The following is a 72,089-nucleotide window of genomic DNA, read 5'->3' as shown; positions in this document are numbered from 1 at the left end:
ACACGTAGCTCACGAGACATTCTATTCAGAAACACTTTCAGGAGGACACATAAGCCCCTTGGTGGCCCAATTAAATGAAGCTACCTATCTCAAGTGGGCTGAATTGCAATCAAAACACTATCCTTGCCTTTTTACCACTGTGAGAGACAGGCATTAAAAAAATACTTCTAATTATTTTGCAGAATTGCTGTTGAATGCTTTGTGTAGTGAATTGAATAGTGGCTCCCCCAAATGCCATGTCTGAATCCAAACCCTGATACCTGTGAATGTGACCTTACTTGGAAATACTGTCTTGGCAGATGTAATTAAGATATTGAGACAAGATCATCCTGGATTTAGGGTGGGCCGTTAATCCAATGACTGATGTCCTTATGAGAGAATGGAGAGGTAGTTTCAAGACACAGAGGGGAAGACCATGCAAAGTCACAGGGATGAGAGACACACAGGGAGAGTGCCACGTGAAGACAGAAGCAGAGATTTGAGTGATGCATCTACAAGTCAAGGAACTCCAAGGCTTGCCTGCAGCCAGCAGACATCAGGAGAGAGGCACGGATTCTCCCTCAAACCCTCCAGGAGGAACCAATCCTGCTTCCACCTTGATTTTGGACCTCTAGCCTCCTGAACTGTAAGAAAATTAATTTCTGTTGTTTTAAGCCACAAATTTGCAGGAATTTGTTACAGCAGTCCTAGAAACTAATACACTTGGTATCTTATATCGAACTTAATATCAGGGATTAGACAACAAATTTCCTTCCAGAATTCCGTACAAGGAAGCCGAGTCTCTCCAGATAAATGTGTATGTTCCCCCTTACCCGGCAAAAAGTAAGAGGGTTGTTGATTCCTGACACATTTTGCACTTTTCTTGTCAGAAAGCTCAGGTGGAGGCTAGGGCTCAAGTTCTGTGATTATCCATCCTGGATTCTTGCTATCAACTTCTCCTTGCTTTGCCATGTTTCTGTTCTCTCCTTCATTTTGAATTTTATTTTTAATTTGCTTACTCTCTCTATATGTAGTTTTATTATAAATCACCTAAAATACCTTTTGAAGAGAAATGACTATAAAATTGTAAGTAATAGCAGAGTGGCTAAGAGAGTGGGCCCAGGAACCAAACTTCCTAGGTTCAAATCCCAGCTGTATAATTTAGGAGGTTTGTGACTGTGGGGGCACCTTATGCCTCAGTGTCCTCAGCTGTGAAATGGGAATAATATTAATATGTGCCCTGTAGGTTTTAAGGATTTAGTGACTTAATCACATGCAAAGTACTTAGGACAATGCCTGACATATAAAAAGTATTCATTCAATAAGTACAGCTATTACTATTACTTGTCCACATTACTGCCTTAGTTAAAGCTCTGCTGGTGCTTCACTACCTGCAGGATGAAGTTCAAGCTCCCTATCACAGCACACAAGGCTTTCCATGAATGGCTTCTTCCTGGGGCCGCAAGTGTGTCCTGCCTGACCCTCCAGTTAACGCGGACCACATCCGCACGCTTGGCTGTCCGCTATGCTAGGGATGCCCCAGCTGACTCCTACTCGCCCTTCCAGACTCGGCTCCGCGTTACTTTCTCCAGGAGCCCAGCCCATGCCTCCCCATCGGTGGTGGATGGTCCTCACCCAGACTCCATCTCCAGCTCACCACTTTCACAACCTGTTAGAGTGACTTGTGCTACATCTCCTTCATCCAGGAGTCTCCGGATTTTAGTTGTCTCTGTGGGCAGAGAATGAAAGCACTGAGGCCCTTTGGAAGATTGAGCTGTCAGGTGGTGGTGAGGTTAGAGACCTGTCTGAGATCTGTGTCCTGATTGACCAGGCTGCCCCTGGAAGGGATGGAGAGCACCGGACAATTTAAAGCTCCAAAGGTTTCACAAACCACATCCAGTCTGCTAATGCTTGGGATAAAAGTTAGCTTTTCCATCAAAGCCTTTGACCCTCAGGGCTGTTATTACTCAGTTGGCTAAATGTCATTCTGCATTTAGCACCACTAACCCCTGCTTTTGAGGGAGTTAAAGAATAACAGCCTCTGGGAGAAAGAGAGTTTCCAGATGGCTTTGTTTAATCAAGTTTGGAAGTGTGACATCAAATCCTCTGAGAGGTTTGCCCTCCTGCCCTTTTTCTTCCAGCTTATTGAGGTATAACTGACAAATAAAATTGTAAGATATCTAAAGTGTACATTGTGGTGATTTAATGTACATATACATTGTGAAACGATTCCCACCATCCAGTTAAGTAACACATTCATCACCATTCATCATATATTTATTTTTTTGGTTAGAACATTTAAGTTCTACTGTCTTAACAAATTTTGATTATACAACACAGTGTAATCAACTATCATCATGTTTTACTTTAGATCCTCAGATCTCATTCATCTTATGTTGTTGAACCCAAGTTCATGTTTCTGATGCACAGTGAGGCCAAACAAGCAAACCAACAGAATTTGGAGCACAGAAAGCTTTATTGCAAGGGTCAGGCAAGGAGAATGGGTGGCTCGTGCTCAAAAGACCTGAACTTGACAGGGGTATTCGGGGAAGAGTTTTATAGGCAAAATTTGGGGTGAGGGCTGCAGGGTCCGTGACTTTCTTCCGATTGGTTTGTGGTGAGGAAATAAGGGTGATGTTTCTGGAATCTCAACCTTCTGATTCCAACCAGTCTGGGGTCTGTATGCTTGTGGCCAGCATGTAGTCACCATCTTCCACCTGGTGGGGGTCTTAGTTTCTACAGAACAGCTCAAGGACATGCATGAGATTGTTATCTATCCCCCTTCAGGAGGCACTAGCAGTCCTGTGACTCTCTTGTCCTATTAACTGCTTGAGCCTGCTCTTTGGAACTCAGGGAAGGCCACGGAGACTAAAGCCTTTTTTTTCTACAAACAAGAAACAGGGGATACAGAGGGGCTTCTGTACCTGGGAGGGTCCTGTTTGGTTTCACTTCTAGTTGAAAGTTTGTACCCTTTTACCAACCTCTGCCTAATTCCTCCAGCCCCTGGCAACCACTTTTCTACTCTCTGTTTCTATGACTTTGACTTCATTTTCTTTCTTCATTATTTTTCTTAGAGCTTACGTATAAGTGATACCATGCAGGATTTGTCCTTCTCTGTCTGACTTAACTCATTTAGCGTAGGGCCCTCAGGGTCCACCTATGTTGTCACCCCTTCTTTTTTATGGCTGAATAATATTCCTGAGGACCTCAGATCTGAAGCCTGGTGTGGGGTGGGTGGGTGTGAGACAGAGAGAGAGAGAGAGACAATTGGTCAAACATTGCCTTGTGGTATCATGGAAACGTCCCCATTTGAGAATCAAAGGATATCAAACTCAAGGGGAAAACCTGAGTCCTAGTTTAGCTGGCCCTGTATCCCACCCCTACTCATGGCCCAGCTCTCCAGCTTCTCCCCACAAAGTTCAAGGTGTCCTCTCCCAGGAACCCCTCCACCAGGAGCAGGATACATGAGCGTGAAGGTCCCAGACCTGGTCCATAAGGGCTTGCATACCTCCTGGGACGGGGGCCTGAGCCTGCACAGGGGAAGAGGTGAAGCCACCAGGCTGCAGGTTCCCAGACAACAAGGGACCTCCTGCACTCCCCAGGGCCCTCCTGAGGCTGCACCTCTGACACTCTCCCATTCAAGGAAGCCCTTAGTGGTCTTTATGCCTGGGATTCAGATGCAGAAAAATCAGGAGTGATTCAGATGCAGTCATTCAGAGGTGTTTGTGGGTGAGTGGAAAGAGAGCACAGGACGGTTTCTTTCAGGACAGGCCTGCAGCCATCAGCCAGTGTGGAAATAAAATGCACCCTGGAGTCAGGCAGACCTGAGTTAGGGCCTGGGGTAGGAAGAAGAAGGAAAATGAGAACCTGCTACACCCAGGCTGGGTTTTGAAGGTCTGTGGATGGGTAGCTGGTGCCAGGCTCTCCTCCCTGCAACCAACCATGAAGGCTGGCTCAGGGCATGTTCTCTTGCTCTCAGAAATCCTGGCACATCAGCCTCTACCCTATCCCCACCTCCCAACTCCTCCACCTGCCAATCCCAACCTGCCAGGAGTGAAGGGGTGGGAAGCCTGGTACTCCTTCAAGATCAGCTGGCCCAGAGTCCTCATTCAGCAGGTGGGAAAATGGGACTCAGTGGTGCTCGTGCCAAGATTAGGTCTGTCTTAAGCCTGAGTTACGGAGAGGCCACAGACAAAAGTCAAGTGCAATCCAGGAGACAAGGCATGAAGTCAAAGTCAGTTCAAGTACAGGACAAAAGGCATCAAGTGGAGCAACCATCTGCTTCCATGTGGTCTCAAGCTAAGGTTGGACATCACCAGCAGCAAACAGGTGACAGTCAGTCAATGGATATTTACTGAGCACCTGGTCAGTGTCATGCTGCCGTGTAGGTGCTGAGGACAGAGCAAGAGCCTACATTCCCTACTGAGAAGAAGATGCTAGGAGGCCAACCCCAGTCAAAAGGGGCACCATGGTGTGGTGGGCAGCTTGGGTTCTGTCTGGATTTGACTCTGCCTCTTACCTCTCTGACCTTAGGAAAGCCATATAACTCTCCGTGCCTCAGTCTCCTCATCTGTAAAGTGGGGCTAATAAGAGCAACAGCCTCAGAGGGCTGCTGTGAAGATCAAATCAATTGAGTAAAGCACTAAGCATGCTGAGAATGTATTTATTATCATCCTGAACACTGCTCTTATAAAAATGCTGGGATCATGCAATGCTTGCACTGTAGAGCATTTTAAAGAGGCCACCCAGGGGTCTGAGAGCTTGTGTTCCACTGCTGGTAACAAATTGCTGCCTGGCCTCAGACAGGTCAGGTCACTAATTGTTCTCAGCCTCCGTTCCATTCCCATATCTGGGGATGGCAGAAGAGGGGTAATGGCATTTTGCTCAAGAGTTACTGGGAGGCGATATGAGGCCACCTTCACCAGAGTCAGGGCAAGTGGTCCTGGGTTTGTCCTGGGAAGAAAAGGCGAGGCGGCCTGGTCACAGAGGGGTTTCATCTGGTTGGGAGCTCGGGGCTTCTAAGGTTGTACGCACTTTGGAGTTGCTTGAAGGGTAGCGTCTGGCATTGTCTTGGCATGATTTATTGAAAGCTGTACTCAAGTTAAATCAAAAGTGAAAAGGTTAATTACTGAGTACATAGTTTTAAAAATATATAATTGGCTTATTTCGATGAAGTTGGGATAGGAACAAGCAAGGAGAGGATTCAGCGTCCTGCAAATAAAACTCAGGAAGACTCTCACTATGTGCTCTGATTTGCCATCTCCAGGACATAGTCTGAAATAATATGAGTGTCCAGCCACCAAAAACAATGCCTTTTGCTGTGTTGAGAATACCTGTACTGTCCAGTACGGTAGCCACAAGCCATATGCGGCTATGGAGCACTTGAAATGTGGCTAGTCCAAGTTAGATGTGCTGTATGAGTACCCCCTGGACTTCCAAGACTTAGTATGAAAAAATAGTGTAAATATCTCTTTAATAATTTTGTATTAATTACATATTGAAATGCTAATACTTTGGATATATTGAGCTAAATAAAATATATTATCAAAATTAATTCCACCTGTTTCTTTTTACTTTTTTTAATGTGGCTACTAGAAAATCTACCATTACATATGTGGTTGGGATGGTATTTCTATTGGACAGTGAAGTTTAAATACAGAATGGTTGTCAGGGGGTCTGTTTTTCCCAGCAGTGCTGGTTGAGCCATAAATGATTCTTCTTCCTCAAATAGCAAGAAGACTTTGAGATGGAGAGAACACGGGACCAAGAGATCGCAGATCCAGATTATTATTTCACACTGGTCATCAAGTTGCTGCATGGCCTTGATGACAATAAATAGTAGCAAATACTTCTATAATATATTTAATAGTTCAGGCACCACTCTAAGCATTTGACACTTGTCGGTGTCTCGCAACAGTCTTGTGAGATGGGAGCTATTATGAGTTCCATTTTCCACATGAAGATGCTGAGGCGTGAAGAGGTTAAGAAACAAGCCCAGAGCTCGTGGATGGAAAGTGGTGGAACTACAGTTCAAACCCAGGCAGGCAGGTTCCAGGGTCTGTGCTGTGGACCATGTTATTGCCTCTCAAGTTATCCAAACTAGCTTAAATTCAGTTTCTTTACCTATAAAATAGAGTTAATAGCTACTCTGTCTACCTTACAGGATTGTAACGAGGGCCAGAAGATGACATGGGTGACCGTAGACGGTAGACGTGTAAGGTGGCAGAAGCTTAAGAAAGGAAATTACACAGAAGGAGCTTCCCGTCTGTAAGACCATTAAAATTCAGACCCAGTTCTTTCATACAGTGTTTCCCCAAATGGAATTTTTTCCTCTTCCTGTGCTCCATGGCACCCTGTGATACACCACAGTCCCTCACACACCTTGTCTTTCATTGCATGCATATGTCCCTTCCTTCATTACACTTCAAGTTTCTTAAAGGCAAGTTGTCTTGAAGATTAGTGCTTCTCAACAGGAGGTGATTTTGGCCCCCCAGAGGACATCTGGAAATGACTAGAGGCATTTTTGATTGTCATAACTTGGTGGGGGCGGGGGGAAGGGTGCTACTGGCACCCAGTGGGTAAAGGTCAAGGTTGCTGCTAAACATCCTACAATGCACAGAACAGCCCGCCACAACAAAGTATTATCTGCTCAAAATATCAATGGTGTTGAGATCATTATATGACCCATTGTGGTTCAGACATGCATGAAATAGTAAGTACCCAATAAATGATGAAAGAACCATTGAATGAATGAATAATAAATATTATAATCACCTATCTGCCTTGGATATAACTTCTTTTCGGTTACACTCAACTAACACATATTAAATACCCGCTACATACCAGGCACTTGCTAAGGCTGGAGGACAGGGGGATGCAAAGTTCTGAAAGACAGAATCTCAAAGATCTGGTTGTCTTCTAGGGGAGTCAGAGTCACAACAAAGAGACTGTCAAATAATGTGGTAAGTGATGAATGCCACGGCCCTCACCAGCTCTGGGCAGCTGCACCACTCAGGAACTTGTGAAAAGACAGAAGGTCCAGCCAATCTGGATGGAACAATAATTTTTCCTCAAGTTTTTATTTTGAAAAATTTCAAACACCAAGAAGGTAGAATAACTGCACAATAAACATTTATATAAGTATCAATATTTAGATAGGTATTTAATTATGATAGATAAAAGATAGATAAATATATAGTAGATAGATAGATAGATAGATAGATAGATAGATAGATAGATAGATATACACACACATACATACTTTTTTCTGAACCACTGGGAAATAAGATGCAGACATTACGACCTTAGTTAAAAGGATCAGCATGCATTGAACGGACCTACTAATTTAATAGGTCTGGAATGGGGCTATCAGTAGTTTCCAAAAAAATCTCCATTTGGACACACCGCCGAAGTTGAGAACCCTTGAGATGGAGGGATTATGGGACAAGACCACTCCTGGGAAAGAGGGAACCTTTCTGAAGGAGGTAAAGCCAAATGGAGTTTTGAAAATAGTCATCCAGGTAAATAAGACGTAAGGGGGAGTTCCAAGCAAAGGCAATGATGTGAACACAAGTTCAGAGGCTAGAAATGGCGTGTTTAGTATTCCTGGAGCACAAAAGTGCTCGAAGTGAGGCTGCAAAAGAGGGAGAGACCATCACTAAGTCCTCATATGCCACTTGGAGGTGGGCATGAGGAGCCATTGAGTGTTTTAGGCAGAGGAGGGACATGGTCAGACCTGGATGCCAAGTAGAGAACAGGTTGAGGGATGAAATGATGGGGAAGGTGTCACCAGTTATTGCATTAGTCCTAAGAGGGACATGAGAGTCTGAACAAGGGCAGTGGTGAGTCTGCAGAGGGAGGAGAGAAGGATTTGAAGGGAATTCGTTTAAGAAGTCATCAGAACCACCTGGTTCCTGGTTCCCTGCTCCCCACTCTGGACTGGAGTGTTCCCATCTGCAAGTTTACTTCTACAAGTCTCCAGAGCTAATCATGAGCCCAGACAGAGTGATGCAAGGAGCTACTGCTCAAATCAAATCACTCTTGCTAGGGTCCCAATTCTGACACCTGCGCTTCTGCCCTGTCCCCATGGCCTGCCTTAGTCTTGGAATCTGGGGTCTTGCCTTGTTCCTGCCCTTGAGCCTAAGTCTGCATCTCAACAGCCTGCCCAGGGACACACAAGCCTTCTAAGGTTGGAGCCCCCGTTAATCATCCTCCCTTTATCAGAGGTTCCTAAAGTCTTTTGCCTGAATCTCCAAGCTCCACCTGCACCCCAGGTGGAGCTCCACCACTCCACTTTCTATGCACCCCTAGGTGCCTCGAGCACACTGGCTGTGCTATTGGGGAATGACCATCTGTTGCAGTGCCTTCTGTAGGCCTTGCTCTACCTGCCGTAACGGATGTTCCACTGCCCGACCCACTCACCACACCATCGAATGCCTGGGTCTGCTTCCAGGGCCCTTTCCCTTTCAGTTACCACAGCCCTCGTGCACTTCCCCATTTCTGCTTTCCATCTCCTCATCTCCGTGTGCAGAAGCAAGAGGCTTGCTTGTGTGACCCTAGGACATCTGGCAGGTCAAACACTGTCTGATTCTCAAATCTGATTGGTGATAACAGTGAGCATCAGGGCACATGCAGAAGGCCCGTACCTTGGCTGTGGCTGTCCTAAGGCTTAGGCTAGCAAGCACACAATTTCAGTATTCAGTGAGGGCAAAGCATCAGACAGGCTTGTCTGCAGTCAGTGTGCCAACAAAATATGCATTGGTTGCTTGATTGCCTTGTTGAATAATCTTCTGCTAAATATCTCATTAATGTCCTCCTATCCTCCAGTATTCTGGCTAATACTTCACTCTGTTCATCTGAAGTATATTTATCCCTTTCATTTCCCTCAATTCTGTTAACTGAGGCAAAATAACTCCATGCCCCGTCTGATTTCCAGAAAGCCTACCAAAGCAGCTACCTTTAAAGACGTCAAAACAGAAGAGATATGCCACTTGGGGACAAATGAGGTCAGGCCTGACCCTTGGATTTGTCTCTTCAAGTTCTGTTCTGCTGGCTGTGCACAGAATGAATTTTGGCTCCCAGCTGGCTGTGGTGGCCTAGACCCAGGGACACTGTGTCTGTGGGCAGATTACAAGGGCCACCACAGTCTTCCTTGTCAAACTCCACCCAGGTGGGAGGTTCTGAATGCCAGGAACTCCAAAGGTGGAAAGGACCTGCAAGCCACATAGGCTAACCCTCCTATTTTACAAATTAAAAAAAAAAAAACAGGCTCAGAAATATCAAGTGCCTTCTCCGAGGTCACATGTCTAATTAGGATGTGTTTGTCTGCTCTCTTTCTGTCTGACCCAGAAATTCCACTTCACGGACTTTATTATCACAGATCTGCTCACACACAGGCACAAGGATGTACAAGCAAGGTTATTCATTGCAGCACGCCTCACAGAAAAGATGAGAGGCAGGATTTTTGCTGTAAAGTTTAAAAGTTTTTGAACCACATTATTACATATTTTAAAACTTAAATAAATATTCAGGCCACGTGGCAGACTGGAGGCCAGTAGCTTATCCAAGGTGATACAGCTGGCTAAATGGCAGAGCTGCTCCTAGGACCAAGGCCCCCTTATTCTTTTCTTTGGGGTGTGGGAGCCTTGGGGGTGGGTTATAACAAGTTTATATAATTTATCTTAATAACAGTAATAATTTTACCTAAAGTTTTCATTTTGCTTTCTTCATTTGTATTTCCTGACCTCTGAAAAGTGAAAGATAATTTTTAGTCATCAAGAAAAGTCAACTCTGAAAGCTGTGAAATAATGTGATGTGTGAGATTTGTTTCAATCAAAGCTCCGGGAGGGGGCAGGGGTGGATATGAGCAACATTGACCATGAGTTGACAGCTGTTGAAGCTGAGTGATGGGTACATGGGGGTGCATTATACTATTCTGTCTACTTTCGTATATATCGGAAATTTTTCAATATATGAGCTTTTAAAAAATTGGTAAGGTGTAGCTAGGGATCTCTGTAATACAGTTCCTGTGTCTTTCCCAAGTGTTTCTTTTTTTGTTTGTTTGAAATATAGTTGACTTCCAATATCATGTTGGTTTCAGGTGTACTACATAATGATTTGATATTTGCATACATTATGAAATGATAGGTCTCATAACCATCTGTCCTCATATAAAGTTATTACAATAAAGTTATTACTGACCATATTTCTTATGTTGTATATTACATCCCCATTGCTTATTTATTATGTAACTGGAGGTTTGTACCTATTAATCCCCTTCACCTATTTCACCTACCTTCCTCATCTGCACCCCCCGCCCCCCAGTCTGGTAACCACCAGTTTGTTCTCTGTATCTATGAGTCTGTTTTCATTTTGTTTGGTCTGTTTTATTTTTTTAGATTCCACATATAGTGAAAACATACAGTATTTGTCTTTGTCTGACTTATTTCACTTAGCATAATGCCCTCTAGGTCCATCCATGCTGTCACCGATGGCAAGATTCCATTTTTTACGGCTAATAGTTCTTTTTTTCTATATATCTCACATCTTCTTTATCCATTTGCCTATTGATGGGCACTTAAGTTGCTTCCATATCATGGCTACTGTAAATAATGCTGCAATGAACGTAGGGGTGCATATATCTTTTTGAATTAGTGTTTTTGTTTTCTTCAGGTAAATACTCAGAAGTGAAATTGCTGGATCGTATTGTTGGATGTCATTCCATTTTTAATTTTTTGAGGAACCCCTACACTGTTTTCCATAGTGGCTGCACCAATTTACAATCTTACCAAAAGCACACAAGGGTTCCTTTTTCTCCATAGCCTAGCCAACACTTGCTTTTTGTGGTCTTTTTGCTAATAGTCATTCTGACAGGTGTGAGGTGGTATCTCATTGTGGTTTTGATTTGCATTTCCCTGATGGTTAGTCGTGCTGAGCATCTTTTCACACGTCTATTGGCCATCTGTATGTCTTCAGGTCTCCTTCTTATTTTTTGACTATTTAAAAAAAATTTTTTTTAATTTATTTATTTTATTTATTTATTTTTGGCTGCATTGGGTCCTTGTTGCTGCACGGGCTTTCTGTAGTTGCAGCGAGCGGGGGCTACTCTTCGTTGTGGTGCGCAGGCTTCTCATTGCGGTGGCTTCTCTTGTTGCGGAGCATGGGCTCTAGGCGTGCGGGCTTCAGTAGTTGTGGCACACGGGCTCAGCAGTTGTGGCTCGTGGGCTCTAGGCACGCGAGCTTCAGTAGTTGTGGTGCACGGACCTAGTTGCTCCGCGGCATGTGGGATCCTCCCAGACCAGGGCTCGAACCCGCATCCCCTGCATTGGCAGGCGGATTCTCAACCACTGCGCCACCAGGGAAGCCCAGGCCTCCTTAGTCTTGACCTACACGTAAATAAACGTTTTCCAAAACTTGAAGTCTAGAAAGAGAAAAGTGGTCAATTCAGAAGAGGAGGAAAAGAATTTGAAGACGGGGTCGGGGCGGGGGAGTTGGGGGGGAACCGAATGGAATTAGGGGGAGGGAGAAGACAAGGGGGAGAGGGAAAGGGAGGCAGGGAGGAGAGTGGGAGGCGGAGGACGGGGTGAGCAGAAGCCCTGCGAGAGCTGATGGAGGACCTGAGCCGGTGCCCCTCACCGCCTGGACGTGGCTGGAGTTCAGCAGTCGCTGTTGCCAGGGCTCGTCTGCTAAGTGGCAACAACGAGCCTGTGAGAAAGGGTCACCAAACACTCCAGACCGTGTCCAGCCCAAGACACCGCTCCACCCACGTTCCCTGGGATCAACCCGCCTCAACTCTAATCCCACAGCACAGACGCTGTCAGCGCGACGGCACCCTCCCCCGGGCTGTGCGGGCCCCAGCAGCACCACGGCCTCTCCAAGGGGCTGTGCCTCAATCTCTCCAGCCTCCTGAAGGCCCTTGTTTCTGCACCAGGGTTCTGGCAGAATCTTCTGAAGGCAGTGACCGGGGCCGGCCTCGCCCTGGGCAGGGGCTCCCGCCGAGTCAGCCATTCACTCTTCCGTCTTCTCAACCTGCCCTACAGGAAGAGAGCTGCTCTGTCAGGGCACCATTTAAGTAGTCTCCCTCCTCAGCTCTGACCTCCTCGGGGCAGAAGGGAAAAGGCGTGGGCGAGACAGACCCTCTCTCGCGATGGGCAGTGAAGTTACAGTTCCCGAAAAGCTAAAGCACGGGTCCCAATGCCTGCCCTCCACTCGCCCTTTGGGATCCTTGCTGTTTTGTTCGGTCTTCTTTGTCTCATTTGTAAAGTACAGAAGCAACTTTCTGCTTCTGTTTAGGCAAGCTAACACAAACACGGTGAGAACTTCGGAGAGACCTCTGCCCTCCCACGGCCCAGTCCCTGCTTTGCACTCAAAGCCGCGTCTGAGTGCTGAGGCCGAGGGGTCCCAGGGTAGCCCTGGAGGCGCTGTGCGGCTGCCCTCAAGTCCCGCTGCAGCCTCGCTCCCACCAGCCAGCACGGAGCCGCAGGACCTGAGGCGCTGGCCTTACTGGTGGCAACAAAATCCCTCACTGCGGCGGGGAAACAACACCAGAGTTCCAAATGGCCTGCCTTGGTCAGTGTAGCATCAGAAAGCGGGGAAGAGGCAGCAAAGAAGTTGTGAGTCTGATGCAGGAAATCCCATCAGACTAACAACCGATAACAAGTGCAGACGTGACACAGTGATCCTTCAGTGGACGAGTCCTCGGGGGCAAAGCGCCTGGGCCGAGCCAGCTGGGCACAGAGGGAGTTGTGGTCTCCCAGACCCTTCCACTCCGGGTTAGTGCTGCAGCTGCTGAGAGCAGGCTGGGGTGGGCTCTCAGCACAGGTGTGGGCCTCTAGAAGGTGGACCAGGTGGTCTGAGAGGGGAAGCTCACACAGCCCTCCCCAACGCTGTCTCATAGGTCTCGGGAAGGTGCATTTCCTCTGTCACAGCAGGGCGGGAAGGAGAGAAGGGGGCTCCATCACAGGGCCATGAGCAGGGAATGCAGATCCAGGTGTCATCTCTGTGGCTATTATACCTTCTTCTGATTGTAATATTTTTTTTCTAATAAAAAGGGTCATTGGAAAAATTTCATACATGAATAAATGTGGAAAGGAGCAGGAAGCATTTGCTGGTAATATGATGCAGAGTGATTGTGAAATAAGTGGAGAGAATGACACCTAGCAACTTTCAAGCATGACACAGGGTGGTCTTAACCGTGAAACTAACTCCATCACCCCAATAACATCCCCACATTCTAGGTTTTACCCCATCCTACAACAAAGCCCATTCTTACCCCATGATTTTTCGAGCTTCATTTGAGCCGTAAATTGTCAGTACTTGGTCCAATACCGGTCCTGGGAGAGTGGACTGGCATTGTTAGGCTCCTTGTGCTGTGGTGCAACTCTAGAGACCAGACTATTTCTAGGAAGACTCTGTAAGGCTGAGCCTCTCTGACACCATAGACCACCCATGTGATCTAGGCTCAGCCACTTCCCCCAGGAAATCTTCAAAATTCTCTCTGGTTCAGACCCACTGCTTGGATGTGGCCCACAGTCGATCTGGCTTGGGCCACCATGTTGCTCCAAGCGATGTTTGTTTTCCGTAGGTTTTGGCATCCAGCTGATAGCCAAACATTTCCACATTTCACTCAATAAAACTAAAGACTTTCTTCTGAAGACATGAAGAAACTAGATTCACTACACTAAGGTCAGGTGATAGCTGGCCCCCACTATCTACCAGCGGCCAGCTTGTTGATAGTTGTCTTTTCTGAAGCCAAGCCAAGACCTAAGCTCTTTAGGAAGAGAAGGCCCAGATCTAATTGAGCACGGAGATGAGATGCCAGCTTGTCAACGCTGCATCTCCAAGTCCCTTATTTCTCTCTGCAGACATCTGCTACTTTTGGCTGCAACATGACAATGGTGTCCGTCAGTAATAGCAATGAAGTTACTCCTGAGGCTGAACATTGGACAGACTTGTGTTTATTTATTTTGTTTCCCTTCATTACGAATGGCTTTGATTATAATGAGTACATTCCATGGATTGTTATTGGATTTCAGAATCTTTATATATCTGCAGTAAAAATATTTCCTTTTCATACCAAGATACTTGATACTTAATATATATTTCAACTTTAGTTGAAGTATATATTCAGCCTCATAAATAAATATAATTTGCACACAGATGTCTGGCCAAGTCTGGACATCTTCACAGAGTGGGAGCCTGGGGCTGGAGGATAGAGGGTAAGAAATGCCCTGGCCTCTTCCCTTGTTGCCATTGATTGGCTTGAGTGGTTATGGTTTAGTAAAGCAACCCTGATCTTGGACTCAAGTTCTCCCAGAGCAAGTGGGAAAGCATCGCCAGCTATCAGCTAAGGAGCTTTGCCCTGGACTCTTGGCCATGTGCACAAACAGTGGGCCAGGCAAATTAGATGGTAATGAATTCCTTTTCCATGTAAACTGCTGCTCTAACTGCATATGTTATGTGGTGACCTGTCTGGTCTCTAGGGAATCTTCTCCCGATGTTTGTGGGTGTTGGACCTGTGTGAAGAAGGCAGGGTTCAGAGCCTTTGGGGATGTCAACTCCTTTTCTCAGTCCCACAACTTGCCTTGCCCAAGAACAGAAGCTATCTGGGACCATATATCCTCAAGCCCCTTCGAGTCTGTGCACCTCCTACCTTATCTGATGTGTGATCTCCCCACCCCACCCCCACTCACCCTACATGTAGTTACAAGATTAGTCTCTCTAAAGGACAGCTCTAGTCTTGTCACTTACCTGCCAAAAACCTGTGATGGCTTCCTATGTGAATTACAGAATGATGTCTAAACTCCTTAGTGATGAACTTACTTGAAACTCTATGTGTCAAGGGAAATTTCCCATTTTCTTATGGTTGTAAAGTTGACATCTGCCCCTCAGACTGTGGCTAGGAGGTTTCTCCATTCCTGGTAGACCACTCTTCCAGCACGTGTCCACAACAGGCTGCTGTCTGAAGCAAGACATGGCATTTTTAAGCCAGGGTTTCATCTTGCCTGGCAATTACTACTGGCTACTAGGACAGTCATAATCATCAGTCATGGAAATGTGATCTGGCATGGGTATGAGAAAGAGAACTGATTGATGGCACCTGGTCCTAGTAATTGTCATTCATGGTTATAAAGCCAGGAAAAACAGGTGCGTGTGTGTGTGTGTGTGTGTGTGTGTGTGTGTGTGTGTGTGTGTGTGTGAATATGTACAGGCATATAATCACAAACTGTACATCACTAAAAGTCTACTAACCAGTGGACCCCAAAGAAGGTATTAGTTGCCTCCTAATTGTAAACAGGGCCTGAGGACTCCGACCTAGAAGCTGGAACCAGGAGATCTCAGTACAGGCTGGGAATGCTTACTGGGAGGGTGCTGTAGGCCGGGAGGTTTAAAGGAGGAGGTCAAGAGGGAGCAGAGAATCAAAGCCAGCCCCCTATCAGGAGGCTGAAGTCAGGGAGCAAACCAGGGACAAAGCAGGAGGTAGGTGCAAGCGGAACAATCAAGGCAACAACAGCAGACAGAGGGAACTCTGACACTGAGGAAAGCCCAGACAGAAGCCCGGCTTCCCAGGGGGAGCCCTGCCCCAGCCCGGGCTCTGCAGCACTGCTGTGCGGGGGGCCCACGCCAGGCCTCAGGGCTCAGCCTGCTGCCTCATCAGCAGGAACATGCCTCCCTCCACTGCGCCCAATTCTCTATGTCCAAGTCCTCCTCAACTAATAGCTCAAAAGCAGCAACCTTCTCACCCCACGAAGAAACGGCTGCATTCCTTCTAACCCTGTTTCTACAAAGATTATTCATTTTTGCCACTGAGTTCACCTAATCCAGAGGCCCTCAACTCTGGCAATACATTAGCATCACCTGGTGAGCTTTTATAAAATATTGATGACTTCACCCCCCAAAGACCCTGATTTTTGTTGGTCTTGGGGGGAACCTGTGCGTGGAGGGGTCCAGGTGACCCCGATGTGCAGCCAGGGCTCAGAATGACTGACGTCAACCGTTTCTCGGCCAGCAGAATCTCAGCCACAGACGGCGCTCCTCCAACCCACGTGTTTTACTCGAAACTTCCCAAAGGTTCCCCTCTCACACTTAGAGCAAAACACCTGCCCCTCAGTTGTGCCAATCAAAACGTCTCCAGACATTGGCAAATGTCCTCAGGGGGCCAAAGCTGCCCTGGTTGGGAACCACTGGGGGTCTACTCCTCCTTCCCGGCAGCGTCGGCCCCACCCTGGTGAACCCTTCTCAGAGGTCTGGGCTCCATCTCGGGGTCGGGGCGCTCCTGGACGTGCACAGCTCCTTTCCTGCTGAGCCGTGGGCTCTTCATCCACCGTCCTCCCGACTCCCTGTGCACACTCTTTCCTTAGATGGAACCTGTTTCTTCACACACAAGGTCAAGGGTCCTCCAGGGGAACCGGTTTCTAAAGCACCTGGCAAACTTTGAAGGAGAAATGACCTGATTTGAGGCCAAACAGGAATAAGTCAAAAGTCTAGAGATTCTGCCTATCACTGGCTGCCATATAGGTGTAACAATATTAAGCCATTATGCAGAATGATTTGTCAATAACTCCAATACTGTTCTAATATTACAGGGAAGTCTTGTGAAATAAAAGGCTGACTACTCTCTATTAATCACTGCAGAACATTTGAATGAAAGCTGGGAAAGGAAGGAAGCACAGAGGGCAGAAAACCAAGTGATCTGACTGGCAGTTCAGACAACAGTCTCTGAGGGGCACCCACCAGGGCTTGGGATGACGTAATTTAGCATTTAAAGTTGTTGCTATCTGTTCCTTCAAAGGGAAAAACAACCATTTTTTGTTTGGTTTGGCTTTCTTTCTTTCTGGTTTAAGATTCAGCACATCACCCAGGTTGATGGATTTCACTGAAATATTTCCCCCAAATGACCTACTTCATTTTTCTAATACGCTGCCACCCGCCGACAGCATAGATGTTGACGATTGATATTCTGTAATTTTCAGTGACTAACTGAAGCTTTCCTGTGAGCTTCAGTAATACTGCTGCTTGTTACAGGTAAAAATAAAGAAAGTGATCATCATGCTGGCGGAAAACTCAGTTGCAGCTCTAAGACGATATAACTCTAAATTGTAAAAGGATTAGGAATCCATGGCTGGACTGAGCAAGTACAGGTCAGCAATTTCACGTTAAATTGCTTATTGCAAGGTGGGGTGGGAAGATACTGCAAAGCAAATCCAATTTACCTTGAAAATAATTAGTGAGATGCAAAGGCCTGGAGATGGAAAATTTCTTTGAAATTAATTATTGCTGGTGAAATCTTGCCAGTCTCTTTCAGCAGCAAGAACAATCTGCAGCTAGAGAGTTCATCTCTTTGAGTGCTGCTGAAAGGATCTGTTGGATTCTGATCTAAAATCAGCTCGACACTAGCATTATAGGGAGAAGGCGGTGCTGTACAAGGAGCTGAATAGTCAGAGGGTCAGATGAGCTTCAAAATGCACAGGGAAGGGAAAAATAGAAAGCAATATCTGAAACGAACAGTCGAGTCGGATTTAGGGGCCTTAGCCCAGTCTAGTAACCCAGGTAACCGTCACTTCCTTTGTGTGGATGAGGAGAAATGAATGCCTCCTTCACTCCCCTCAGCCAGCACACCCTCGGTCACTGGAGACAGACAAATTGAATGGAGTGACACATCCCATTTCTAACATGCAGTTCACAGTACCCTCACTTGGGAGCATTCAGGCTCTGAGGCAGAAGTTGTGAAGTAGTTAAAATCATCAGCGATGACTGGCAAGGAAACTTGAACAATAAAGGGGCTGGAAGTCTAAGTACCCCCATCACCCCCATGGGAATGGGCCTCACGTCCCACAAGGGAGGGGGTGTGAGGAGAGGGCAGATCATTTCAAGGCACTGAGGTATCCTTTGTCCTTTACATCTGCTAAGATGGGAATGATAAGAACAGGTTCTGCCGGCCTTGCATGATGCAAGGGGGAGGAGGAGTTGAGAGAGGGTAAGTCTGCAGGAAAATACAACTGCAGGAACAGGGGAAAACAGCCACCCGAGGCTGTTTTGCCCACAAAACACTAAACAACCAGAGGTGTTATTGGTTTGTGTGGCCTTTCTGCTTCTGCAGAAACAGCCAAAGCAGTCAACACTTGGAGAGCAATGGGACCTCCCCTGCCCCCAACCATGTTACTGCTTTTGTGGCTGCAGCTGCAGAGAGATGACTCACTCAGGCTGCAGACAAAGCTGCAACTCACAGGAGAAGGGGGGTGGGAGGGAGAGGCGACAGAGAAAACAGATCTATCAGCAGATTTTCTTCTCTAATAAGTTGAGGCTCATATACATACACTCAGCCCAAGGTGGCACTAGTCCACACTCTCCAGTATGAGCATTAGGAAAAGGCACCTCTTTCTCCAGGGCACATAGCTGGGTGAGCAGATGGCAGGCTGAATTTTAGGGTACAGCCACGAAACCAACATGCACACACCCCATAACCTTCCATATCAGTCATGTTCCAACAGGAAATAGTTGGCACATTCAAATTAGGATACTTCAAAGAGAGTTTAGTAAAGGGGCATCCACTAAGGTATGGGCAGAGTGTAGGGAAGGAACCACAAGGGACAGCACAGAACTCCTAGGCTGAAAGGATGAGGGTCAGGGGGCCACTGGAACCTGGATCAGGCGAGAGGGTCACCTGACAGGTGCTGTGACCTCTGGAGAGCAGCTGGTCAAAGACAATCTTGCATGGAGGATGCCCAGGAAATAAATACCCCAACCTCACTCTGCTCCAGCCCTCCAAACTCCTTCTGGGACTCCACATTGGCTGAACTCACCTGGAAAGCCACAGGCGAAGGGAGTCCATTGATGCAGGCTGTGTGGGGCAGCCTCCCAGGCGGAGAAGCAGGTAGAGGATGGAGAGTGGGTCTGGGGGTACACACAGGAGGGATCCACCATCCAAGGCAGGGCCACCCCAATCATTTATTCATCTTTCAAACAAGTGTTCAGAGCCATCTCCTAGGCGTCGCACCAGGTTCTGAGGACACACTGACATGTCTATAATGGATCCCTAACCTCAAGAAGATTTTTTCTAGTACGGGAGATGAGTTTTTATTGTTGCTACTTGTTTTTGGGTTTTGTTTGTTTCTCTTGCCTGTGAATCAGAAATCTCCTCTTCCAAAGAACAGATCCAACAATCTTGGGAAATTGGAATTTGTTTCTCTTTATTTCCATCCATGTGGCTTAAGCTTTCACTTTGATTAGAGGGGACTGATGTTATCCTGAAGGCTCTTGACAGCTTGCATTTTGTGAGTTTGTCTGCTTTATAAAATATTAACCAGAAAAATATTAAAGTTTGCAAATCCAGCAACAGACCCAGAGGGACAATGTGATGATACAATTTTCACTATGCTTAAAAAAAAAAACAAAACCACGAGAAGCATAACTAACGACAAAGGGGAAAAAAAAGCAAGTGGAGTCTTTTTTCTCCTTTCAATGTAAACAGGGTAGTACGGGTTTGTTTCCTATGGAAAGTGCTGATTCACCAACGATTTAAGGATTAGTAATGAGTGTTTTCACTTCTCATTTACAAATGGAATATCTCTGTGTCTTTTAATTGAAACCTACCTCTCTGCATGGACAAGCAGAATTTGTTTTTCACTGCAGGCAGGGGCTGGTTGACCTTTTCAGCTTCAGAGGGCCTGAAATGTGGTCGACACAGTCACTCTTTTCACATCAACAACCCATGAAATCTGCCTAAATAGACTACCAAATTGACTTTTCTCAGAATTCAGAACTCATTGCCTTAGAATTCTCTTCTCTTCTCTTTTCTCTCCCCCCTCCCTCTCTCTCTCTTTTTCCCCTCTCTCTCTCTTCCTCCCCCTCTCTCTCTCTTCATCCCCCTCCCTTCTGAACTCCTTTTAAGTGGGCAAAATGCAGCAGGAGATGACACATTTATTAGCCCGACTTCTCTCTGCTTGAAAATATGAAGCAAACCATATTTGCTGGAAAAAAAATATTAGCCCAAGTGTGACAGGCAAAGAGTTCTCATATTCAAACACTAGTAAAAATCAATAAAAATCTGACACTTATAAGTAAATGGACAAAGGACACAACCAAACAATGTATTCAGAAATCACAGCTACTGAACAAACATGGCGGGGGGGGGGGGGCAATGTTCAGCCTCATTTACTGATTCATTCATTCATCCATTTGTTAAATAAATATTTACTGAGCACCCACTGTGTGCCACGCACTACACAAAATCCAGGGAACCTATAGGTAAATAAAACACAGACCTTATCCTCAAGGGATTCCTATTTTGTCGAGAGAGACCTGAAAACGAAATCTATGGAGCAGGCTGTTTTGCTCAGGGAAACATAAGCAGTTAAGAAGCTAAAATGCTTAAGGTAGGATGGGTAAAGAAGTCCAGAGGAGGACTCAGCAGCCGTAAAAGAAGTGAGAGCCCAAACAAGTGCCATTTTCAATAAGAAAATTAGCAAATATTTTTTATGATGACACAATGTTGTAAAGCAATAGTGAATCAGGATGACTTTAACCATGGCTCTTTAATTCTATTTCTGGAGTTCCATATTAAGGATATAATCTATCAAGAAAGTTATATGCCATAAGAATTTTATGTATCATATAAAAATATTGTTATATGCAGTAGCAAAAAACTGACATCATCCTAAATGCCCAACAACCACAGAAACATTCAGTGAATTATGGTATATCCATTTGCCTGAATATTCTGCATTCATTAGAAATTTTTCCAATATATTAACTGAAAAATTGAAAATTATGTACACACTAAATAACAGTTATTTTAAAATATACAGAAGGGAAAAAATGCATTGGGAAGCGATACATTAAAATGCTAACAGTGATTACATGCATAGTAGTTTTTCTTTTTCCTATGTCCCCCCAATTTTTTAATAGAATGAAAAGTCAAACTCGTATAAAATGAATAGTTAACAAAGAAAATAAAACCTTACTCATGTCAAGCAGTTCTCTACTAGTTTGAATTCAAACAATGGGAAAAGTAGGGCTGTCCACCATGAGTTCTAGATGGTAGGCCTAGCTCTCTAATCACTGTGTCATTTTGACCAAGCCTCTTACCTCTCTCGTTTTGTCTTTGGAAAGTAAGAGAGATGCACTGAATTATTTCTAAAGCTCTTGCTGTCCCCCAAAATCTATGAATCTTGACATCCTAGAAGGAAAAGTATGTGCCTCAACTCACTGAAATCACGAACAGGCATTGAGACACTTCTTCACATAAATCAGGTGTAAAACATCAGGTGGAGAAGAGACAGAATCAGAAAATAATGCGTGTTTTTCTCAACAGACACTTCTCAGAAAAGATTAAACAGTGTCTTTTCCCACTGAATTCATTACATCCTCTGGTTGTTGTTTTTACAGAAGTCTTTATGGAAGAGGGAAGTTTTATCAATTATTTAATACATGTCAGCCTATTGTTATTCACCTTGCTTGTGGAGACAATGCCTTTTATGTAGGCTTTGGGTTTCCTTAGGCCAACGCAAAACCCATCTTTCTAATTTATAGAACCTCTCGCCTTTTTTTATGGTCACTTATAGTACAGTATACTCTGAGCCTCTGCAGATGCAGTGTCTCAAACTGAAGATGATCCTGGATAACAGAATCTACCTCATTTCTTCAGGCTGGGGTAAAGTGCAGCACGAGTCGGGTATTTCTTAGCATATCCATGTTTCAGGCCTGGAAATACTCTCAACTTCTTTTTCCAATGAGAGAGGTTTTAAACATTGGATTGGTCTTTTCTTAGGAGCCACAGTGAAGTCATCTCTTGGACTGAATGAAGGCTGATGGGTTCACTTGATCAGAGAAGTTATTAGTTGTTGGTGAAATGAAACCTGAAATATCTTTCATTTCATGGGGAGCAGTGGGTGAATCAGTTCCTTCATTTGTAAAATAGGAGGCTTGGGCTTTATGTTTTCAAAGGTCCCTCTGGCTCTTAACGGTCTCACTATGGGGCATCTAAGCTGTGAAGTGCTGACCCACAAGCTACTGGTAGCTGCAGAGGTAATAGCCTGTGGGGTTCTGGCTCTCAGGGAAGAGCCACAACAGTTGCTTACACCCATGAAAACAGAGAGACAAATGGCAAAATACTCTGACAGCTGTGCAGAGCTTCCAGGGTCCAAGTGCTTAAGGTGACAGCCCACACGGTCACTGAGCATGAGAAACCTCACCAGCACTCGCCTTCTCTTTTTCTCATAGGAGGGTTCCCAGGGTTCAGAAGATACCAGAGTTAAGAGAGATAGGCAGGAAAGAAACTAAGAGATCTGAAAGGAAAAAATGTCCCAGGACAATTTCCCAGACACGGAGGGGGCAGTTAATAACGACTACCTAATGAATCCCCAGAGAGCTTGAGGTCCCACCACGTGGGGATTTACTTCTGGTCATGACTGGGCATCTTTGGGAAGGTTACAGGTTCAGTCCTGGGCCCCCTTCTCTTCCCCAACTACACACTTTCCTTCAGAGCCTCATCCAGGCTTCAGGCTTCAAATATCATCAGGCTGCTGACGACTCCCAAATTGATCTTAGACTCATGTATCTAAGCACCTAGCTGACAACTCCACCTGGATGCTTCATAAAGCATCTCCAAGTTGAAGATCCAAAGAGAACTCTTGATTTCCTGCCTTCCACTTCTAAATTTGGGGCTTTCCCCAGAGTCATTATTGACATCTTCCCTTTCCCTCATCCTTCATAGCCATTTCAGCTGTCAGCTCTCTCTCTGATGGAGATCCAGCCGTCCATCAGTCTCCATTGCCACTGCCAGCACTGAGGTTCCAGCCACTGTCATCTCTCATGGGGGCGATACCAACCACCTCCTAATTACTCACTCGACTGCCACTCTTCCCCGCCCCCTTCAATCTATTTTCCACACAGGAGCCAAACGTTCTTCTTAAAACATGGTTTGTATTATTCTATGCACCTGCTTAAAACTTTCATCTGGCTTCCCATTGTATTTATAATGATATCTAGGTTCTTACCATGGTGTCCTGGCCGTGCACCATGGGACCCCTGCCCTCCTCTCCACCTCACCCAGGGCCCTACTTCCTTTTGCTCAGCACGCTGCACTCTCACTGGCAGTAGTGAGCCTGCCAGCTTTGATCACGCCTTAGAGCCTTTGCCCCACTGTTCCCTCTTTCCCCTACTCTTTGTGTGGCTGACGCTTTCTTCTCCAAGTTTCAGCATCGATATGACTTACTCAGAGAGGCCTTCTCTGATCACCTATCTATAGGATGCCCCACTTTCATTTCCACCTGTGATTGTGTCCTCTTTCTTTCTTTCTTAGCATTTATTAAAACTTGTAGTTACTTTATTATTTATTTGATTATGGTTCTACACCTTGCCTGGATTGTAAATGCTAAGGGAGCAGAGGTTATCTTCTTTCCTATGTATTTCACGTCCAGCATATGTTAGGTGCTCAATAAATATTTGTGAATTAAGTTAATGAATTAAAGAAGACCATTAGTTATTCATACTTGATGGCTAGTTGTTAGGAAATCAATCTAATTAACCTAATCTGATTTGAGACACACAAATTTGCTCCCTCCACCTCTGTGCAAGTAGAGGTCCAGCTGCAGGAAAGGGACAAAAAATGCAGCCTCATTTCCTGAAACCAACTCTTAAAGGAATAGAAAGGTCTGTTCCTTTTTCAGTAGGGCATCTGAACAGTTTCCTTTTCTATAGCTTCTCCCCTAAAAAGTTCTGATTTCAAAGGGTATAGAAAATAATTATTATAATTTATGTGCGCTGCTCTCCATTTTAGAGTCAATTACATTGTGGCTCATAACATTTATGTATATCATTAATATGTGTCAGATTGATTTTCTTGTAAGGTTTACTTAATTATAGCTCAGATAACACAGTTGTCCGTTTTTTAATTAGAGGACACAATACATCAACTGCAACCATGTAAAATCATTATTATGTAAACAAATAGCACTAGAGTAACAAATGGCACTGTTTATGACTCACTTTAAGAGACAAAGCAGAATGCATAATTGCTCTGGTTTGTAATTAAAACTATCAAACTATGTATACAAATGAACAGGTACTAGTAGGGAACAGGGAAAAACACCTTGGTTTTCCAGCATAGTGAACTTATGTATGATTCTTTTAAAAATTATTATTATTTCTTGGTGCAATATTAATTGCATAATAAAGTCAGAGGGAACATGGGCTATAAATATGATTGCTGGTGTGTACCTGCAGTTACTGTACTGACTAGAAACACATGAGGTTTGTCTGAGAAAGTCTCGCTGTGACTATTCCTACTTACTTGGACTGCCTAAAAATTGTGCCCTATTTAATGCCCACGGCTTTAGTGCCTGATTAAATCCTTCATTCAAGTATTCCTATCAGGAAACAGCAGCAAGAATAAGCCTCTTTAAAAGTTATATTTCCTATGTGCTCCATGTGGCTATCTGTGTGAAAGTATGTGGGTTAATTAAGGAGGAAGCAGAGAGGACGATGCATTTAAAATAACTGCAACGAAATAAGCTACAAAGAATGAGATGGTATTTGTATGTCCTATGTGGAACCACTCCCAAGACACACTGTTAAATTTATTCTCTTTAAAAAGTAGAAACATGTACATTATGCTATCATTTGTTAAAAACAAAATAAAACGGAAAAGAAAATCGGAGAGGAGGACATATATTTACATCTATAGAAAGACAGTTTCATAAAGCACATATTTGCATAAATATATATGTTATATATCTATAATATAAATATGTGTGTCTCACACACACAGACGTTTTTAAGCAAAGGTATCTGGAAAGATAGACAGATCCCACGCTGGTAATGATGGCTGCCTCCAGGAAAGAGAACAAGGGACTGAGGTGTGAATGAGGTTTACCTTTCACTATATAGTCTTTCACACTGTTTAAAATATTTACCACGGACACATTACTATCTATTCAAACAGATGACTTAGTCTTCGTTAATGAAGATAGAGAGCTGACGGCCAACAGACCCAAAGAACTGCATATGAAATAAACTATGTTAAATATTTCATGAATAGATTTCCTTAAATACATAAAAAATTAAAATTGAAATAAATGCAAGTGGTATTATTAAGTGCCATCTAAATCGTGTGCTGAGCATTTTGTGAGGCACAATGGGGCAGAGGCGCATCAGAGAAATACAAGATGTCACTGTCCGTATTAGTCTGCTTGGGCTGCCATAACAAAATACCACCAGCTGGGTGGCTTAACCAACAGGTTTCTCTCACAGTTCTGGAGTCTGGAAGACTGAGGTGCCGGCGGGTTTGGTTCCTCCTGAGGCCTCTCTCTTTGGCTTGCAGATGGCTGCCTTCTTGTCATGTCCTCACAGGGTCTTTTTCTCTGTGTGTGTTCATCCCTGTGTGTCCTCATGTGAGCTAATCTCCTCTTTTTATAAGGACACAGCTTGGATTAGGGCACCCTAACAGCCTCATTTTCATTTTATTACTTCTTTTAAAGGCCCTCTTTCCAAATACAGTGACATTTTCAAGGCTTCAGCACAAGGGTTTGGGGGGGACATAATTCAGTCCACAGCACTGTCCTCGAGGAGTTTGCAACTGAGTCCGTGAGCTAGGCCCTATATGCTTGAAACAATGTTAAAGGCAGAGAACAATTAAATATCAAAGTGAATGACACTATAAAAGCTAAGAGTTAGGGCAATTTTTGAGAGATTCCCAGACACAATCTCTTATTTAAGAGAATGAAAATCAGGGCACACGAGGAGGAGAGCAACAGCCAGTCTTTGCCACAGGCTCTGTGCGCAGGGCAAGGGTCTGCCCACACTGAGTTTGGGGAAACAATTAGTTCACTAAATTATTGTATGGCAGGCACATTACTGGAGCAACTCGCTAACTCAATCAATTTAGTGGAAAGATACTACCCTCGTGCTATTTGAAATTATCCAAGCAAGAGAAAATTAGATTGTTGGAACGCTTTACTTGTTACCAGTTATTTTATGACAAGAACAGGCAAGTGGGTCTCATATACATAAAAATATAAGAATTCCTCCATAGGTGTAAGCATTATAAATCATCCCTGTTAATCAATTCAGGCAGTAAATACTGAAGGAAATGCCCCCACGAGGTGCCATTTCAGGGCTCCTGATAGATCAGAGAAGGGAACCACCAAGTCTGCCTGGTGATGGAGTGCTCAGTCCAGCCAACGGGGGCTTCCAGTTGGTTAAATGCTCAACTGTTACTTTAGCACTCTGACCCATCTTCTTTCTTTGCTTCCTCTTAGCCAATTTCTCCTCCTCTTCTTTCTTTCCTCATTTTTGTCTCATTTTGTGCACCTTTTTTAGAAGTAAAAGAGCACATGATCCAGAGCCATACCAAGGCAACTTGGTCCCTAACTTTCTAGATCCACACTATTTAATGGTGAAACCATTATATGACCCACTATATACAGGGGCTTCTAATGATATTCTGCTCAACTTACCCTGCAGATATTGTGAGGGTTTGATTAGGCAATGCATGTAAAAGCATTATAGGAGCAGTGAAGCCCTCTTCAAATGCTGGCTATTAACTACAGTGCAGAACTAAACAAAATGGAGAACTGAATCAAAAGCCAAGTTCATTGGAGCTGGTCAACTGGCCAGTCCATTATAGCCATCACATATCTTGAGAACACTAGAACCAAGAAGATGCTTTTCTTCCCTCAAATGTGACTTATAATGAGGGAAAGCCTCACTGGTAAATACAGCAGGAGCAAATATACATATTGTGGAACAATGGGAGTTTTGTTATCTTCTTGCTTTTTGTAAATCAGTTATATATCAGTGTTGACCCTTAGGTTTTCTACAAAATGCCTCTTTTGTAGGCATATCAAAAGGATGTATCATGGACTTCCCTGGTGGTACAGTGGTTAAGAATCCGCCTGCCAATGCAGGGGTCACGAGTTCGAGCTCTGGTCCGGGAAGATCCCACACACCACGGAGCAACTAAGCCTGTGTGCCACAAATACTGAAGCCTGCGTGCTTAGAGCCCGTGCTCCGCAACAAGAGAAACCACCACAATGAGAAGCCCACGCAACGCAACAAAGAGTAGCCCCTGCTCGCCGCAACTAGAGAAAGCCCACGCGCAGCAATGAAGACCCCACGCAGCCAAAAATAAATAAATAAATAAATTTATAAAAAAAAAAAAAGGATACATCGTGAAACAGAGCAAAATGATATTTTTGCTGCTCTGAATTCCAGGAACACAAAAAGAGACCCAAGAAACACAAGTGCCAATCAGTTCCTCAAAATGATCCATCACCTGGGGCAGATTACACAGTGGCTCAAACACAGTTTAAAAGCAAAACAAATGATGGCTGGTGTCCTGTGGGTTGACTACACAGATCTCCTTTCCGTGGTCACAGGCTAACGGCAGACTCGGTCTGCCCTACTCTCTGCCCAGGCAGCCTCAGCTGCTCCTTGACTCCTGGTCCCTGTGACAGACGCCAGGGCAGGTGACTCTTCAGGACAATTCTCCAGGCCATGGACCCAGGCTGGTTCTTCCCTGCAACACAGAATCCGAGGGGAAAATTCAAACAAAGAGAGGGGTTGCCAACTCCATTTTCTTAGTTTAAATCTCTGGAGGAAAGATGTCATAGGTGTTTGAAAAATAAAAAGCAGCAACATCAGACCCCTTTTTGGATTAGCTGAGCTCTTCGCGTAGATTAGTTTGTCTGTCTGTTTATTTCTCCCTGCTGACCTGACTTAATCTGTCAGTCTAAGCAGCAAAATTCCATTCTGCCTGAAGGCTCAGCCTGATTTTCATTAGAACACCTATCTGTTTTGAATGAAAGGCACTCGGCCCATTCCCCTCCCGACAGGGAAGTGCCCACATCCAATCTGGGATGACGGATTTCCCAGTTACTCCAGAGGCGGGAGGAAGCTGGGAATGGAATGCTGGCCCATCACTCCAGCCAGTGCCCATCTACCAGATCGCACCAACTCCAAGCTAGAGGAAGCATCTGGAACGTGCTTGGGCAGCACGGAACTCCTCGCCGTCTTCGCTGTTCTTCCATTCCCTGCTTTAGTGTTTCCAAGAAGGAGGAGGCTGACAGGAAACTGGGGAATCAGATCTGCTCTGTGGTAGCACTATATTCCCATCTAGGGGGGGGCTCCTCTGGGGGTGGCTGTGCTCTCCTGAAACTTTCTCAAGCTTCCACTAGGCATTTGCGGAAGGAGGTGGGAGGGGGGAGGAGGAGGAGAGGCTGCCAGCTGCACAGACAGGTGGTTAAGCCTCTGTGTCCTTTCTGCTGGTGAGGGACGGGCACGAGGGGTAGCATGCTATGAAGGAAAGGGCATGGGCCTTGGAGTCAGACAGGCCTGGGTTCGAATCCTGTTTCAGTCACTGTATTAATCAGCTTAGGCTCAATTATGCTGTAGTAACAAACAAATCCAGAATCTTGGTGGCTGCAGCAGCAAAGGTTTATTTCTCACTCAGTCTACATATCAATTATGGGTCAGCTGCAGCTCTGTTTCATGTTATCTTCATCTCAAGACCCAGGTTAAAGGAGCAGCCTCTATCTGGGAAACTGATCTCACGGAAGAAAGAGAAGATACCGTGAAATCCTATGCTGGCTTTTAAAGTTTCTGCTCTCATCACTTCCATTCATACTTTACTGACCAAACTAGTCATATGGCCAAGTCCAACACCAACAGGGGAGGGAGGTTTAACCCATCCCCAAGGAGGGACAGCAAATATCTTCAACAATAATACAACTTACCACGGCTACTTATGAATTGTGTGTCCTTTGGCAAATTACTGTGAGGTGATACTCTAATATGCAGATGTGCCAATGTTAATTACTTCTCTTGGGAAATAACTGCATTTTAATAATGGCCTTACATTCTATTTTAACCTAAAGTCTTAACTCTAATGGTGGAAATTTTAGACACCAGAAGATGTTGATCTGCCTGAACACTTATGTCCCTGCACCTATGGTCCTCTTGGACCACTTAATGTTTTTTTTTTTTTAATTTTATTGGAGTATAGTTGATTTACAACATTGTGTTAGTTTCAGGTGTACAGCAAAGTGATTCAGTTATACATATACATATATTCATTCCTTTTAAGATTCTTTTCTCACATAGGTAATCACGGAATACTGAGTAGAGTTCCCTGTGCTAGACAGTAGGTCCGTGCATGTATGTTCACCCCAAGCTCCTGATTTATCCTTCCCCACCCACGTTTCCCTTTTGGTAACCATAAGTTTGTTTTCTATATCTGTAAGTCTGTTTCTGTCTTGTAAATAAGTTTATTTGTATCATTTTTTAAAAATTAGATTCCACATATGAGTGATATCATCTGATTGGACCACTTAATCTTTAGCTGTAGATTCAAACTTTGGCCAGGCTCTGGGACGATTCATCTCTTTCACCAGAAAAGATTACATAACCCTGTAATAGATACTCGGTGACTCAGTACCAAGGCAACCTTAAAAAGAGTTCCATGCACATTTTTCCTGTGTTTCCTATAGGTTCCAGTGCCTGAGGCCCCATCTTGATTCCCTACGCTGCACCAGTTTCTCCTAAAGCCTGCCTTGCTAGCACACTGGTCCCCACCTTCTGCAAACCAGAGTCCTCCTTCTCACCTCCAGCCTGGGATTTCTTATGGTCCCGTCTTCTTATACAAATTAAACAATGCCACAGTTCTCCCACGTGCCAGGCATTCATTTTTGCCTTCCCCAGAGCCTCTCTGATACTCACCATCCACCTGTCGGTATTGCTACCTCTTGCCAGCTGACTGTACCTCCTGTAACCCCACTGATATCTTGGCACCAAGTAACCACATTCTGATGGTCCCAGGACCAACCACACTGCAGCTCAGGAGCAGGCAGTAGAGGAGGCATTTTGTGGAGTCATGTAGCCACTGTCACCAAAGCCAGGCCTGACTAATATCCCATGAATAGTTCCTCCAGGCATCAAACCATAAGACATTTTCTTCAGCCATTGGGGTCACCACAGCTGCACCTCCGTGAAGTCTCAACATTAACAGGCCAGTGACAGGGAACAGAGGCAACAATAAACAAAAGCAGGGGGTCCATGTCTGTTACCAGTCTGGGGCTTCTGGCTCTTTCAAGGCTGTGTGATGATGATAATGAGGGGTCCACGAACACATTTTCATATTTTCAAAGATTCCTGTCACAACATGCTGAATGGAACATTTTCTATTGCCCTAGAATTGGTAACCAGATAGCTTTACTTTCTAATACAGCCATAGTTGGACCACACATTGCGTCCGTAGCAAAATAAGAGCCAACAAAACATCCCCCCTTACTCCCCAGCTTCACTCCAGCCTCCAGTTTATATAAGAAGATTGGAAGTTGGGAAAGACAGTGTGATGTGTCTCATGTAGGGAGTTCAGTGTTCATTGTGAAAGGCTTCTTTCTCCCTTGACCAGGGGAGAGGACAGGAGCTTCCTTCTCATATGCAATAGTTAGTGTAACATTAGCTGCCATAACCAATGAGCCCAAACTCTACATAGTAGCTCAAACACAATAGTTTATTTCTCACATAACAGTTCAAAGCAGATGTTCTTGTTCAGCAGAGAGCTTTCATCTATAAGTGATTCAGGGATTCTGGCTTCCCCCATCTTGTGGCTTCGCCATCATTTCCTGAGCCCTCATCATCTGCAACCAACCACTGGAGGTGGAAAGAGTGCCTGGAGGGGGCATGTCTACTTCTTAAATGCTTCAGCCCGGCAGTGTCCTATCACTTCTGCTCACATTCCGTTGGTGATAGCAAGTCACATGGGCAGAACTAGACACAAAGGGGGCTGAGAATTATAGTTCCTGGTTGGGCAGCTCTTTCCCAGAGACTTCTCTCTACTGTGGAAGGGGAACGCAAATTGGAGCGGACACCTACCCACAACCACACATCACCTAGTGCCACATGATGTAGAGAAGGCTCCAAGGGAACCTTTTGTAGAGATTGGAGGTGCTCACGAGAAGCGGTGCCTATCACCTCATCCCTGGATGGGTGCTTGCTGAGCAATGGCATCTAAATCCTGCTCTAACATTGCCTTCCAGGAAGGGTCAGAGTGTGATGACAGAATTCTTAGGATATCCTGACATGCAGTCACTGATGGGGAGAGGAAATGCTCCTGAATCTAGAGACTGGTGTTTCCTTCTTGTCTGCCTATTTCTAAAGAAGGGTCATTAGAATGAGAAGGAACTATAATGTATTATGCCATGTAAGGAAATGATAGTTGAGACAGCCTCAGTCCAAGCCCCCAGAACTCTCAGAGGGTGTGGAACATACCTCAGTGGTTTTGATGACATCATGCAGAGAGCACAGATGCTATAGCAGGAGGGATGAGTTATAGGGTTGTCAAGGCAGCCACCAGGCCAGGTGAGGTGATACCCCATCAGGAGAGGAGGGTGGAGACCTGGACCACTTGCCAGACCAAAAAGAGACCCAATTGTCTTTCACTGAGGGATTCTTAGTACCAAGGGTGGAGAGGGGAGGGAATCAGACAAAACTTGATGCCACCCTCAAAAAAACCTTGAATGGTATCTGTGCAAAACCACTCCATCAGCAGAGGCCTCTAGCATCAAACAAAACCATATCAAAACAGGGCTTGTCCAGGGATATTTCCCTGCCACACACATGTGGCCAGTTTTGTACGATGACCCCTGACTGCACCATCTCTCCTTCCAGCCCCCTACTGCCCAAGAGGATGGAGACCTAGAGGAAGAGAGGGCAGGATGTGTTCATCTCCACTTTTCTGCTTCCCAAATCCAGAGGTCATTGCTCAGACCTATGCTGCAGGCAGGGGAGAGGATGAGCTTTAACAGACTTTGAAACTGAACTGGACTTTTAATTAGCAAGAGTGACAAGAAAGTTATGGGATCAGCTGAAGATACTGCTAAAAGACAGGAAAGGGAGGACTTATCAGAGCATAGTTTAAAGAGGTAATTGGAAAAAAGAAAACTGTTGTACTCCACTGAGTTGAATCTCCTCAATAAATTGCTAAACCCATTTCTGAGTCATTAACTGTTTGCCTTTAACTGATTAACGACTAACTGTCTAATTTCAGGGGTGGAGTTAATGCCCTTTAAAGAAAGGGCATTAATTCAGGGAACATACGCTGGTAAGCAGAGGTAAAATCTAACCAAACTTTAAATCTGCCTTCCAACCTCAATCCCAATTTGGGGGATCACAAAAGAGAGTGGGGCTCTCAGCCAGAGAAGGGTAAAGTTTCTTCTCATTCCAAGCAGGATTTCACACTTACAGATATGGTAAAGAAGGGGTGGAGTGGTTCCCACTGTAATTTCCTGAGAAAACTAGGTGTGCTTCCTTCACTCAAAGGGCAGCATGGGAGCTGCTCCCAGAAGGTGTGATATGAAAGCACAAACTGGTGTGTCCCATTACCTGAGACTATCCTGGGGAGACGAGGCAGAGCCCTGAATCTTACTTAACAAGAAGAGCAAGGCCACATCTTCTGTGACTGAGCTGATACATTCATTCAGCAGATACGTACTGAGCATCACAGTGTGTCAGGCAATCTTCTGCCTCACTGTGGGGATATATCAGTGAACAAATAGAAAACTTCTTACCCTTGTAGGGCTCAGAGAGACATAATAAACAGCGATCATATAATATATGGTTTTTGAATCAAATGAGGAAGTAGGCTGTGCAGTGATCTGGGGGAAGAATCTACCAGACAGAGGCTCTGAGGCAGGAGTTTGCCTGTGTTGTTCTTTTGGTTTTGAGGTTTTGGGGGGTTTTTTTGTTTGGTTTTTTGAAGATCCGTGAAAAGATCAATGTGACTGGAGTAGACTTTTTTTTTTTTTTTTTTTTTTTTTAAATATTTATTTATTTATTTTTGGCTGTGTTGGGTCTTCGTTTCTGTGCGAGGGCTTTCTCTAGTTGCGGCAAGCGGGGGCCACTCTTCATCGCGGTGCGCGGGCCTCTCACTGTTGCGACCTCTCTTGTTGCGGAGCACGGGCTCCAGACGCGCAGGCTCAGTAATTGTGGCTCACGGGCCTAGTTGCTCCGCGGCATGTGGGATCTTCCCAGACCAGGGCTCGAACCCGTGTCTCCTGCATTAGTAGGCAGGTTCTCAACCACTGCGCCACCAGGGAAGCCCTGGAGTAGACTTTGAGGGGAGGGAAATCTAGTAGGAGATGTGGTCAGAGAAATAAAGGTGAGGCCCATCAGATGGACTCTGGCTTGTATTCTGAGTGAAACTGGGAGTCATCAGAAAGTTTTGAGCAGAGGAGTAACATGATCTGATGCTTAAAAAAAAGATCATTCTGGGGAATTCCCTGGCGGTCCAGTGGTCAGTACTCTGCGCTTCCACGGCAGGGGGCCAGGGTTCAATCCCTGGCAAGGGAACTAAGATCCCACAAGCGGTGCATTGTGGCCAAAAAAAAAAAAAAAAAAAAGGATCATTCTGGCTACTTGAAGGATTTGATAACGGATTCTAAGGAGGGCAAGGGTGGGTGTGAGGAGGAAACCCATTAGGAGGCTATGGCAATAATTCAGTTAAGAGATAGTGGGAACTTAGGGTAGAAGAGTGAGAAATTGCCAGATTTGTTTATATTTTAATGTACAGCTAATATGATTTTCTAATAGAGTGTATGTAGGGTATGAGAGAAAGACAGAAATCGTGAATGACTACAAGACCTTCTTTCTTTTTTTCTTTTTTTAAAATTTTATTTATTTATTTATTTATTTATGGCTGTGTTGGGTCTTCGTTTCTGTGCGAGGGCTTTCTCTAGTTGCGGCAAGCAGGGGCCACTCCTCATCGCGGTGCGCGGGCTTCTCACTATTGCGGCCTCTCTTGTTGCGGAGCACAGGCTCCAGACGTGCAGGCTCAGTAATTGTGACTCATGGGCCTAGTTGCTCCGCGGCTTGTGGGATCCTCCCAGACCAGGGCTCGAACCCGTGTCCCCTGCATTGGCAGGCAGATTCTCAACCACTGTACCACCAGGGAAGCCCGACTATAAGACTTTCTGCCTGAGTAACTGGAATATGGAGTTGCCAACAATTGAGGTGGGGAAGATTGCCAGGGGAGCAGGCTTGAGGGAGTACATCAGGAAGTCAGTTTTGATCATGTTAAATCTGAGCTGTCTATTGGACATCAAGGAAGAGATGCTGAGTTGACAACTGGCCATGTGAGTCTGGCATTTAGGAGAAAGGTCCAAGCTGGAGGTAGAAATCTGGGACTCATGGGAATATGGGTAGGTTTTAAAACCCTGAGACTAGATGAGACTAGATGAGATCACCAGGAGCAGTCAGTGAAGACAGAGACGAAAATGGGACCAAGGATTGTCTAATGGGACATTGAAATGTTAAGAGTCAAGGAAAAGAGGAGAAATCAATAAAGGAGATGGAGGAGGAGGGACCAGTGAAGTATCAGAGTAACCAGTGGTGTGCTGGTAAGTATAACAACCAGTTCACCAAGAAAAAAAATTCCTTATATGTAGTGTTTGCCAATTTCCATGGTGTAAATACTCCCACCATGGCCAATTTCCAATTGTGACCAGTTACCAATGTGACATTAACCGCTCATAAAGTTACTGAAAATTTAACAATCATCAACTCTCATGAACTAGTAGGAGCCAGCTCCACCATACAACTTACATGACTGTGATGAATAACTATAAACCAATATATTTGAAATCCTAGTTAAAATGAATAACTTTCTTGCAATGTATGAAATATGGCAAAATTTACACAAAAAGAAATAGAAAATTTGTATAAACCAATTGCTATTAAAGACATTATAATTGCAATCAAAGCTACATCTTTCCTCCCCAAGAAGCATCACACCCATATGGTTTTGTGTGAGTTTTATCGAACTTTGTAGAATAATCACTCTCTAATATAAATTGTTTAAGAAGAAAAAAAAGTAAAGCTATCAAACTAATGTTATTAGGATTGTGTAATCTTCATAATAAAATTGGAAAAGGGAAACATAAGATTAAAAAATTTCAGACTGATTTTACTTTTGAACATAGATACAAAATGCAAAAAAAAAAAATGTTAGCTATCTTATTTTGGGATACCCCAGAAACAGACCCTAAGATTGATGGGCAATGATTTATTTGGAAGGTGACTCTAGGAAACACCAGTGAGTGAAGTAAGAGAATGAAAGAAGGAAACAAGTGCATTTTCAATTAGGTTATCATTATGAGCAACTTGTGTTTAATCCATTAGGTTAGACTGGGAGCCAATGTAGAACACATGTCTCAGTTTTATCCTTCCCAAGGGGCACGGAAACTAGGTCCTTTATCCTCTCAATTTCATCAGTTATTGGCTGAGGGCTGCCCCTGGGATGGAAGAAGTGTTCATTCTCTGGTACTTGCAGCCTGACCTGCACACAGACAGAAGAGGTTCCAGTGACTAGAGAAAACTCTCAGGCCAAGAATCACAGATACTGGTAGTGGGCTCAGCATGCACAGAAATGGTTTATCCCAAGTGGATATGACCAGGGCACACACGGCATCTACTACCTTAGCTAACTGAATTGAATAGCATATTAAATATAACAATTTATACCACATTATAGCACTACAAGTGAAAACCCACACAAATATCTCAGTAGGTGCATAAAAGGCATTCACTGAAGTCCAACACCTATTTATGAGTTTTTAAAAAAAGCTTTTAGGAAAAGAACTTATTTAACTTCCTTTTGGAGCTACCTGCATGCATAGATATACATTTCCTCTGCCTTTCTTTGCCAACAGGCCAGATGCCACATAAACAACTTCATATGATAGTGTCAAGAGGTTATTCATTATTGCCTTGACCCTTGGTGTCAAGCAGATTTATAGCAAACTGCTGCCCTTCCTTATAAAGACTATCTATGGCAAGAATTATATACTCTTTTTTTTTTTTTTTTTTTCACATTTATTTTAAATTTATTTATTTATTTATTTATTTATGGCTGTGTTGGGTCTTCGTTTCTGTGCGAGGGCTTTCTCCAGTTGCGGCAAGCGGGGGCCACTCTTCATCGCGATGCGCGGGCCTCTCACTATCGCGGCCTCTCTTGTTGCGGAGCACAGGCTCCAGACGCGCAGGCTCAGTAATTGTGGCTCACGGGCCTAGTTGCTCCGCGGCACGTGGGATCTTCCCAGACCAGGGCTCGAACCCGTGTCCCCTGCATTGGCAGGCAGATTCTCAACCACTGCGCCACCAGGGAAGCCCAAGAATTATATACTCTTAAGCTAAACAAACAATCAGAAACCTTCATCACTCTCATAACACATCCAGAGTATGTGCACTCTTTTCTGTATTCATGGGCTGTATTAACATTTAAATTAGAAAAAAGGTCTTTCAAAAAATACCCAGATTCTGGCCATGTCTCACCAAATCTATCACTCCCATACTGATATAAGTGACCATCATTACTTATCTGGTATATAATCAAAGTGACAAGCCAAATCAACAACAAATGAATGTATTATTTATAATACGGTATTGGAAAAAAATATCAATATGTAGAACAAACTGAGTGGAATTCCTACCTCTTAACTATATTTTAAAAAATGCTTCGTGTGGATTGAATATCTGAATATAAAGGTAAATATAAAAAGTAGGCAGAGATTTCAAATTCTGAGGTTAGAAATAGAACAAGAATGTTTGCTACCATCCCTCCTATTAAACATTGTACTGGAAGTCATAGCCAGTGCAATACATAAATGAATGAATGAATGAATAAATAAACAAACAAATAAATAAAATGAAATTATCATTATTTGTAAATGACACGGTAGTGTAGACAATCCACAGGCACCAAAGATAAACTTTTAGAATTAATAATTTAATTTAGCAAAGTTACTGGATACCAAGTCAATATTAAAAAGAAAAACCAGTAGCATTTCTATATATAAGCAAAAAAAGTAGAAAATATCTCAATTGCTTAGGAATAAATTTAATAAAAGATACACAAGACCTCTACCAAAAACTCTAAAAAATTACCGAGATAAATAAAAGAATATCTAAATAAATGGAAGGCTCTAGCGTGTTGTGGATTAGAATACTCCATGTTGTAAATCAATTGATCCTCCCCAAAACTGATCTCAATATTTAACAGATCAATTGATCTCAATATTGATCTCAATATTTAAGAGATATTTAAGCAAGTTGATTCCAAAATTAATTAAAAAGTGCAAAGGGTCAAGAATGGGCAAAAATATTAAATAATTTAAAAAGGAAGTACTTAAATAAATTCAAGACATATGAAGATATGGTTTTTAATAGAGTGTAGTATTGATGTGGGGATAAATAGATCAGTGAAATATAACAGTCCAGAAACAGACCTACACACATAGACGCTTGAAGTATAACACAGGTGGCAATGCAGAGTAGTGAGAAAGGACAATCTTTTCAATGTTGAGTCAATTATTTATGTGAATGTTTTAAAAAATGAAATGACCTCTACTTCACCTTACACAGAAATCAATGCCAAATTGATTGAGGATCTATCTGAAGAAGGTAAAACATTAAAATTTAATGAAGATAATATAGACTAATATTTTCATATTAGGCATAGAGAAAGATAGACAGACACAAAAAAAGCACTAATAACAAAGGAAATGATTGAAAAATTGGATTAAAGTCAAGAAATTCTATTCATCAAGAGATGCCATTAAGAGAATGAAAAAAGCAAGCCACAGAGCAGAAAAAGATATTTGTAATTCATGCAATGAAAGTTTATAAAGAATTCCCATAAATCAATAAAAAAAAAGATAAACAACTCAGTAGAAAAGTGGGCAAGAGAGTTGAAGAAACAATTTAAGAAGTTATCCGAATTGTCAATGAAATGAAAAGGAGCTCAATCTCATTAATCATGAGGAAAATACAAATTAAAACTAAAATGAGGGGCTTCCCTGGTGGTGCAGTGGTTGAGAATCTGCCTGCCAAGGCAGGGGACACGGGTTCGAGCCCCGGTCTGGGAAGATCCCACATGCCGCAGAGCAACTAGGCCTGTGAGCCACAATTACTGAGCCTGCCCGTCTGGAGCCTGTGCTCCACAACAAGAGAGGCCACGATAGTGAGAGACCCGCGCACCACGATGAAGAGTGGCCGCCGCTTGCCACAACTAGAGAAAGCCCTCGCACAGAAACGAAGACCCAACTCAGCCATAAATAAATAAATAAATAAATAAATAAAATTAAAAATCGAAAACAAAATAACATCCATCAACGAGTTTAAAAAAAAATTAAATACAAAGAAAAAATATTAAAAGCAGCAAGGTGAAAACAACAGATAACATACAAGGGAATCCCCATAAGGTTAACAGCTGATCTTTCAGCAGAAACTCTGACAGCCAGAAGGGAGTGGCAGGACATATTTAAAGTGATGAAAGGGAAAAACCTACAACCAAGATTACTCGACCCAGCAAGGATCTCATTCAGATTCGACAGAGCGATTAAAACCTTTACAGACAAGCAAAAGTTAAGAGAATTCAGCACCACCAAACCAGCTTTACAACAAAGGCTAAAGGAACTTCTCTAGGTAGGAACCACAAAGAAAAGACCTACGAAAACAAACCCAAAACTATTAAGAAAATGGTAATAGGAACATACATATCGATAATTACCTTAAATGTAAATGGATTAAATGCTCCAACCAAAAGACATAGACTGGCTGAATGGATACAAAAACAGGACCCGTATATATGCTGTCCACAAGAGACCCACTTCAGACCTAGGGACACATACAGACTGAAAGTGAGGGGATGGAAAAAGATATTCCATGCAAATGGAAATCAAAAGAAAGCAGGAGAAGCAATTCTCATATAAGACAAAGTAGACTTTAAAATAAAGACTATTACAAGAGACAAAGAAGGACACTACATAATGGTCAAGGGATCAATCCAAAAAGAAGATATAGCAATAGTAAATATATATGCACCCAACATAGGAGCACCTCAATACATAAGGCAAATGCTAACAGCCATAAAAGGGGAAATCGACAGTAACACAATCATATTAGGAGACTTTAACACCCCACTTCCACCAATGGACAGATCATCCAAAATGAAAATAAATAAGGAAACACAAGCGTTAAAGGGCACATTAAACAGGATGGACTTAACTGATATTTATAGGACATTCCATCCAAAAACAACAGAGTACACTTTCTTCTCAATTGCTCATGGAACATTCTCCAGGATAAAACATATCTTGGGCCACAAATCAAGCCTTGATAAATTTAAGAAAATTGAAATTGTATCAAGTATCTTTTCCGATCACAATACTATGAGACTAGATATCATTTACAGGAAAAAGACTGTAAAAAATACAAAAACATGGAGGCTAAACAATACACTATTAAGTAACCACGAAATCACTGAAGAAATCAAAAAATACCTAAAAACAAATGACAATGAAAACACGATGACCCAAAATCTATGGGATGCAGCAAAAGCAGTTCTAACAGGGAAGTTTATAGCAATACAATCCTATCTCAAGAAACAAGAAAAATCTCAAATAAACAACCTAACCTTACACCTAAAGCAAATAGAGAAAGAGGAACAAAAAAACCCCAAAGTTAGCAGAAGGAAAGAAATCATAAAGATCAGATCAGAAATAAATGAAAAAGAAATGAAGAAAACAATACCAAAGATCAATAAAACTAAAAGCTTGTTCTTTGAGAAGGTAAACAAAATTGATAAACCATTAGCCAGACACACCAAGAAAGAAAGGGAGAAGACTCTAATCAACAGAATTAGAAATGAAAAAGGAGAAGTAACGACTGACACTGCAGAAATACAAAGGATCATGACAGATTGCTACAAGCAACTATATGCCAAAAAAATGGACAACCTGGAAGAAATGGACAAATTCTTAGAAAAGCACAACCTTCCAAGCCTGAACCAGGAAGAAATAGAAAATACAAACAGAACAATCACAAGCACTGAAATTGAAACTGTGATTAAAAATCTTCCAACAAACAAAAGCCCAGGACCAGATGGCTTCACAGGCGAATTCTACCAAACATTTAGAGAAGAGCTAACACCTATCCTTTTCAAACTTTCCAAAATATAGCACAGGGAGGAACACTCTCAAACTCATTCTACGAGGCCACCATCTCCCTGATACCAAAACCAGACAAAGATGTCACAAAAGAAGAAAACTACAAGCCAATATCACTAATGAACATAGATGCAAAAATCCTCAACAAAATACTAGCAAACAGAATCCAACAGCACATTAAAAGGATCATACACCATGATCAAGTGGGGTTTATCCCAGGAATGCAAGGATTCTTCAATATACGGAAATCAATCAATGTGATACACCATATTAACAAATTGAAGGATAAAAGCCATATGATCATCTCAATAGATGCAGAAAAACCTTTTGACAAAATTCAACACCGACTTATGATAAAAACTCTCCAGAAAGTAGGCATATAGGGAAACTACCTCAACATAATAAAGGTCATATATGACAAACCCACAGCCAACATCATTCTCAATGGTGAAAAACTGAAAGCATTTCCTCTAAGATCTGGAATAAGACAAGGTTGCTCACTCTCACCACTATTAATCAATATAGTTTTGGAAGTTTTAGCCACAGCAATCAAAGAAGAAAAAGAAATAAAAGGAATCCAAATCGGAAAAGAAGAAGTAAAACTGTCACTGTTTGCAGATGACTTGATACTATACATAGGAAATCCTAAAGAGGCTACCAAAAAACTACTAGAGCTAATCAATGAATTTGGTAAAGTAGCAGGATACAAAATTAATGCACAGAAATCTCTTGCATTCCTATACACTAATGATGAAAAATCAGAAAGAGAAATTAAGGAAACACTCCCATTTACCATTGCAACAAAAAGAATAAAATACCTAGGAATAAACCTACCTAAGGAGACAAAAGACGTCTATGCAGAAAACTATAAGACACTGATGAAAGAAACGAAAGATGATACAAACAGATGGAGAGATATAGCATGTTCTTGGATTGGAAGAATCAACATTGTGAAAATGACTATACTACCCAAAGCAATCTACAGATTCAATGCAATCCCTATCAAACTACCAATGGCATTTTTCACAGAACTAGGACAAAAAATTTCACAATTTGTATGGAAACACAAAAGACCCCGAATAGCCAAAGCAATCTTGAGAAAGAAAAACGGAGCTGGAGGAATCAGGCTCCCAGACTTCAGGCTATACTACAAAGCTACAATAATCAAGATAGTATGGTACTGGCACAAAAACAGAAATATAGATCAATGGAACAGGATAGAGAAAGCTCAGAGATAAACCCACACACATATGGTCACCTTTTCTTTGATAAAGGAGGCAAGAATGTACAGTGTAGAAAAGACAGCCTCTTAAATAAGTGGTGATGGGAAAACTGGACAGCTACATGTAAAAGAAGGAAATTAGAACACTTCCTAACACCATACACAAAAATAAACTCAAAATGGATTAAAGACCTAAATGTAAGGCCAGACACTATAAAACTCTTAGAGGAAAACATAGACAGAACATTCTTTGACATAAATCACAGCAAGATCTTTTTTGACCCACCACCTAGAGTAATGGAAATAAAATAAAAAATAAACAAATGGTACCTAATGAAATTTAAAAGCTTTTGCACAGCAAAGGAAACCATAAACGAGAGAAAAGACAACCCTCAGAATGGGAGAAAATATTTGCAGATGAAGCAACGGACAAAGGATTAATCTCCAAAATTTACAAGCAACTCATGCAGCTCAGTATCAAAAAAACAAATAACCTAATCGAAAAATGGGCAGAAGACCTAAATAGACATTTCTCCAAAGAAGATATACAGATTGGCAACAAACACATGAAAGGATGCTCAACATCACTAATCATTAGAGAAATGCACATCAAAACTACAAGGAGGTATCACCTCACACCAGTCAGAATGGTCATCATCAAAAAATCTACTAACAATAAATGCTGGAGAGGGTGTGGAGAAAAGGGAACCCTCTTGCACTGTTGGTGGGAATGTAAACTGATACAGCCACTATGGAGAACAGTATGGAGGTTCCTTAAAAAACTAAAAATAGAACTACCATATGACCCAGCAATCCCACTACTGGGCAAATACCCTGAGAAAACCATAATTCAAAAAGAGTCATGTACCACAATGTTCTTTGCAGCTCTATTTACAATAGCCAGGACATGGAAGCAACCTAAGTGTTCATCGACAGATGAATGGATAAAGAAGATGTGGTACATATATACAATGGAATATTACTCAGCCATAAAAAGAAATGAAGTTGAACTATTTGTAGTGAGGTGGATGGACCTAGAGACTGTTATACAAAGTGAAGTAAGTCAGAAAGAGACAAACAAATACCGTATGCTAACACATATATGTGGAATCTAAAAAAAAAAAAAAAACATGGTTCAGAGGAACCTAGGTGCAGGACAGGAATAAAGACACATATGTAGAGAGAATGGACTTGAGGACACAGGGAGGGTGAAGGGGAAGCTGGGACGAAGTGAGAGAGTGGCATTGACATATATACACTACCAAATGTAAAATAGATAGCTAGTGGGAAGCAGCCTCATAGCACAGGGAGATCAGCTTGGTGCTTTGTGACCACCTACAGGGGTGGGATAGGGAGGATGGGAGGGAGATGCAAGAGGGAGGAGATACGGGGACATAAGTATATGTATAACAGATTCACTTTGTTATAAAGCAGAAACTAACACACCATTGTAAAGCAATTATATTCCAATAAAGATGTTAAATAAATTAATTAATTAAAATTAAAATTAAAAAAAAGAAACCCTATAAACTTTTCAAAAGGTGACAAGTCTATAAATTGACATATTGATAACTAAATGGATGGCTACCTGTTTGTATTTTATATCCAAATCACTCTGGTAATAGAAACTGACCTGGAAACACAGAGCCAACCATGCTAAGACACTTTAAGCAGTTCACAAATCACTGTCTGGCTTTAAATATTTTAGCATCAGCTCTAAGTCATTTTTCCTAGGAATAAGAATATAAAGAATTCTATTCAAAACGCTTATGGACTTCTGAGGCTTAGGAAGAAAGCTTCAGAGATAAGGTCCTCCTGTTATTATCCACTTATACATTTACTGATTACTGCAGGCAGCCTGAGTTGTTATTATTTAGTAAGCAGCTACTATGTGCCAGGCACTATTTGGCACTGTATGTCACCAACTTGTATAACCATCCCCCAGATACTATAAGGTCAGTGTTATTATCTCCTTTGTCATATGAGAAAGCTGAAGATCAAAAAGGTTAATGATTGGCTCAAGGTTACATGATAATTTGGTGTCTGTCTGTTCCAAAACCCGTGTTTTTTACCTCTGGATATTCCAAGGGGAATAGTAGTACAGTACTTTATACTGCAGAGCATAATTTCTCCCCCCATGACACTGTCCTAGGAAACTGAACATGTTTCTAAAAATAACTCCTTTGATCACAGAGGCATCCATCTGGTCTTTCTCCAGCTATTCCAAAGTCATTGTTTTCTGTGCTCAGCATCATATATCTAAAAGCCACTGCTGCTGCTTTTTTCTGCAACCGGAGGTTTGGGACAGAACATTTTCCGAAGCAAATCTGCTTCTCTGAGTGATTGCTCTGAAATCTCTATTCCTCATTATATGATGCCACCCATGAGAAAAATAGTAATAATTTACATTTGAATTGTAAATTAGAAAATGCTACTAAATTCATGATCTTTTCTTTGATCACAACAACCTTGTGAGGTGAATAGGGTAAATATTATTCTCATTTATCCAATGAGAGAGGTTGAATTTTAGATATGAGATATAGGGACTTGCCCGAGGTCATAGAGATAGTGTATGGCATTACTGAATTCCAAATCCAGTGCTCTGTTATCCCCAAACTCCTCCTATAGATGATCCACATCTGACTGAAATCCTTTGTAGAATGAGGATAAATAGATAATATTTCAAAGGAGAGAGAGGTAGAGAGGGAGTGAGAGGGAATACAATAATATATTCCTACTCTAATGGGCTTTGTTGAAGTTGCCTCCCCCATATCCAGCTCCCCTTCCTTGGTAACCACCCAATTCCCCCATATAACTGAGGGGAAAATAATTTCAAGTCTGGCTTCAGGGGTAGAATATTAATTGGCATAATCCAAACATCTGGTTAAAGCTTTTGATCAGAAGGGGTCATATGAAAGGGCTCACAGGAAAGAAAGGCTTGCTCTCTCCTTCTGGATAGCATATGATGCAGAGGTGGAGCCTGGAGCCATTGCAGCCATTTTGACACCATGAAAAGAAGCCCTTTCTGATGACTGTGTTAAGCCACTGAATCAAACAAATCTTGAACTCTTGAACCATACATACAATATGATAGATCAATTGAGCTATCTGTCCATCCTTGTCCTAAAAAGGATCTAAGGCAGACATAGAGTTATAAGAGCCATAAATTTCCTTTATTTTCAAGTCAGTTTGAGGTGGGCTTTCCTTTACTTGCAACCAAATGCATCCTGACTGATACATACATGCATACATTTATACATTCTTGGGTAAAAATGAAGTACCCAGTGCTCAGTGGCAGCTCCAACTAAGCCATCCCAACTCCAACGCTTTTGAACATAAATAACTTGGAGCCTAGACCATTGCCTTCTGTCACTTTTCAGATTGACAGCTGGAAGCAATTTGCCAGTCTTCTTCCTTCAAGCAGCCCTTTCCTCTGCTAGTTTCTTATGGCACTAAAATAAAAGATATTTTCACCAAGGCAAAGTTAATTAGCACATTTAACACCTTCATTAAGAGTTTTTGAGTCCAGCAAGGTGACAGGTGGAGCTAAAGGGAGCTGGGAATCAGGTATGATATTTTGACAATTAATGACAAGAAGACTGATGTCTGGTAGCTGAGGTCATTGAGTAATTAACTACTGTTGATAGCATCTCGGAGCTAATGAGATAGTATGTTGGGGGAAAAACTTGATAAGGTGTACAGCACTGAACAAATGCAAAGAGGTACTTTTAAGAACAAATTTAATCACTATTATCATGGTCAATATGGCAGTTCTTAAGGGTATAAAAAATTAGGCAATGCATTTTTCATCTTTATTTAAAAACAACGTTAATGGGGTCAGATAAAAATTTCTAGGCACAAGACCGTGAATATTATGAGACATATTTAGGGATCTGATCACTGAAGACTGCATTTCCCCAAGTATGTTCTACTGAATAGTAACTTCAAGAAAAAAGGATTCTTTGAGCAATAAATTTTGGGAAATGCTCCACTGTTTTCACCTGCCTAGAATCTATTTTTCTCCTAATAACAGTGTCTTATCCCCACCCCCAGTCCATGTGGCTTATGTGGTACTAACCTCACCTCCCAGAACTATGGTGACCACAGGGCATAGACCAGTCAATTATCACCTTCCATTTCCCTGAACTTAGTAATTAATTAATAAATGAGTAAATGACCTCAGTCAGTCCAGTGAGAGTCAGCCCTGGGACTTGTGCGGGAACTATTAGAAAAGAGATACTCTCCTTCTACTGGGGTTGTTAACCTGGTAAAAAAGTGAGTCTGGGGGGACTTCCCTGGCAGTCCAGTGGTTAAGACTCCGCGCTTCCAATGCAGGGGGTGTGGATTCGATCCCTTGTCGGGGAGCTAAGATCCCACATGCCTTGCGGCCAAAAAACCAAAACATAAAACAGAAGCAATATTGTAACACACTGAGTAAAGACTTTAAAAAAAAAAGTGAGTCTGGGGCCACTGGTGGCCATTTGCCACCCTTGGGGAGAGAGTTTGGCTGAGGATGAAGCTAGCTCAGATACAAACAGAACTGACAGATGATGACAGACACCTCGTGATGTTCTCTCAGCACCTGGACCCAGCTGTGCCTGAAGTCCCTACCTTTTCATTTAGAAAGTCATTCACAGGGAAGACTGAAAAGGCCACGTCACAGCCACATTCTCCTTATTGCCCACTCAATGTCAGATCACAGCAAGCTAGCCAAACTGCTGGACGCCAACTTCCCCTCACCTCTGCCTAGTATTCATACACATACACCATCCAAAAAAAATCTCTACAGTTCTACTCAGCAACTCAGTTTTAAGCAGGGTCTACATCCAAAAAAAATCTCTCAGTTCTACTCAGCAACTCAGTTTTAGGCAGTTCTGTTTTTCCTCTTTTCCTTTATCACAAAGGCCCAGCTTGGTCACCATGCACATAGTCAGCTCTTGGGAAATATTTATTTGATGTTCGTTTAATAAATTCTCCTCAGGGCAGCTATTCTGAAGTTCTCCTTGAAAACTCACACATCAGATTCTACCACTAATTTGGTTATTCGGAGTTTATTTGACTTAGTCAACAAATGACTGATATCTATGACCTCCTTGAACCCTATCTAGTCAGCACTCAATAAATGTTAGCCATTATAATTTTAATTTTTAAACATCTGGCCTTCTTGATCAGGCTGAAATCACTGCTCCCCCACCCCCCGGCCCCGCAAAAAAAGATGCTTTTTTACTTGCACCTTCCCCATTTAGTTCAAATAAACAGTTCCTCCAACATCTCTCCTAAACCCACCTAAGTCCCATCACGGGAGGCGTCAGGGCATAGCAATCATTCCCACATCTCACATCACTAAGGTTATTTTATGCCCCCCGCCACATAAACACAATATGTACAACTGGAGATTTCTTTATCTTGTAATTCACTTACCTGACATGGAAGAAAGCCTAATTCTTGAAAGATTTCATGCTATTCCCTTGGCTAGACACAGACCTTTCTCAAAGCCAGAGGTCACATCACCTTCCTGAATAGGGCAAACATTCTCTTGTTGCTCTCCTTCACACTGACACTTTTTCTCTTGTTTTATGACGATTCCTAACCAGCCAAAAGCATTGGCATGTGTGAGATGGCACAAGTTTTATGCAGAGTTCATTTAGTAAAGAACCAGGGATGTTAAAGCCACTTAGAGAATTCAAAGGAGATGGGCACTTGCTTTTTAAACCAGCCATTGTCAGCATCTATTCTGGACAAAACAATTAAAGTCTTTAAGCTATTGTGAGACGGGATTAAGTTTGCCTCATTTCCCATTATAGCTTAAAGTAGTTCTTCTGATGATATGTTAATTGGTACAAATGTCTCCTAGACTAACCGTAGTGAGAAGAGCAGCAGCTGATTCAGCCAGGGTAGGGGGCTTGAGGTGCAGGGAGCAGGTGGGAAGGTATCAGCACTGTTACTGCACAGCCGTCATCATCCGCATCACCATATCTCCACATCAGAAGATGGAGAGCCCAGAGAACAGAAAGAAAAGCTCAAGACTGGAAACAGACCTCATGAATGAAGCAAACCTATGCAGTTACTCATCAGGACAGGGTAAGAATAAAGGGAGCCATCCTTATTTCTCACAACAGTGTTTTTAGACATTACATCAGTGCCTCCTGTTTGGTCACCATTTTAACAGATGCCCAAGCCTCTATTGAACACGGATATATAAACAGAGATCAGATTAAGAAAACAATACAGTGTATATCCTCTGCAGTAACACAGGGCTTGGCTAGATAATTAAAAGTGGGGCCTGTAGGGTCAGAACCTAGAAAGCAGTGAGCTCGTGTCTGGTTCAGGACTAGATCCAAGAGGCCGAGCCATGTTTCAAGATCTGGAAGTTCACTGGTAGTTGCTCCAAACCACATGGAGAAGGTGTCCCAGACCAAGCTGCACACAGACCCAACAGCCAGGGCCAGAGTGAGTGGCCAATCTGAAGACAGAGGGCTGCAGGAACTGGGATGACTGAATCTTCCAAGCAGGACATATACTGATTCTTGCCTTGAATCATCTTAAAGGCCCTCCTGGTACCTGACATGGACAATGAGACAAAAACCTTATTGCAAGGATAATTAAACACAACAACATTTTGTGGAAGGAGGGGGAGGCGGGAGCCAGCGAACTCTCCCCCCCTGGGATTCTGAAAACAGACATCTGTGGTTGAGGGCTTAAGCCTTCCCCAGCTGACACTGGGAAGAGACAGAAACTGGAGCTTCATTCCTGTTTCTAAATTGTCTTATCACCTTCATCTAATGTATTGGAATGCTTTATAGAGTCTTTGGTCTTCTTAAGAGCTTTAAGAAATAAGTAAATGGAATGAAATATTCTCATTTTCTAAAAGTCATTGAATTAAACAGGAGAAAGCTTATACACAGCAGGTGAATACGTATCTTTAAAAGACTGACAATAAAATAATCACCGTTTTACATGACGGATGCTTACTCAGAGGGTAGTGATTTGCCTGCCCATCTCATGAAGGGAATCTGCTGTGGACATAATTGATTATACACTACCAGTATAATCCATTCTCCACTTGGTGGCAATAGCATGAGCGGTTGAGACTGGAGTGAGCTAACAATCCCATTAGTGTGAGCGCCATTCCTCTCCCTCCAATTCCCTCTGGTGCTTATTGACATTTTTGTTTTGTATTCAAAGCTGCTGCTATAGCTGCTGCCTTGGCAGGCACTGCTTCTGTTAGCAACGTGGCCTTTCCTATGCGCAAGCGTGGCTAAAAAGACCACCCCTGGACCCATAGTCATCCCTACATTACCTACTGTTGTAGTGGGTCATTGGTTGGTGGCAATGGCAACAAAATGAAGTCTGCTACTGTCTGGGGCTTGGGAACCCTGCCGGTGGACCCAGGGACTCTTCATTCAGCATAAGCTGTTCCCCTTCTCAGTGCTGCATTGGGTACGGCTGCTCAGCGGGCCCGTTCCCCAGCTGTCCCCAGGAGAACCCCATGACTCCTGGTGCATTGACTTGAGTCTCTGGAAGAGCTCTTAGAGGAAATCTGTTCCCATTCCCTCATGTTTCTGAAGAACAAATGGAGGCTCAGAACAGGAACCTACCATGGCTGAACTCACTCAGGTAGGTAGAGGGATCTTCTTATCGCTAATAACACTAAGACTAGACATTGACATTGAGCAACTACATGTGGTGGCCACTTTATGTATGTTATTTCCAGTCTTCACCACAACTCTGCAGTTAGGCATTATTACCCCCTTTTACAGGTTGGAATACCAAGTCTCAGAGAACTTGAATGATTTGCCAAATACCACATCACTAATAAGCGGTTGAGTTTGGATACAAACCTAGGTCTGTCTGACTCCAGAGTCCCTGCTCCTTCCTACCTTGATCTGAACGGTACATGGGACAATTCTAGCCCCCATCCTTCTCAGGCTCCAGAGCAAGACTTCCCAACACCCACACTGACCTTAACTATTACATCCTCCCCTCAAGGGCTTCAGAAGCTTGGTCTCCCAGGCGTACTGTATAACCCCACGTAGTAGCCACTATGGAATCAGGATGTCTCAGCTGTTTGTGTGCACGTGCCTACTACAACCAAGGAATTCCAATGTCAGTGTGAACAGGTAGTCCATTCTTCAGGACCAGTCCTGCCTTGCTTTGTGAGAGTGACTTTCTTAGACTTCCTGGGAGATTCTAGGCATACAGTCTGGCATCAATCCTAGTTTACCCTCTGTGTTGATCTTGACAAGTTATATAAGCCCTCTGAGCCTCTGTTTCCTTGAGTGTAAAACAGGCCAATAACAACCTGAATGTTATGAGGACAAAATCATGTAAATATCCTAATACAGGGCCTAACATTTAGTAGGCCCTAAAGAAATGGTTGTTTCACCTTCTTTCCCTTGGTCCTCTTTTTCTCTACTCCTCTCTCTCTCCCAGTCACCATGGCCACTTTCCCTGACTTGGCCTATCTCTTTTGATGCCCCTGCTATCACCAAAGTTTCCTGGCATCCTGCATTCCCTCTGCCATTATACTGCCTTTTCCTTCTGTATGATACAGAAGGACTAGGGGGCGGGGAGGAGGTGGGCTAACAGTGGCCCCATGGCCTGGGAACAGTGGATATGGGAGATCCTGAGAAGAGAGAAAAGACTGAGATAACAGAATCAAGGATTGTTAGTGACAGAAAAACTATTTATTTGGTAGAGATTTTTAGTGTTCACTGTAACTGATTCTACTCTTATTCCAGGAAGATGGAAGTATTCTTCTTCTCCACTCCCTGCTTGTAACTACCGTTGAGTGGTGCCATGTTCTGGCCAATGAGTTGTGGGCAATAGTGACATGCATCACTTCCAAGCCAGAGCATTTAGTTGATGGTACAAGGTCCTCCAGCTTTGGTCCTGCCTGCCAAGGTCAACTCTGAAGTATCATGTTGAGATGGGGCATCATAACATGGTATAAAGTGATTTACACGGAGCAGAACCCACAGTCATCCACAGTGGAGACATAATGTGAACAATAAGTATTGTTATTTTAAGCTACTGAGAGTTCGGGTGTGTCTCTTATCATAGAATAACCTGTAGAACACAGCAGTCCGAACCTTGACTTTCATGTCATAGCCCCTTGAAAAACGGTTTTTGAGGGCCCTAGCAGCAAGTCAGTGACCACACAGATCTTTTGGAAGAGAACCTAAATAACTTTACGTTATTTACAACCCCCAAGTCCTCACTTTTCTCATCTATAAAATAAGAGTTGGCCTATCTCAAAGTGTGGGACACATACCATCACTGGTACTTTGGATCCTTGCTACTCAACAGGTGATCCAAGAACCGGCAGCACCAGCATCACTGAGATTGTGTTAGAAATGCAACTCCCTGGGTCCCACCCCAGACCTACTGAATCCAATTCTGCATATTTAACAAGATCCCCATATGATTCCTATGCACGTTAAAACTGGGAGAAATACTGATTTAAATAGTACTAGGATTCAGCACTAAATGACCTATAGTCACACAGTGAAAAAGTTATCCTTTTCCACTTGGCTTTCAACGTTTCTGATTCCTTCATGGAGACAGTCTCAGTTTGATGCGAATATATCTTTAACACCTCTTTAACAGTTGTTAATTTTTTCTTCTTTTTTAAAAAATATTCAGTTATTTATTTATTTGGTTACACCGGGTCTTAATTGCAGCACGTGGGCTCCTTAGTTGCAGCATGCATGTGGGATATAGCTCCCTGACCAGGGATCGAACCCGGGACCCTGCACTGGGAGTGCGGAGTCTTATCCACTGAGCCACCAGGGAAGTCCCCTAATTTTCTTCTTTTCATAAAGAGAAAGCAAGCCTCAGGTTCCTGGGCAGGCAATAGTATTTAGCTTGACCATAGGAGCAGTGTTTTATTTTCACTGTTCTTATTTAAATGATTATCTTGTCTATATGGCAACTGATGCCAGCTTTCTATTTAAAGTAGTGCTAGCAACATCTTTAAAATAAATTAAGTGGAAAAGTGAGTGTATTTAAAGAAAATGTATAATAATTGGGAAGAAGTGTTTGCTTTAGTGTTTCCTTTCATGTCAGGGAACTCCACTGGTTTGACACTCCTGACCTCTTTCCACAGCTTCATCATTAAGGAACTTTACTCGTGCCGCAGGGTGTCGGGGTGAGGAGAGTTGCTGTATCTCTCCGTAAATTTGGGAGGAATGAAAAGAACATGCTCAGGTCAGCATCCCCCTTCTTCCTCTTGGAATTTAAATACCCAGAGGATAATTACTCATAGATAATTTGCCTATAAATTCCCAGTCCAATTGTTAGAATTCTAGCAGCAGGTTATTTATTTACTATATCTTTATTGTGTGCCTGTGATATACTGGGTTCTGGTTCTGTCTTTTCTTCTCCTTTTGCTGCCCAGAAGCAACCTCTCCACTTAGAGGGCTCTTGACCAGCCTCTGGCCAGGCTGTCACAGTGGTGTTTTTGGTTTCTCAGCTTCTGAATCTGCTTAGAGGCAAAAGTCAGGGGCATTGATGAGCTTGGGATCCTTCTAGAAGAAAGCATCAGGTATTCGTCATCATGAATCATGAGACAAAAACAGGTAATGGTCGTTAAGGCGTCTGGCCAATCTCCTGGTGGCCTAACCATAATCCATCCATGTGGGTCAATCATGAAGGATTTTATGATTACCCTGCTAATAATGTAGACTTTTGGCAAAAAGCCTTGGGTAAGAGGGCACTGCCCCTTCCTTGGAAAGTAACAACTTGTGTGTCTAGGCCCCTGCATTTGCTTTTGTCAGTTCTCTACCACTCAACTAAAGTGGCGCCCTTCGCTCCTTGTTATATCGCTCTATTTTGTTTTCATCATGGTACTTATCTCCACTTTTCTGTTTACTTGATTAGGGTCTGATCCACTAGGTCTGATCCATTAGGGTCTCTCTCCACTAGACTGTAAGCTCAAGGAGAGCAGGAACCATTTCTGTGTTGTTCATGGCCGTATCTCATGTGTCTAGAATACACTGAATAAATGAATCAAAAGTGCCACATTCCAATTGTTGGAAAAAGAAAACTAGGATGTGTACTTTCAAGACCTAATTAGCAGTCACTCTGCAGTATCATTGCTCAACCCTGGAACTGAGATATGCATTAATTGTTCCTGCTGTGTGTGGCTCTAAATGCTCCACTACATTTTTATCTACTGCATTTCTATTCATTGGTTCAGTAATGCTCTGTCTACAGCTGGAAAGTGTCTGCAGTGTCTCATAAAGGCAGCAGTCAACAGGCAAAAGATAAGCGCTTTTAAGTAAAGGATTAGGACCCAAGGGAAACCTTATCAAGAAATCGTTGTTAAGGTGTAACTTTCTATTGCAATCTACGCAAGATCTGTCCCCTAAGCTCCTTTTTCTGCCCTGTGCTGGGAAAGGTGACTTGGACATTGAAAACTGGTTTGAAAAAATTATTCAGAGTCCCAGAGCAACTTCTGGTGAAACTGTTCAAATTTTTCTGAAATTTATGCTCCTCCAAGTAACTGCTCATAAAGGCACAATTTTTTTGAGGCAAAATTAAATTATTTCATGCTTATTCTTCCATTTCTCATGTTTCCTCATGACAACACAGAGGTAGGTAGGAGTCAGAGGTAGCATTTTACCAACCTTGGACAATTTGTTTTTAATGATATGCATAGGAGCATGAGTTGGCACCTTCTGGTCTTTTGGTGTCCCTAAATATAAAGAGGTCCAAACTGACACTTTCTGAAGAATATTAAAAGGAAGTAAACCAGGAAAGTGGGCTAGAATCTGCTTCCAGGTGGGAGAGCTCCTCAGGAGTTCCTGGTTTGTGTGAAGATTTCACTGGGTTTATTGGCAGTGGACTGGAGACTCTTACCACCATTCAAGGTGCTGATGATTAACCAGAAATTGCTCCTGGATGCTGAATATTTTTTACTTTGAAATCAAACCCATTTTGAATTTCTAACCCAAATCAGTTTTACCTGTGAAAGTCAGAAAAGTGTAAACCCTCTGTCCTGAAATACAGGCACAAACTTATCTCAGATATTAAATACTCATAACCACTGTGATTGTGGCTGGTGTTGTTCTAATAATGAAAAGCCAGGAAAAAAATGAGATTTAATCCAGAAATCCATCAAAGAAGACAGCGAAAACGAAAATACAGTGCTTGAAACACCACACCCCTTGAATTACATGCACACACACAGACTTACAGAAAAACACTGACACTTTAGTAACTGCCCATGCCATGACAAATCCCAACTTCCTATCTCTTCATGACTGTAATGCATCTGGACTAGAATAAATTCAGGGTTTTCTTCAGTCTATAATGTTAATAGCTTGCATTTATTCGCTCTTTACCTTTCACGGTATGGCTTCTCATACTTTATCCCACTTGAACATTACAACAAGCTCATGGAGAAGGCAGACAGACGTTCTATTCCCATTGTAAAGCTGAGACTCTGAGAGCTTGAGTGACTTGCCAAAGATCATACAATAAGCAACTGGCAGAGACTGCATTAAGGCTCCAAACTTCTGATTCTTTAACTCTATGCCTGTCCTGAAATGTTTCATAGCTTCTTGGATATCCCAGGAGATCTGACATACCCTGCAGAACTCTCATAAGCTCAAATTATGGGAATGTCTCAAGACTTCAGACCTGGATGCTGGTCCAAGGCAGTAATAAGCTTAAGCTAGGTGGACTTTCCCAGACTGTCCTGGCACTGATTAGTCATTTTTCTGGGGAGAACCCAGGTCCTCTGAGCTAGAACCCACAACCTAAAGGTACACTTGAACTGCTCCATCCTAGGAGGGAAGTGTCAGACAGCCAGTATTCTTCTCAAACAGAAGCCCAGTGAATTTGTTTCCAAGGATGGAGAGTTACAGCTCATTAGATCCCATGTATTTTGAGGGCTTGGACCAAAGATGCAAGAATTCATGTAGGTACTTTCCATCTAAATCAGTCTATCCAATGCATGTTAAACAATTCATTCTCTGATGAGGCCAAACATGCCTGGGTTTGTACCATCTAGTCCTCATCCTTTTGAGACATAACACAGTTCTCATCCTAACAGAGCCAATGAAAAAATACAAGCCCCGTGTATATCTTGTCCCCACTCAGACGTTATCTGTCTAGCCTGAATGCACAGATACTCCCTTCTAAGTTTACAAAAGATACTTCCTTTCTACTGGCACAAATCACAATCTCCTTGTTTTCCGAAATTTATCTTTTAACAGAGACAGGGGAAGGACTCTCATTTATTGAGTTCTAAATATGTGTCTAGCCCTGAGATAGGCAATTTTAAGAATATTATCATTTTTAAATTCTCATAATAGTTCTGTGAGGAGGTCATTTCACAGATGAGAGAAGAAAGGTTAGTAGAAGTTAGATACCCCCAAGGTCACATAGACCGAAATTCCTGGTCAGTCTTCAAATCTCAAATCCTCGATCTTTCTACTCATAAGATGTTGAGAATCCAAAGATAAACTTGGCCTACTTGAGCTTTGGACAAGGAGGAAGGTCTTGTCTTTTTTAGGAGGGGGGGAGGGGAAATCAATCTCTCCCATCCTTTCTTTTCAGTAATGCTAAGGGAGGTGGAAGAAGTTTAAGAGCAGCAAGGGCTCCGTGAAGAAGCGGGGAAGCTTTCAGAGGGCAGGAAGCGGGTCTGGGTAGCCAGCTTTGTCCAATGCCAAGTCCAGCAGAGGTGGAGCTTCTGGCAGAGTCTGTGCATCCGCAACACACCGACACTGCAGAGTCCTGCCTGGCCCTTTCCCCGGACAGAGAGCTGCTTGCATCTCTTGCCCCTCGGCCTCATATAGCCCGAGATACTGGAAGCGGCACCTGGAGGCTCAGTAGGCCAGGCAGGAGCTGACAGAGAGAAAGCGCGCGTGTGCGTGTGCGTGTGTGTGTTTGGGGTGGGGGTGGGGGGCGTCTGGTGAGAGGCTTCGGCTCAATAACGTAAGGGGTTGGGCAGCCCACGTGACTCCAGGAGGGCGGAGACCAGCTAGCTGGAGGGAGGACTGACAGGCCGCGGGGAGGGTGCGGGGTAGACGGGGCAATCTGCATAACTGGGGAGCTGTTCCGCAGCGGCGGCTGCCTGCTGCCTTCCTTTGGCGCCACCACCCAGCATCGCAGGAGGCAGGGCCGGGCGCTGTAAGTGCGGACCGCCAGCCATCAGCCCCGGCAGCCAGGTCATCGCCTCCAGCCCTCCGGTGAGTGAACGTCCCCCTTCGCCGCGGTCTGTCCGCCTCCGTGCCCTCTGCATCCCAGCTGGACCCCCGCGCATGGGAATGATTGCCTCTGGTTGAATGAACCAGGGAGCCGGAGCCGCCGGGAGGGGGGAAGCAGGAACATGGCGCGGAGGCTGAGGCGCGCCCTCGGGGAAGGGGTCTCCTGTAAGAAGGAAGGAGGCGAGTCGGGGTCTCTCCGGCTCTGGCCCAGAATGTGGCCTGGACAGCATCCGGGGTAGGGGGACGCCGGGCTCCAACTCGCAGGGCTACCAGGCGGGGCTGGGACGAATGCAGCTCCGGCACGGCGGGAGACAGAGGCTTAGGAGGGAGCCGCGAGCTGCGTCCGGGCCCCCCCGGGTCTCCACCGAGTCTCCACCGACGCCGGGCTCGTCCTGTCCCCCCATGCCTTGCACACACCGGGCTCGCACAGCTCGGTTCTCGGCCTCGGAAAGAGCCCACGGAGAGGAAGAGACGCTTTTCCGGCCGAAGCCCGAGGGGAGAGCAGGGACAGACAACGTCTGCCCTTTTACCAGAGAGCAAACTCTTCAAAGGGACTCTAGCTGAGCCCGGTGACCTGACCAGGCCAGTGCGCTCTCAGGAGCATCTGTCCCCAGAGAGCGGTGACACGCCAGGGGCGACGAGGAGGACGTGATGGGTGAAGTGTCCAGGGAAGCTCCCTGGCCAGAGGGGGCAACCCTGGGGAGAGGATTCTCACCTGCACCTAAGACTCCTCTCTTCCCCCATGCCAAAGCACATCAGTGTCCTAGGAATCCAGAGGGCCAGAGTAGGGCAGTGTGGCCTTGCGGGACGCAGCCCCCAACCTCCTTCTCGCTCTTGAGTCACCCCCTCCCTCCCCCGCCCAACCCCCCACACACAGGTATTTTGCTTTGTGATTGAACAATAAGATAGAAGTCGCCAAATGACTAGAAGCGAAGTGAAGGCGGAGGAAAGATGCGGGAATGCTGGAACAGTAGAGCTCTCGCCGGCTCCTGGCGCTCCCCACCCCACCACCTGTGCCAGACTCGGTTCACTGAGGTCTTGAACTGAGAGGCGCAAAGGAACCGGCTCTTGGGAGGGATTCTCACCGAAGTGGCGGGGCCGGTCACTGGCCAGAGTTGACCAAGACACACAGAATGATAACCCACCTCCTCTCCCCCCACCCACCCACCCCGACCAGAGTCCCCTCCAGGAAGGGGTCCGGGAGAACGCCAAGCGGCAGGATAGCACCAGTCAGGAGCCTGGACCACAGAGAGGATGGCGGGGAGGGGCGCTGTCCGCGGTGCTGAAAGTTCTCCGAGGCAGGGAGATAATCGTGCCAGGGGACTGGCGGCTCACCGCTTGCCAACATTTCTCCAAAGCAGAAACTGCGTTAGAACCACGTAAAGGGGGTCAGGTGGAGCAAGCGACCTAGAGAGATGGGTAAAGGTGCTATGCATTCCCTGGTTCTCTGCCTTCCCCCGGACCCCGCTTGGAAGGAGATTTTCCCCACTCCTGGGTAGAGGAGCAAGGAGCGGGTGTCACTCCAGGATCCAGCTTTGTGGTCTTCGAATGGGAAAGAATGTGGCGCCTCGTTCTGTTTTCTCTGCCTGCGCTGTGAATCTTCCTGTTGGTAAAGCGTTGGAAACACAGTTAGGGTTGCTGTTCTGGTAAACACTTCCGTGGCTTTCAAGAACCAGAGAACTGTGAGGTAGCACGAAGGAAGAGGCTTCATCAATGGAGAGACCGGGCTTTCTATTCCTGGCCAAAGTTTTTTCTCTCTTCAGCACCCTTCTCTCCCCACCACACGTTATTTACATCCTCTAGATATAGGTCTCTAAGCAGCCCGGTGTGTTTCTTTGATGAGTCTTCTACATTATGGGCTAGATGAGGAAGGAACTAAGCCAATTTAGGGAGGCCACGATAAAAGAATATTTACTAAAAACCTACTACCTGCTGAATCATATTATCTCATTTACGCTTTACAATAGCTGCTAACCATAAGTTTCACAAAGTTAAGAAAACTGAAGTTACGTATCTCAAATCCAGAGCTTGGATTCAAATTCAAGTCTGCTTAACTCTGAAGTGCAAGCTATTTTCATGCCTTCATTTTGGCATTTGGCTTTGGATAGCTGTTACTGGAGAATATAGCAAGAGTCTGTCAAAAGTAGAGGGCCTGCTTTTTTTTTTTTTCACACACACTACTCTCTCTTCCAACCCTTTCCTCTTTAATCTGTTCACCCACCCACTGTCACTCACTCCCACCATACCAACTGCTTTTGTGCATGCTGCTTGAGACACCACTGTTCACACAACTTGAGCTTCAGGATAACAGAAACACATTAGAGGACTAAAACAGCAGGTTTTCCTGAAAGAACAGCAGGGCTTCGGGGAATCTGGAGGATTAGAGCCCACTTGTGCTTTCATATTTAGAATTACACCCTTGAGTTAGAGGGCTGGAATAATCTTCAAAATCATTAAGCATCATTGTTTTACAAAAAGGAGAATTTGGGGACCACAAGATGGTTATTAGTCTAAGTCAGAAAACTGAAAGGTTAGGATTGGAATCCAGTTGACCTGACTCCAAGGCCAGTGCCCTTTCCACTACCCCCATGGTGCCTCAAATATTCTTCCATGCCTTCTTTATCTTTGACAAGAACATCAGCATGAGTGAACTATACTCAGCAATTATAAACACTTAAAATACAAGCAGTCCTCATTCCTACTTTTTCTTCCTATTCTTTCCCCTTCGGTCTCACTATTCCAGTGTTGTCTGACCCAACATAACTGAGATACCTGACCCACCTTCCTCAGTAACTGTTCTCCCTATAGCAACAAATTGCAAATGCGGAAGATGGTGTGGCATTTCTTTGCTTGCCTTTATGTTGTCTATATTTCCTCTTCTATGATCTACTCTCAACAAATAATTTTGCCTAAATCAGTTACCCTTAGCATCTTCCTATGTTCTCAAAGGTACTTGGAAGAGGCCTCAAAAAGATCTAGGCAGAAATAACTGATCATCGTAAGTGCTGATATCTATCAAATGCTAGCCACTATGCTAAGTCCTTTCATAAATCATTTCATCGAATTTTCACAATTCAGTCAAGTAGATAATTTCATTAGAGATGGTCCTAGAGTTCTAGTCTACTCTAACGTACACTGGACCTGATACTCTATTCATTTTTGCTTGCTTCTCTTTCAGCCCACAGTAAAATCTCACCTTCATTAATTGGATTTTTATAGCCCTAGTAATCACACTGGCAAAATGTAATTTTTATATTGAACTGGATAGTTCTAGCCTGCTCCAATATGTAGAATTTAGAAATTCAAATTCAAATTCAATTCAAATGGCACTGTTCTGCTCTTTTATCTCTTAATATTTATCACAACATATTCCTCCCATTTGTTATCCTTTACTTAGAGATCCCTTTATGTCTTCCTAGTGCTATTACTGACATTCTGCTTCAAACCCCCTATAGAAGCAATTAAGGCATAACTCATAATTAAATGCATAACTTCTATTATACCCTCACTGGGCAATCCTGCAAGGGTGCTGTTGCTGGGTTGCTCGGCCCCATGAACCATAATCTTACACTGTCTAGAACCACTCTATCCAATATGGTAGTCGTTAGCCACATGAAGTTGTTTACATTTTAGTTAGTTAAAATTTACACATTAAAAATTCAGTTCCTTAATTACAATAGCCATATTTCAAGTGCTCAGTAAAACCGTATGTGGCTAATGACGGCCTTATTGGACAGCGCAGATACAGAAAACTGCAGAGAGTTCTATTGGACAATGTAGCTTTGGAAAGTGCTAAAATCATCCTCACAGCAACTGAGAACGTCAAACTAGGAATAAAGATTTGGGACTCTGTTTTGAAACATTTGCCATGAGAGGAGAAAAAGCTACTTGTGCCTAGGACATCCCCCAAAGCCCAAAGATGCTCAAGACAATAAGGCTAGCAAGGAGGACACGTCTCACTGAAGGAGCTGGTGACCTCTGGAGTTTGCTTCACATAGATTCCATTTTACCATAAAGTAAAGTAAAACGTTCCATTTTACTGTCTTACTGGTTTCCTGAATTCCAACTTAGAAATAACCTAGCGGTTCTTATTCAAAATTCAAGTTTATATAAACTTGATATATATATATATCTTATATATGATATATGTATATATTTGTCTTAAGATAGATAGATAAATAGATCTTAACAAAGTCTTAACAAAGGAATGGTAACTTGTAAGATACTCTGCCAGAGAAATAGCTGAGATATACTCTTAGCCTGATGCTGGTCAAGCATGCCACTCTCAGCCAGTTGTTGCATATGTAATTTTATCACTAAAGGGGAACTTAGGGAGATTGTCAACTCTGGTCTCTAGCAGATCATGCTGGCTTTAATTATAAATATCATTTTGGGAGGAACCATGGCTTATTCATTTCATGGGAACCGTGTATCTCTTGAAAGGGCTTGGATTTCGCAAGGGAGAAAATATTTTACCTCGGAACTGAAAAGAGTTTAATTTTCACTGTTTTTAGCTTGAGGGATTTAACTGATTTTACATCCCAAGAAGTAAATAGAACTGACAATGTAGCTTTGAAACTCACGCTGGTAGTATACAATCATTCACTTAATCAATAAAGTAATTGAGGAGTGTCCTGTATTAGCACAGAAATGCTGTGGTCACAGGTGTTGCAACTCCTATAGCCTGGCACATGGGTGCTCAGTAAATATTTGTTGAATTCAGACCATTGTTCCAGGTCTGTTCATGCCATACCCTCATCTAGCCAAGAAATGAGTATTCCCTGCGGCATTTTCCTTCAGCAAATAAAACAGGAGACAAACACAGAACATCAAATCTTACCCTGACAACCACCCTCCTAGCCCCTCTAGGGGCACAGGTAGTCATGGCCAAGACAGACTGCTACTGAGAACTGTGCCTTGCTGTCCTCTTCCAGGGAACATGGGACACATCAGCCCAAAGGCCTTGCATTTCACTATGATGAAGCAATTTCAGAAACTTAATGCTTAAATGGAATTGTATGCTATTTTTCACTTTTACCTTAAAGAGATATTTATTTCCTTGAGAAAGTATTTGATTGGCCTTCAAGATTGTTGCAGGCAATTACTCTTATTACTAAATTCAGAGGGAGCTTAGCTTAAAATGAAAACACATATATTGATCAGAGGAGAGCTGATGACATCACAGTCTGGCAGGTCATAGAATATTATCCTTTTCCAGGAATAATTGGGCCTCCCTTTAAAAGTTTTAACTGGTGATTACTGACAAAAGTGAAAGAAAAATAGATCATTCTATGCTAGCAAGTCAATAAGCAAATACCTGGAATTAACTGATTCTCATTTGCCAAAGGCAAAATATTCCAACCCAATAAACTGTCCTACAAATGAGCAAGCTGGTTTCCATGGCCTGTTTATTTTTTAAATTGTTTTTTTCCCTTTGTTTGTTTTTCAAATAATTAGCAAATTAAAAAACAATTGCATCCAGGTGTTTGAACATTCTGATGACAAAATGTTTCTCATAATTGTAAAGACTTGATTGTTCATTAGAGAAAATATTTATACAATATATTATTGTGCCAATATTTTGTAACAATCACACAGCCCAACTGTCTTATTTTGCAAACAGAGAAATCGAGGCTGAGAATGGTCACCCAAGTTAATAGCAGAGGCGGAATCAAGACTTGAGCCTTCTCTCTCAATCCACTGCTCTTTGCATCTTTTAACATCATGCATCTTTTCATGAGTCATGAAAAAATTTTTTTTTTATCAATGAGCTTAGCCACCAAACTTTTACCAGAGCTGCTAAGAGTAGGAAAGTGAAGGTATTTGGATTTCAGATTATTTTCCTTGCACCCCCAGGTGAACTACTAGTCAAGGAAAATCAATAGGTAGAAATTTCATGGGTAGAACTATGAACCAGAAGAAAAGCATTCAAAACTTCAGAATCTTTGTTGCAAGAATTTGAGCAAGGATTTAACTCCTCTTACCTTCATCATCTTCATCTCTAAACCAAGAAATTTGAATTAAATAGTGTTTCAGGTCCTTCAAGCTATAACATTCTATGGTTCTATGAAATGAGGCCAAAGACTTGAATATACTACCTCATTCAGCCCAAATAATCAAAAATAAATGAAGAGTCTTATTTTTACATCATTATTTATTGGAAGCTCTGACATTTCATGCTGGTACTTCACAAAGTAACGACGATAATAACAATGATGATGATCATGATAGCTAATACTTATTTGCACTTACGCTGACCCTAAATGTTGGTAATGTCATTATCCCCTTTTTACAGATGAGAAAACTGGATCCCCAAGTAGTTAAATAACCTGCCCAAATTCATCCAGCTAACAAGTTTGTGCTTTTAAGCACCATGCGACACTGCGTCTTTGAAAACCAAATAATTGGTCTCTCAGATAACTGATGTGCATCATTTTTAGGCCACTTAACACACAAGCCCCTTCTCTGGGGAATTTTTACTTTACCTACATTTTCTGGCTAGAAGAGCAATCAAGAGGGTAAATAGAACTTCAGGTCTCTGGTTCTGATTAAACTATATAGGGATCTGCACTGTCCTTCTGCAAGATGGCTCTTGTCCTTTTTCAAGTTGATCAATTGTTTCAGTGGTTCAGTACTGAATGTTGGGCTTTGCGCGATGCTGCTTTCCCCAGAATGTATGAATTGCCTGCGTTGCCAGAAATGAATGAATGTTGGTGTAGGATTCAGCACCTTCTATGGCTACAAATGTCAGCCTACCACATCTTCACTGTTCACTAGAGTTTTCTGGATTTGCCTCCAGGTTTTTTACTCAGAGTGACAATCTAGACAGCTTTTAAGGCAGAGATGGAGAGTTTCCAGAGTGCCATTTCCTGGTGGTGGGCTTCGGTCAAAAGTAAGACTAAAATTTTCAAAATCATGTGTGAAATTCATTTTCTTCTCATTAACCCTACCTTACCAAATTAGTCAAACAGAATATATCACAGTTATCTATCTATCTCACTGTGGATTTTAACGTGCACTAAATCTGCTCCTCATATTACAAGAAGGGCCAATGAGATAGCACTTTTTAAAACTCCTTATAAACCATAAAGTCTTTACGAAAGAAAGGAACAGATTTTTCATCCTTTCAGTTCTTCTCAGTCAAAAATAACTCTCAAGTTGCTGATATCCAGTCCTGAACTAGAGTTGACGGCTAAATCAAAGTCTTTAGGGTTAAGAAGATCATAGATCTAAGCTTGCATGTCTAGAAAATGGCATTTACAATATGGGAGGCCTCCTGGTTTCTTCTAAAATCAATGGTTCTCAAACTCAGGTGCTATCCCACTAAAGGGTATTTTTGTTTGTTTGTTTGTTTGTTTTAAAGCTTGATTGATTGATTGATTGATTGCTATGTTGGGTCTTCCTTTCTGTGCTAGGGCTTTCTCTAGTTGCGGCAAGCGGGGGCCACTCTTCATCACGGTGCGTGGGCCTCTCACTATTGTGGCCTCTATTGTTGCGGAGCACAGGCTCCAGACGTGCAGGCTCAGTAGTTGTGGCTCACGGGCCCAGTTGCTCCACGGCATGTGGGATCTTCCCAGACCAGGGCTCGAACCCGTGTCCCCTGCATTGGCAGGCAGACTCTCAACCACTGCGCCACCAGGGAAGCCCAAGGGTATTATTTTTATTGTTACATACACTGGGGGTGGGTGTTACTACTGGCTTTGGTGCGCTGGGATCAGGAATGCTGAATATCCTGCACTAGACAGGACAACCCCGCAAAATAAAAAAGAATCCTACCTGAAATGCCCATAGCACTCCTCTTCCACTGAGAAATAGTGCTCAAGGTGAGATGCTGTTCATGCTTCCTAGTTCCCCAACTGATACAGAGAGAATTTACTTTTGGTATCCTTCCCCAGGTGAAATTCAGCCATACTCATGTGAAGTCTACAACAGCTCAGAAGCATTACTGGGATTCCAGTAATTTTATCGAGAAGTAAAATATAAGGTTAGAAATCAGTGGTTTTCAAACTGGCCCTCAGAAGTTTATATAAGAAGCCCCTTCCAACTTCTGCAGGTACAAGAAGTCCCAGTAGGGTAATATGCCCATATTGCAAGGCCCAGACTAAAGGTTGGCATTTGAGGACCCAAAATTAGCGAATACAATTCTGAAAAACACCACCTTTGCAGTTCACTGGAGAAACACTGGGTTATGCTCTTACTTTATGAGAAGCATGGATCTAGCTAAGCACTGGCACAATCCCTGCCCTCAAGTCACCAACACTCCAGCAGTCAGACATGTAAACTCCACTAATTATCTATGCAATGTGACATATGCTATAACATGTTATGAAGGAGCCTCCAAAAAGAGACAAGGGAACGATTCACTTCCATAGAGAAATTACAATTGAACCATACTTTGAATGATATATAATATTTTCTCATGTGGATAAATGAGAGGAAAGGCTATTGTAGAAATGGGAATAGCGTCAGCAAATTCTAGAAGTATGAATGAAAATGATATATGTGCAGACTGATGTGGTTAAGTAGAGACCTGGCTAAGAATGGTGAAAGGTCATAATGGAAAGACTCTGAAGAAACTTTAATACAGCTGAGTGGATTTATTTATTCAGCCTGGAGTTTATCCTTTGAACAGGGTTTTTATGAATATTTTGGGAATATCATTGAATTCAGGGCTGGTTCATGGCAGATATCAGAATCATGAAGTCTAATCTCACAGCTGGAAGGAACCTCAGAAATCATCCCAGCCAGCCTTCTCCTTTCCCCATGTTTTACAGTTGAAGTAATTAAAACCCAGAGACATTAAGTGACTTGCTCAAGGTCAGCCAGCAAATTAGTGACAGGAGACAGGATAAAGACTAGAGCCTAGTCTATCCTCTTAGTTCATAACATTTTGCCCTGCTCTGTACTGCCTTCAGGAATTTTATTCATCATTGGAGCATAATCCAATGTAACACACAATGTGATTATTAAGTATTTATGAAGCTCCAAGTTTTCCATAGCTCACTATTAAGATATGGTTCCTTCATAACAGCCAAGTGAAAGATCAGATCCTGGGCTGCTTCTACATGAGAATATTCTCTTCAGAAACGCAGACAAGCAGCATGCCCAACACATGGGCATGGCATTCTTCCCCCGCCTCACACACCCTCCCCGCCTCTTCGTTTCAAACTGCCAGAGATTATAGAGGCACAGTCTGAACAGAAGGCATCGTAATCTCTGGTGATTCTGTAAATAATATGCTGTTCATGCTTGCATATAAATGATCACAGCCTATTTTCTAGATGAGGGAGCCTTCAGAAAGATGAAGTTGCCTGCACACAGAGCATGTCAGAGGTAGGATTTCAGGCTCCAGAGCACCATCCCTCCTTGTAGCAGGGTTAAATTTTTCACCCATCTGCACACTCCTAATAATTTATCCAGGCTTATGGTCTTAAATTTCACCTCATAGTCAAGTTAGTCTGTGCGTATTTAGGTTCTGAGATTGCTTATTTCCCACTTGCCTTTCTCTGGCCACCTGTCATCCCATATACATCCAACAGAGATCATCTAAACCAATCCACTCAATTTACAAGAGATGAAACTCTCTCTCTGAGAGCCAGAGAGGTGAAGCCACTTGCTCAAGGTTGCACAGCTAAAAGCAACACTGTGAACAGACTAGATTCTCTGGCTCCCAGTCCCAGGCTTTTCCCTCCACACCAAGCCGCTGCTTTCCAACAGTAGGTAACAGAGCATCTTCCCACTCTCCACACCCCCCATTCGCTGACCACCCCCATAAGGATGGATGGAAATGACTGACTGCACTGTGCTCAGATGCTCATTCCAGGACCTTGTTTAGAATACCCACAACTTATTATCACCCACATTGTATTGATCCATCTATCATATTAAGAAGCTGGTTATGGAGGGAGGACACTTTCTAGTCTAGAGGCTATAAATGATTAATGCCATTAAGGTAGAGATCACCACAGAAAACAGTGTGCCCAAGAAAAAAGAGGGCAGGGTCCATGGCTCCCATCATTTGATAATGGAGCAAAGTTCATCCCAAATTCATTGTAAATGGCAGGTTATTAGATTCATAATCCCAGAGACCAGATAATTGGGTAAATGGATAGATTTACGCAAGATTGGTTAAAAAAGAGTAAGAAAGTAAAAAAAGAGAACTCCCAAACCATTTCTGCTTCAGGGGCAAGGTGTTTTGCCCGAATTGATCAGCACGGTACATTTAATTTAATGTACACAAGGCTTACAATGATAGGGTTTTTCTTTTTTAGAAAATCAATGAAACTCATATTTTCTATATAAATTCATTCTGAGAAATCATTTAAAGACAAAAACAGGTGGTGTTTCAGTAAAAATTGTGTTGAAAAGAGAATGAGGGAAGAAATCTAAGAACTGGCTTCTCATGTAGGGTTTCATAGGGTCATGACTGTCTCACAGTCTGACCAGTCTTATTACGTATAGAAACTTGATTTTATCAGTTCTATCAAAAGTCTTCTAGCTCTGAAGAATCAAGCCATAATTCCCAAATCCCAAGAGGCTGATGTGTTAACTAGATGCCAATATAGTCACTTGCAATGCAAGATGCTTGTGAGTGTTACCCAGGTCATTCCCATCCTGGTATTAGGATAGCAAAAAAACCGAATGAGATGACTTGCGAGCACATCAGGATCTATGGAGTTGGACAGGCAGTCTCATGAAACTTGCCATCCAGGCTGCAACAAGGACTAGAGAATTCTTCCAAATTCCACTCAAGAACACCTTTCAGGTTACTGGAATGTTGGGCCCTTCAAATAAAGGGTCTTGTTTCCCCTTTCCCTAGTGCTAGAGAAACTTTGGGAAATTATTTCAGCAGAAGGTAGAGACTTTATCTAGTTGCCATGCATCCCCCATCTTCTGTTAGGATATTATTTCATACACGTTATAACTTCCTAACTCATAGTCTATCTTATATTTGTTACAGGCTAGTCTTCTTTAGGGAGTTCTGGTAGGTGCCCCAGTTTAACCACCAGTCATGAATAAGCCATACTAGTGGTTGGGTTATTTCTGTAAGGGGCAAAACTCTTGTACTTTGTGCTGATTCTGTTTATTCCTCTCCAGAGGGTGCCATGATCTGACCTTGCTCTGAGAGCACCAGATCTGGTTTATCCTTGTCAGTAATCTTCATGTGTGGACCCTGACATTTGAAACTGTATTCATTAGTCACTCTCAACACAGAAAACATTCATGGGGTGACTATGACTCATCCACAAAATGCCAAAGGAATCAACTTTCAAAATGTTTTTTTTAAAAATCAGACACCATTGTTACCTCTGACAGAGGTCAAACAAACCATTTTAACTATTCTTATTCTCCTCTTGAGCAGACTAGTTATCCTAGTTCCAAGCAGGCACAAACTATTCATCATCTTAAGGGATTCATCTTAAGTTCTTTCCTAGTCACACAGACTTTTGACACACTTTCTTTTTTTTTTTTTTTTAATTTTTTATTTATTTTTTTATTTTTGATTGTGTTGGGTCTTCGTTTCTGTGCGAGGGCTTTCTCCAGTTGCGGCGAGTGGGGGCCACTCTTCATCGCGGTGCGCGGGCCTCTCACTGCCGCGGCCTCTCCCGTTGCGGAGCAGAGGCTCCAGATGCGCAGGCTCAGTAGTTGTGGCTCACGGGCTTAGTTGCTCCGCGGCATGTGGGATCTTCCCAGACCAGGGCTCGAACCCCTGTCCCCTGCATTGGCAGGCAGATTCTCAACCACTGCGCCACCAGGGAAGCCCCTTGACACACTTTCTATTCCAGCATCAGAACACAGAGGAAGACAATATCTGAATGAGTATAGACTGTCGTGCCAGAAATAAATTCCTAATATAGACGACTAAAACATGCCACCATAGAACTTAATGTCAAAATAGAAACAAGACTTCTCTATCTCAATACTGTCTTCATGACTAGCCTGTGTTCTTCTTTTCTGCCCCCAAGACTATTCCAAACTACAGTTGTAAATAAATACTATGGTGCCAACACAGTACATTAGGAATCTGGGGAGAACCTGTCAGTTGAGCTTTGTGAGGTTCTCTCTTTATACATGTGATTCCAATATGGCAAGTTACTGAGCGTTCTTCTTAAAGTCAAGGATAATTACATGGCTACATCATAATACTTCCGATAATAGTAATAACAGCTCACATTTACTCATTTAATCCTATGATATAGGTATTATTATCCCAATTCTACATATGAGAATTATTGAATTTAAATGACTTGCCCAAGGTCTCATAGCCAGATTCAAACACTGTGCCCTCTGACACCAAAATCTTCCCCATTCGTATTACTCATCCACAATTTTAAAATTCTCTCTGAAAGAGACTAATCCTAATATATCTTACATGAGTGCATGGATGATAAGACTGACTTTGCAGCTGTACCTTCATGGCCTTATGAGAGGATTAGACCCAGAGGTCCAAAGACTTCGTGTGGAACCTTGGGCAAGTCATACCTTTTCTAGGCCTCAGTCACTCCATCTAAGAAAGAGAAAAACAGTGGCTCTTTATTCATTTAGTTATTCACTCATCCAACAAAATATACTAAAAACTGAAGCTACAAAGGAGAAAAACACAGACTAGGAGCTGTTAATAAAAATAGGAACCCCTGTTCAGACTACTGTTGCTAAAATTAAAACAATACTAAGTCCCAAGTGCCTAGGGTATGTGGAGGATTGCATTCAGGATTGATTGTTTTGGGTTCGTTTCTTAATCAGCAAAGTGATTTGAATTCTTCTCATGTAACTGTCAACTAAACAGAACTACAGGCCCAACTGACCAATGTAATGCAAGTTACTACTTACAAAAACAATGGCCTGGATCCTCAAGGTTCCTGTGAATGGTTTCTGAAGACAAATTTGTCCTAAACGGTCAGCGATGCACAATACATCTCTAGACGTAAAAGAAATTAATACTGTAGAACTTCGAAGTGCATTTTCATTTGCCTACAGGAACTCATTTCTTTCAGTGAAGGCTGAGATTATGTGATTACCCCAAAACAAGAACATAGTACAGGAAGACTAATAAGCTGTAATGGGAGAACTGATGGCAAAAGGGATATTTATTAAGCAAAACAGGATGGGGGATTTGAAAGAAAGGGAAGTAATTTGAAAGGCCATTTTGTTGTTCAGTTTAAGAAAATTCTAAAGGTTAATCTTGCTGATGGACTAGAGGATATTAAGAAAATGTTGAATGAGAGAGTAAAAAAGAAACTTAAGTCAACCAAGAAAATGGAGGGGAAGGAAATCGCATTCTTCCTAAAGTACTTTCCCTTCAAAGGAAAAGTTGGGGTCGGAGGCACGGGGGCATTTGCTGGGCAGTGAGAAGTGAGATGCATTTCCCTTCCCCCAGTCAAAGTCTTTACCAGTGTCCCAGGCTTGAGAGTAAGAGGTATATCTCACACAAATAAGCAGATGGCTCTTTCTCAGTTCTGAATCACTCAATTTGCCCCCAGTTTTCAGAAGTCACTTGCAAAAGGCATCGTCATGAAGCCATTAACTAATGATCCCCAATTCACTAAGCCTAGAAGCCTAATTTATATACAGGAAACTATTTGGACTTTTAAGGTAATTTTCTCCTCTTAAGACAAGGGACATCAAGCCTTTCCCAGCACATGACCAAAACAAAACAAACACAAACTCAAAAATCAAGGGGGAATCACAGTCATTAGAAAATGAAGTAAATTTGGACTTCCCTGGTGGCGCAGTGGTTAAGAATCCATGTGCCAATGCAGGGGGACACGGGTTCAAGCCCCGGTCTGGGACGATCCCACATGCCGCGGAGCAACTAAGCCTGTGCGCCACAACTACTGAGCCCGCATGCCACAACTACTGAAGCCCACACGCCTAGAGCCCGTGCTTCGCAACAAGAGAAACCACCACAATGAGAAGCCCATGCACTGCAACGAAGAGTAGGCCCCCCTCTCTGCAACTAGAGAAAGCCCGCACGCAGCAACGAAGACCCAATGCAGCCAAAAAATAAATATTAATTAATTAATTAATGTAAGAAAAAAAAAGAAAATGAAGTAAATTTGCCAGCCTAATCTCACAGCTTAGTGTGTCTGCAGGGCCAGTTTCTAGTCAAAAAGTAAGGTAATACCAGTTTGTGAGTGGAATGTTAAAAGGTAACTTATGGCTTGACTGCATCACATCACTAAGAGTGATCCATTTTAACTTTGCTTTAAATGTTAAAGCAAAGGCTTCAGGGTTAGCTTTTTGTTGTTTTTTTTTTTAGTGAACTATAAGGTGGTCCTCACCAGAATTTGTTTGTTGCTCAGCTGCTTGGAGTTTTTTGGAGAAGTGTTTCATTATAAACTCGATGGCTATAAGATTAGTAAAACTCATCTGTCCCGGACCTTGAATGCTGAGCTAAGATTAGGCTTTAAGTCACACACAGTGGGAGTCCCCCAAGGTTTTCGTACGGTGAAGTTGTGACCAGAAGAGTGACAGAAGGTTCTGGCAACAGTGAGTGGGATAGATGAGTGAGACAGAGAGAGGGTGGAAATAGAAAAGTCAAGTCAGGAGATTAAACTGGGAAAAACGTACAAGAAAAAGAGCATTTCATAGCTGTAGAATCAGGGGTCGTTGTTGCTATTTCTTGGCTGGTGAGGAACCATGTCGCCTGGATCCTGAGATGAGCACAGCTCCCACAGGACTGGGGGGAGATAGCGCCCTCTCTCCCAGGCGTCACACCTGACTTGTGGCCCCCCTTTCTCTCAGCTGACAGGAGCCCCTCTACACTTGTGGTGAAAGGGTTGGTGGGGACAGGCAGAAGTACAAAGAGGGGGAACACCAGATAAGCTTTGCCTGCCTGGAACCAAAATGGTGCCGAGGAGGCACCATGAGGAAGTGAAGCAGGGGCGGTGGTTTCAAGTCTGCCTCTCTCCAGCTGTATGTGCCTCACCTAGCACAGGTCTCTTTGCTTTTCTGGGCCTGAGATGCCTCATCTGTAAGACAGAAAGGCTACCATGGATGATTATCATGGTTCTTTCCAGCTTGAAAATTTATAACACCAGCAGCGTGTTATTAAAGATGCATTTCACAGACCATATTCAATTCAATTCAATTCCAGCGTGGACCACTGTACAAAATGCCAAAGCTCCAAAGGGCTTGATTTCCTCTGTTTATTTTTTCTCCCTCCGTTTCTTGTATTTTTCCACTATTTTTCTGATAGAGTATTTTTCCCCTGTTCCATTTGTTTCTTCATTTTCTGGTGGCAGCAGGGAAGGGGCTGTTTCAATAAGACAAGAAACTAAGATCATCTGTTTATTGACAAGACAAGGAGAAGCCAGGGCCTAACCAGCCAGCTCTTTTCCACATCATTTTGCTGGTGACCCTCAGCCCAGCACCAGCAAGAAGAGGAAGTCGAACTCACCCTCCCTTCTGACTTATTTTTTTTTTTATCACTGCTTTCTCTGCCAAGCTGCAGGCTTCCAGATGTTCTAGGCAACTCTCTCCCTCACTGCCTGCAAGCCAAGCAAGGTGATGGTTGTCACCCCCTTTACCCTAGGAAAAGTAATAGAGAGGAGTTTTTTACAAGTCTTGCTGTAGTTTAGATCGACAATAATTAATATGAACATGCACATGTACACACACAGTCCAGCCTCCTATCTGCAACTGCCTCTGTTTAAGCTTGGCTTCCTCAAATCCAGCCAGTCAGCAGGGCCATGGAGGCCTCACTTCCAAGGAAAGGACCGGACACTGAATTAGTCACTTGTCTTTTAGTCCCTTGAGCTATTATTGCATTTGAGAGGCATCAGCTCCTTGTCTTGCTCATCTCAGCTGAAGCTGAGCTCAGCTAGGGTCTCCCCTATTTTGCTCCTCTACCCCACTGCCACCCCCAGCCCAGGGCTTCCAACCCACTACTTCGGTGTCTCACTTCCTATACCAGTCTGGTTAATATTCCAAGGGCAACTTCGTTATCTCAAAAGAAAGAGAACCAGTATGGTATAGGAAGTGAGAGTCTATTTCTCCTGCTCCTCATAGGCTAAGGAGACTAGAGAGTTCCTCCTAACAACCCAGGATTCTGCAATGAGAACCAGATTATTGGGTGGCTAGAAACATTTTAAAAATAAAAACTTGATACCCAAGAAAGGCCTATGTGGATCTACATAGGGCCCAAAGCTGGAGAGATAAGGAAAGATTTAGTTGCCAAAAAAGTTCTATGGGAAATATAAGTTACTAATAGAATTAGAGGAGGCAGTTGGTCCAGCCCTGTCTCCTAGAGTAATAACAATAATATCTGTATTTTAATCTAGTACATACCAGGCACTTCATATATTGAATACATTAACATGAATTAGCACAATAATCCTATAAGGTAGGCATTTCTATGTGCATTTTTTAGATAAAGAAATCAAGGCTCAGGGACTTCCCTGGCGGTCCAGTGGTTAAGACTCTGCACTCCCAATGCAGGGGGCACGGGTCCGGTCCCTAGTCGGGGAACTAAGATCCCGCATGCCGAACAGTGCGGCAAAAAAAAAAGAAAGAAAAGAAAAGAAAAAGAAACCAAGGCTCAGAAAGACTATAAACTTTAACAGGTGAGGCAGAGACTCTAACACAAATCTGTCTGACTTCAAAGACTATAGTCCATTACTTCTGCAAAAGGATAAACTGCTAAAACTTAAACTTGATGAAATAAAACCAAAG

This window comes from Balaenoptera ricei, chromosome 4 (genome assembly GCF_028023285.1).
Source record: "Balaenoptera ricei isolate mBalRic1 chromosome 4, mBalRic1.hap2, whole genome shotgun sequence".
NCBI lineage: Eukaryota > Metazoa > Chordata > Mammalia > Artiodactyla > Balaenopteridae > Balaenoptera > Balaenoptera ricei.
This window is presented reverse-complemented; position numbering follows the sequence as displayed.